The sequence below is a fragment of the Eptesicus fuscus genome, chromosome 8 (genome assembly GCF_027574615.1).
Source record: "Eptesicus fuscus isolate TK198812 chromosome 8, DD_ASM_mEF_20220401, whole genome shotgun sequence".
Taxonomy (NCBI): domain Eukaryota; kingdom Metazoa; phylum Chordata; class Mammalia; order Chiroptera; family Vespertilionidae; genus Eptesicus; species Eptesicus fuscus.
The window spans coordinates 12148737-12210041 of record NC_072480.1 but is presented as its reverse complement, the minus strand read 5'-3'; the positions used below and the strand labels follow the sequence as shown (position 1 = coordinate 12210041).

Below are 61305 nucleotides of genomic sequence, written 5' to 3'. Positions count from 1 at the left end.
CAACGGCTGGTATGGCATTCCAACCTAGAGGTTCCCACAGAGCCATTAGCCGGCATTTCTGGCGGAGTTTATGCTCATGCATTCCAGATTTGAGAACCCTTCATCACTTCTGGGCCACTGTTCACTGCCTTCCTGAGGGACGGAATAAAACAAGTCTTTCTCTCGCATCGTTTTATCTCTAAAGCCAGTTCAGGAACATATAAAAATATATCTCATCTTTTCACTCTACCTCAAGAATAGAGACTGAAAGGACATACTAATTTATCGGGCAGCCTGCCCTATTGGTAATTTTTTTTTTAACCTCCTTGGTGGCCATGGATCATTTTGAGACTTTTAATGAACACTGTGGATCTTCTCCCCTAAGCCCTGCACAGGAGGGTCAGTTCTCCGCCTCCTCTTACTGGCCCCACCTGCAGTGTTTGCACAGCAGATCGCTCCCTCCACTCTCCCGGCTCTCCTGTCTGGGTCCCGCCTCAGTCCTAGGGAACCTCGGTGAACTCCATCCTCGACTCCCCCGCTGCGACTAGAATCGTCGGGAGGGTGGAGCCGTGGGCGAGCCCGGAACGCAGTTACCCGACCCTGTGGTCCGCCGGAACGCTGAGGGAGCGGAACGCGCCCGGCCGAAGAACGGAAGAGAGAGGCGGGGGACGTGTTTGGCGGTTGACACGCTGTTCCGGTTCGCGGTTCAGTTTGCTTCTGGGCAATGTTTCCCAGAGTCACAGCGACCCTCCCTCTTCGCCCCCTTTCCCGCCTCCCGGTGTGTCCTGGAGGCCCAGAGGCGTCGGCGGCTGCGACTGTGCTACTCGGCGCTCCGCACGGACCGGTCAGGTACCTCCTGTCAGCGCCGTCGGCCCCGCAGGTCTTCCGGCCTAACCCCTGCCCCCTCCAGTACGGTCAGTCTCCTTCCTCCCGCTTCCCGAGGTCTGTAACCCGCGGGATCTTAGAAGCCGGTGCCTTAAATGTGAGGAATCTCCTATTTGCTTTAACGTTGAGGAGAGGGAAATCCCAGAAAGATAAAACGACTTGCCCAAGGTCACCGTGTCCGTTGGAAACAGCTGCAGTGCGTTCCTGGTCTGCTGTCCTGTGCTCTTCCTGGGACAGACACGCCGCGCCTCTTCCTCCTTGCCACTTGCCCGCTCATTTTATCGAGGATCCAGAAGCAACATTTTATGTTTTGCCTCCCAAGACTGTGATGGTCTCATTCCTGGCCCTATTGATTCTTTACTTTATTATTGAAAGTGCTTACAGTGTGCCGGCACTCCTGTAAAGCCCGAAAAGACAGTCCTGCCATCGCGGAGCTTACAGTTACAGCAAGGAGGAAATCCCAGCACAGTAACAGCTGAGATAGCGCAGGTAGCCCAGAATGCTCCATTAATGTAATAAATAACTGCTGGGTGAGCGAATAGGGACACCTAACCATTGTTGGAGAATTTTAAAGTATGCTTTCTGGAAAAGAAATCTGAAATAATCCGAAGGCGGGCTTAGGTTGGAATTAGCTAGACAAGGAAAGGAGTTGTGGCCTACTTGGTGTTGGTATTTATTCTCTGGGAACTCTCACGATTATGAAAACTTGACTATGCTGCATATATTCCGTGCAGTGCGATTTGGGGCCGCTGTGGTAAGTACAGCGCTGAGGCCTGTTGGTAGCAGTGGCGAGGGGAAGAAGTTGGATGGAAGAGGAAAATTGCCTAGGGAGGATTGATAGGATGTGACATGATAAGGGTAGGATAGTCAGAGCAAAGATTTCAGCTGGTTACCTTGAAGGATTAGGGTACCTGATGTTAACAGAAGAATGAGGAGCAGCTTTGAGAAAGCTTTAAAAATATGTCATAGTTTTTGGAATACAAAAAATATCTATTTATGGTAAGAGGCCCATTCAATACAGAAATGTGAAAAATGGAAGTCAGTCTCAGGGGAGTTCTTGAGTGTGTGGTCTGGATGTGTTGCATTTGAAGTGCTGACGAGACGCTCTCAGTGGAGACATACTCAGGTGGGAGGTTAGAGCTAGAGTTTTATTATTTTAGTGTTATGGAGTCACTTCCTAGACATGATTTTCCTGGTATAAATATACTTTCCATGGTACTAGGGAAACATTGAAATACAGGTTATATGTGAGATGCATTCTCCTGGTTGCCACTTTTCTGTTATACATTTAATTTAACTTTCATGTGAGAAATAATAATTAGAGCATTTTCCTAAGTTGAGTAATATGAGGATGGCAGTTATGCAATAGTTGTTTCATTCTAATTAAGTGCCTGATGTATTAACCTCTGACATTTATTTTTATAAGCAGCTCAAATAGTTTGTTTCAGCATTTTTAAAAATAGCCATTTCATTTTTCATTAAAGGTTCTCTAATCTGGCACTACCATTTGCTGTCTTCGAGAACTTGATACACGGTATTTAACCCAGAGTCTGATGTAGGGTCTTTGGGATCAATTGCATCAGAATCACCTGTGGTCTTGGTTAAGTGCCTATCCTTGGACCCCATTCCAAATTTACCAACTAAGAATCTCTGGAATCTAAGTTTTAAATGAGCTCTCTAGGTGATTCATATGACCGCTAAAGGTTAATAATCATTAACTTAACCTCTTTAAGCAGCAGTTTCTTCTGTAAAGCAGGAATAATAAAATTGTTTGGATTTTAAGGATTAAAATAACGTACATAACACAGCTACTCAAATGTGGTCCTCCGACGCCACCGTCAGGATTACTTGGGAACTTGTTAGGAAGCGAACTCTCAAATCCTTCCCTAAAGCTACTGAATCACAATTCTGTGCTGGGACCAAAGAATCTGTGTTTTAACAAATCTTCTAGGGTAATTCCTATACATTTTAAAATTTGAGAAACAATGCTGTATCCTGTTTGCTTCAAGATAGGGACAATAAATTCTTAGTTAGAGCCTACTATCGTGCTCAGTTCAAAGTAGATATTTGCCAATTTAATGAATGACTTTTTATACACTATACCCTCTTACTGAAACTAACAGTCATTAGTTTTTAAAGTTCTTTCATATCAAATATCAAAATTTTTTTTTTCTGTTCCATTTTAGCTTAGCTTACAAATAGTGATTGGTTAAATGGCACATAGCTTAATGAGAAAGTGAAGCAGCTTAGATAACACCCAGATTTTTTTTCATAGAAAGTAACCTTTTTTAGATAGAAATTTCTTTATTTTAATGTTGTTTAATTATGACTTTTTAAAAAGGTATTATTATATCATATTAAGAGCAAGGCCTTGGCAGTCAGTGAGATTTGAGTTTAAGAATAATAAATTGAAATTTATTAACCATGTCAGTGTTGTGCAGCCTTTTTGTAAATGTCTTGGAGCACATAGAAAGTAATATTTTTACCAAACTCTGAGGTGAATGAAAGGAGGCACCAGCAGTCCCAGGCCTAGGTGATCAGTATCTCAGCACATCTGTAACCCATTTGCAGCACACCAGCATGTCTTAGTCCTTAGTGAGCTCTGAGCTTCATGACCTGGGTAAGTTACTTCGCTTCTCTGATTTCCAGTTTGCTTATCTGCAACATGGGGATAAAACCTACCTTATGGAGTTAATGTGGGTATGAAAAAATTTACCAAAAATATGTTGTGTAAGACTAGACACATAGTTTATGTTTAATAAATGTTAAATTTGCTGACATTATGGTTGTTAACAATAATACAAAACACTAGATCAATTATGGTGGTCATTTTGCAATATATACAAATACTAGTGACCCCGTGCACGAAATTCGTGCACATTAAAAGGGAATTAATTAGAGGAAATATTTTAATATTGCTATTTGCCCTTTCTCTATAATAGAAGTGTCAGAGATGAAAGAAAATTAGTAAAAGGTATATGAAAATCTTCCTGTCAGAGTCTGGGGTGTGCCACAGGAACCAGAGTCAAGTCCCCGCCCATCCACATGCTCCTCAAAATCGAACGAGACCCAGACCCAGCCGGCCCCACCCTCATTGGGCTAGATCCAGACCCGGCCAGCCCCACCCTTGTCAAGCCCCACTGGGTGGGGGGCGTGGCCTCAGGTCGCCTGGCGTGGCGTCGAGGCGGCGGGCATGGCTTAGGTCCCCTGACCCTGGCCGGGGTGGGGAGTGTGCCATGAAAGTCCCCCGTCAAGCCCTGCGGGTAGGGGGTGTGGCCTGAGGTCCCCCGTCAAGCCCTGCATGGCGGGGGGCATGGCCTCAGGTCCCCTGGCCTGGCACTGGGGCTGGGGGCGCAGGGCGCAGCCTCAGGTCCCCTGCCCCGGCCCAGTGCCAACCTCATTAAGACTCCTTACAGGAACTCGGCCTCCGCTGTGGGCGCAGCCATCTTGTGTTACGGGATCCCTGCCTCTGCTGTGGGTGCAGCCATCTTTGTTATGTCGTGACAGTCAATTTGCATATTCCGGCTTTATTAGATAGGATTGAATCATTATGTTGTACATCTGAAACTTATATGATGTTATATGTCAATTATATCTCAATTAAAAAAAATAAAAAGGAAAAGGGAAGGGCTAAATTGAAAAATTTAAAAACCAATAGAAACAGTTTTTTGAGTCTTTGCTTGATTATTTTGCATTGTATTTTTCTTTTCTTTTTTTCTTTAATCTTTCCAGGACAAAAAATTATATCCAGAGATATTTTGGCACTAACAATGTGATCTATAGCAAAGAAGATGGGCGGTCCATTCCAACCCATGAAATTTCCAAGCAGACAGAGAGCCAAGACAGTGTAAAGGAGAATTCGAAAAAAGACTTGTTAAATATCATTAAGGACATGAAAGTTGAAATAAGTACAGTAAATGTACACACCACAAAGCCACCCAACAGAAGACCACTTAAAGGTTTGGAGGCTACAACTGGCAGACTTCAAAAAGCTACAAAAGATGCCCCAAAGAAGAGGTAAATGATTTACAGTTTGAATGTTCTTTGAAAGTAATTTTTGAAACTCCAGTACATTTTTTCTTCAAGAAATCTTTAGTCCATCTTCAAATTAGAGTGCTTCCTCTGCCCTAAATACCTCTTCCTCTATATTTTTGTTTGGGACTGATAAATATATTCTCATTTTGCCTGTCAGCATGTGTCTGCCTTCTACACTCAGCAATGACTCTTGGCTCTCCGAAGCTTTCCCAACCCTCCGGGCCCTGATCCCATTTCTCCTTTCTCAGTCTGTATATATTGAGAATCATCTGAATACTAGTCTGTTAAAACTTTGATCTCTCTACTTTTTTTCCTATTGTCACTAACATTTTTTTAAAAAGAACTTTTTTACTTAATTCTCCACTTGTTTGATTTATCTTCTCTGTTGGGCAGATACCTCTTTAGAGCAGGATCTATGTGCCTCATTGTTTTTCTTCCAAGATTTAGCACTGCATCTAAAAGGAAGAGATAATGCTTATTGATCTACTATTACCAGTGTTTCCAGGAACAAAATAGATTCATAGATTTGCATTTATGTAAAATACTCTTATCCATGACATAGAGACATGCAAACTGTTTTAGAAAAACTGCAAACTAAATATCTGCACACAGATCATCCTAAGTGCATTTAGAAGCTGGGTGTGTGAAATCTGCCTTTTGTAAAGTGAAGCTTTTAAAAATAAAACAATCATTATTATATATAATTATATACAATTTACGTAATTTAATCACTTCAGTAATCTGTTTTATCTACGTGGATTTTGTCCCTTGTTCTTTTGATGAATTTTCCGAAGTCTAGACAAACTTGCAGCAAACTTGTGGACTCTTAGAGACTTTTGACAGTGCAGGTGGTGGGGAGTGGATGGGTTAGTGCAGTGGTCGGCAAACTCATTAGTCAACAGAGCCAAATATCAACAGTACAACGATTGAAATTTCTTTTAAGGGCCAAATTTTTTAAACTTAAACTTCTAATGCCACTTCTTCAAAATAGACTCGCCCAGGTCATTGTATTTTGTGGAAGAGCCACACTCAAGGGGCCAAAGAGCCGCATGTGGCTCGCGAGCTGCAGTTTGCCGACCACAGGGTTAGTGGAAAGTGGTCAACGATAATTCTGATCCAGTCTTGGATTATAGCTCTTCATATCCAGGCAGAATTTTTACATTTAAAACTTTAAAAAAATTAGAATAGATGGGAGCAGCGAATTAATGGAGGCCAAGTATCAGTTTATAAACCAAAAATTCAATAATTACTTGAGAAATGCTGTTATTGTTCTATATTTAAATAAGAAGGGAATATCTGTATACAATCTAGACAGAGGAAAGGAGAGGTAATCTAATTGAGAATTTCACACATTTTCTTACATATGTCTCTATTAACTGCCATATAATTGTCTCTTTAAGTTGTTATTTAACATATCATTTACATCCTGATTTGAAAGTAGCTTCTTGTCTCTGAAGGTCTTGTTTATATGAAATTTCCATTTTAAAAATTCCACCTAGCATGGAATTTTAGTATCCTACATTATAATAGAGAAACATGCAAATTGACCGCACCTCCGCTATGCCCATGATTGGGCCTGCCAGAGGCTGGGGGCGGGACTCCGGGTGGCCTAACTGGCCATTGAGAAAACCAAGATGGCGGCGCCAAATCCTCTTAGTTCCGGGGGTCCTGGTGAGTGATGGCAACCCTAGAGGGGCGTGGTATGCACGGCCAGCAGCCTCCCCGGGGTCCCTGGACCCATCGCGACCCGGGGGGGCGTGGCCGGGCACGGCCAGCAGCCTCCCGGGGGTCCCGGGACCCATCGCGACCCGGGGGGGCGTGGCCGGGCACGGCCAGCAGCCTCCCTGGGGTCCCGGGACCCATCGCGACCCGGGGAGGCGTGGCCGGGCACGGCCAGCAGCCACCCGGGGGTCCTGGGACCCATCGCGACCCGGGGGGGCGTGGCCGGGCACGGCCAGCAGCCTCCCTGGGGTGCCGGGACCCATCGCGACCCGGGGAGGCGTGGCCGGGCACGGCCAGCAGCCTCCCGGGGGTCCCAGGTTCAATGGCGGACACGGGGGGCGTGGCCGGGCACGGCCAGCAGCCACCCGGGGGGTCCCGGGACCCATCGCGACGGGGGGGGCGTGGCCGGGCACGGCCAGCAGCCTCCCAGGGGTCCCGGGACCCATCGCGACCCGGGGGGGCGTGGCCGGGCACGGCCAGCAGCCACCCGGGGGTCCCGGGACCCATCGCGACCCGGGGGGGCGTGGCCGGGCACGGCCAGCAGCCTCCCGGGGGTCCCGGGACGCATCGCGACCGGGGGGGGGCGTGGCCGGGCACGGCCAGCAGCCTCCCCGGGGTCCCAGGTTCAATGGCGACCCGGGGGGGCGTGGCCGGGCACGGCCAGCAGCCTCCCGGGGGTGCCGGGACCCATCGCGACCCGGGGGGGCGTGGCCGGGCACGGCCAGCAGCCTCCCGGGGGTGCCGGGACCCATCGCGACCCGGGGGGGCGTGGCCGGGCACGGCCAGCAGCCTGCGCGGGGTCCCGGGACCCATCGCGACCCGGGGGGGCGTGGCCGGGCACGGCCAGCAGCCTCCTGGGGGTCCCAGGTTCAATGGCAGACCCGGGGGGCGTGCACGGGCACGGCCAGCAGCCTCCCTGGGGTGCCGGGACCCATCGCGACCCGGGGGGGCGTGTCCGGGCACAGCCAGCAGCCTCCCCGGGGTCCCAGGTTCAATGGCGACCCGGGGGGGCGTGGCCGGGCACGGCTAGCAGCCTCCCGGGGGTCCCGGGACCCATCGCGACCCGGGGGGGCGTGGCCGGGCACGGCCAGCAGCCTGCGCGGGGTCCCGGGACCCATCGCGACCCGGGGGGGTGTGGCCGGGCACGGCCAGCAGCCTCCCGGGGGTCCCAGGTTCAATGGCGGACGGGGGGGGGGCGTGCACGGGCACGGCCAGCAGCCACCCGGGGGTCCCGGGACCCATCGCGACCCGGGGGGCGTGGCCGGGCACGGCCAGCAGCCTCCCTGGGGTGCCGGGACCCATCGCGACTCGGGGGGGCGTGTCCGGGCACAGCCAGCAGCCTCCCCGGGGTCCCAGGTTCAATGGCGACTCGGGGGGCGTGGCCGGGCACGGCCAGCAGCCTCCGCGGGGTCCCGGGACCCATCGAGACGGGGGGGGCGTGGCCGGGCACGGCTAGCAGCCTCCCGGGGTTCCCGGGACCCATCGCGACCCGGGGGGGCGTGGCCGGGCACGGCCAGCAGCCACCCGGGGGTCCCGGGACCCATCGCGACCCGGGGGGGCGTGGCCGGGCACGGCCAGCAGCCTCCCGGGGGTCCCAGGACCCATCGCGACCCGGGGGGGCGTGGCCGGGCACGGCCAGCAGCCTCCCGGGGGTCCCAGGTTCAATGGCGGACACGGGGGGCGTGGCCGGGCACGGCCAGCAGCCTCCCGGGGGTCCCGGGACCCATCGCGACCCGGGGGGGCGTGGCCGGGCACGGCCAGCAGCCTCCCGGGGGTCCCGGGACCCATCGCGACCCGGGGAGGCGTGGCCGGGCACGGCCAGCAGCCACCCGGGGGTCCTGGGACCCATCGCGACCTGGGGGGGCGTGGCCGGGCACGGCCAGCAGCCTCCCTGGGGTGCCGGGACCCATCGCGACCCGGGGGGGCGTGGCCGGGCATGGCCAGCAGCCACCCGGGGGTCCCAGGTTCAATGGCGACCCGGGGGGGCGTGGCCGGGCAGGGCCAGCAGCCTCCCCGGGGTCCCAGGTTCAATGGCGAACCGGGGGGGCGTGGCCGGGCACGGCCAGCAGCCTCCGCGGGGGTCCCAGGTTCAATGGCGACCCGGGGGGGCGTGGCCGGCACGGCCAGCAGCCTCCCGGGGGTCCAGGGATCCATCGCGACCCGGGGTGGCGTGGCCTGGCACAGCCAGCAGCCTCCCTGGGGTATCGGGACCCATCGCGACCCGGGGGGCGTGGCCGGGCCCAGCCAGCCGCTCCAGGGGTGATGTCCCTGGGCAATCGCCACCCTCGCCTAAATGGCTGGTGCTGAGAGGGATCAATGGGGCCAGTGGAAGGAGCAGGTGGTAGTTGACCACCGAGGCCATCTGCAGCAGCCGGATGCAGAGCTGGGGTCCACGTTCTCCAGGTTGGCCTCCGTGGGGCCCGAGTCGCACCCATAGTAGCCGAGTGGGCATGCTGGCATAGTAGCCCCAGCATGAGGCCAGCTTCCCAAGCCAGGCTGCGGAGGGAGGGAGGGCCTCTGGGCTGGGAGCACTCCCCCACCCCAGTGGACAGGGCACAGAGAGCAAGCAGCAGAGAGCTACTAGAGGTGGTGGGTGTGGTGGCCTGGCTTCCAAGAGGCTGGCTTCAGCTGCTGTGGCCTGCGCTGAGGTGGCTGGTGGTGGGGGCAACTGCATGGGCGCATCCGAGGCTGGGGCACTGGGAGACGTGGGACTGCAGCCCAGAAAGCGAGGCTCCGGAGGACCTGGTCACCGACCCCGGGCATTAAAGCCGCCTCCTACAAGATGTATCCTAGCCTAGGTGTGTGGGAAGCAGATTCAGGAACCTCTCCCTTTGCGGCGCCAGAGCCCAGGCCTGCCAGCACCCCAGAGGAGACCCCCACCAGGATCGGGGGCGTGACCAGTCTCTAAACCAGGGTGGCCATTAGCCTAGGCCTGCCAGCACCCCAGAGAAGACCCCCACCAGGATCGGGGGCGTGACCGGCCTCCAAACCGCCAGTGACCCTAACCCAGGCCTGCCAGCCCCCCAGAGGAGATCCCCACCAGGATCGGGGGCGTGACCAGCCTCTAAACCTCCCGCAGCCCTAGCCCAGGCCTGCCAGCACCCCAGAGGAGACCCCTGCCAGGATTGGGGTCATGGCCAGCCTTCAAACTGTGGCGGCCCCTAGCCCAAGGAGGCCTCCTGGCCGAGGACGCCTGAGTCTGTTCTTGACCTAGGGCCGGACTCTCCCCACAAGGGACTCAGAAGCCACCAGAGTCTAACTGCCAGTCTCTGGGAGTGCATCCACTGTCCACCAAAAAGTAGGGCCATCAAAGCATTCAGTCTCAGTGCAGGCACAGGTCTGTGGCTGACGGGGTGGAGGCCAGACCAAAACAAAACAGCAGAAACACCCTGCCCACCTGGGCGGGTACTGCTGTAGTCCACGTGGCCTGGGCAGTGTAGAAAGCGCTACCTTCTCCCAGGTCCTGTGCTGGCACCGCCGCCTCGCTCACCCTCAAGCCCCCCTGAGTCCTGACAGCAAAGTGTGTGGGGCATTCTGCAGGAGTTGTGCCGTTCTGGGTGCTTTTGCCCAAAGACACACTTTGGGATGAATTCAGAGCCACATCTCATTTCCCATGACACTGGAAGAACCATGTAAAAGGATTTTGACAAAAGCTTTCCACATCTCTGTTTATTCTTTTGAATCCATAAAACGACCTTAAAAAAAGCATCCGGGCCACCTAAGAAAGAATGCACTTTCTGGCCAGAGCACGCAGGATTCTTTTGCCCAACAGGTTAAAGGGAGCAGAGCTGGCACAGTGGGAATGGCCCTGGTGCCCTATGAGGAGACCGGGGGAATGGGGTTGCCGAAATTCCATAAGCCTCTTGCCACCTTCTCCTTTGCAAACCACACCATCCAGATCCACCAGGACTGGAGGCAACTGGGAATCACAGCCGTGATTTGGGACATGGTGAGCAAATCTTGAGGGGCCTCTGTAAACATCTGCAATTGATTATAAGACTGGTCTTTATTTAAAAAGAAATAAAAGAACAGCTTTGTTGAGAAATATCCATATACTGTACATGTCACCTAAAGTGTACAATGAACTGGTTTTTTAAAGTAAATTCAGAGTGGTACAACCATCACCATGCTCAATTTTTAAATATCATCATGACCCATCCCCTCCAAAAAAAACTTCTACCCATTGGAATCACTTTCCTGATCATCTTCCCCAAAATAGATTGCACTTTAAAGGTGGGTAAAGGAAAGTTGAGGGAAGTTAAAACACTGCACAAAGGATATTGTAAGATGACAAAGCCCAAAGTGAAGCTCATGTGTTTTCTTTAAAAAATATATATTTTTTAAATGTCAGAAAGGGAGAGGGAGAGAGAGATAGAAACATCAATGATAAGAATCACTGATCAGCCGAAACCGGTTTGGCTCAGTGGATAGAGCGTCGGTCTGCGGACTGGAAGGTCCCAGGTTCGATTCCGGTTAAGGGCATGTACATTGGTTGCTGGCACATATCCTGGTGGGGGGTGTGCAGGAAGCAGCTGGTCGATGTTTCTCTCTCATCGATGTTTCTAGCTCTCTATCCCTCTCCCTTCCTCTCTGTGAAAAATCAATAAAATATATTAAAAAAAAAAAAAAAGAATCACTGATCAGCTGCCGCCCACAGGCCCCCTACTGGGGATTGAGCCCAAAACCCAGGCATGTGTGCCCCTGATCAGAATCAAACCTGGACTCTTCAGTCCACAGGCCGATGCTCTCTCCATTAAGCCAAACTGACCAGGGCCATGTGTTTTCTTCAAGTTCTGCGTGGTTTTAATGGTCCCCAAATCTATACTAATAAAAGGATAATATGCTAATTAGAGTGGTTGTCTTCCGGACATCTTTCCAGACAAAGCCGCAGTGGCTACAAAGGCCAAGGCTCAGGCAGCCATAACCAGCTGCAGTGGCAGCAGCATTGGGGTTATGGGGGTGGTGCCTCCAGAGGGAGGCCAGACTGGGGGCCAAGGCACAGGCAGTTTGGGGTGATCAGGCTGATAGGGGAGGACAAGGTAGGGGCAATCAGGCTGGCAGGAGATCAAGGTAGGGGCGAGCAGGCAGGCAGGCAGTGGGGTTAGGGACAATCACGAAGGCAGGCAGGTGAGTGGTTAGGAGCCAGCGGTTCCGGATTGTGAGAGGGATGTCCGACTGCTGGAAGTTGGACATCCCCTGAGGGGTCCCAGATTGAAGAGGGTGCAGATTGGGCTGAGGGGCACACACCCCCACCCCCACCCCCAGTGCACGAATTTCGTGCACCGGGCCTCTAGTGTTTTTTATAACTGTTTTATATGACTTCTTTTGACTAGTAATTTTCAGTGCTCTGAGCTTATGTGGTGTCTTCAAAATATTGCAAATACTTATCCTTGTCAAGAATATTATATTTCACTAATTATAAGTGCAGTGATATTTTAGCATTTGCGATATAGTTTAAATGGCAGTATTTTATTGTAGTGCTAATGTCTTACATGAATGACATCATTGATTTACATAATAAGGTATGTGACTTTAAGATCCCCATCACTGATTTCTCTTAGCAGAATAAACAGGTAAGGTAGATTCCTATTTACCAGAATGTTTTAATTTTTCATTATTTTCAGAACTTTTATGGAATCTCTTATTTTCTACATTATATCAAAAATATCTCTGGAAAGCATAATTGCATGGTAAGCTAATTCAGTGAGTGACCATAATAGGTACTGAAGGAATACACAAGGCCAAAAGTGGTAGGCATTATAAATTTATTAGGTCATCTGGAGAACTGAGCCCCCAAATGGGGCTAGCACCCAGGAATGGAGAGTCAGAGATTTTAAAGGACTCTAAGTGGGCTTTTTCTGGGTGGAGAATTCTCTGGGTTGGTCCTGGGAAGGTCTGGAGGGGAAAGATGATGTTCTTAGCCAGTGGAATGAGGTCTAAGCGAAAGGGAATGTCTATTGTGAAGTGGTCTAAAGGTCAGTTCCCAGAGGAGGGGCTAATGATTCAATGATTTGATCAGACCTAACAGGTCCCTCCTCCTCCTCCTCTTAGAAACAAAATTAATATATATATGTATATAAAATAGATAATGCACACACAAATCTTCTATAATAATAAAAGCATAATAGGCTAATTAGACCAGATGTCCTTCCAGAGGACCTTCTGGACAAAGTTAGGGCTGCGAGGGAAGCCTGGGTCCCGGGTGCCTGCCGGCGGCTGGAGGGAAGCCCGGGGCCCGGGTGCCAGAGGGAAGCCGGTGCTGGCAGCCAGGGAAAGAAGGTCTGCTCTTGCATGAATTTCATGCATCAGGCCTCTAGTCTATATATATAAAAGCCTAAGTGACCTTTATGACTAGAATGACCGGTCACCCAGTTGCTATGATGCATACTGACCACCAGGGGAGCAAACACTCAATGCAGGAGCTGCCCCCTGGCGGTCAGTGCACTCCCACGGCCCCTGCTCCCAGCCAGCTGGCCCCCATCAGCCCCTGGTGCTAAACCATTCATAGAGACCTGCTTCTGGGTTGGGGTTTCATAGGTAGCAGAGCAGCTCCCTCGCTGCAGTCTATTCAAAGTCAGCCCCTCGACACAAGGGTTTGTTTTGCTCCCGTCCTCTCCCTTCCCCAGGGACCGCCCACCCACCATAATGGTGGCGCAGCGACGGCAAGGGAAGGGGGGGCGCGCAGTGGTGGGGCACTGATGGCAGTGTCTGTGTCCAGCATTTGTTCCTTCTGCACCCAGCCCGGCGACCATTGCCTCCTCTCCCGACACCGCCAGGGCCTTTGGGTCCTGCGCTGGGACAGGGAACCGGGGGTGGGTGGTGGCGGACACAGCCCCTTTCCCAGGGGGGCCGAGGGCCGGCTCCCTCCTTGGGACCAGTGGCCAACCTCCCACGGTCCCTCCCCACAGCCCGCCAACCTCCTGCGGTCCCCCCCCACACACACACACAAATCTGTGCACTGGGCCTCTAGTATATATAAATATTTATCTAGAGTGAGTTATTTATTAGCTCCCAGACCTGTTTATGACACATTGTGATTTTTTATAGTTATACAAATTAATTAACTATTATAGAAATGGTTAAAATGAGTTTGAATGCTATGCAAAGATTCAGTAAAGGTAATTTTTGAAATCGCTTTCCAATTAGATATGAATGAGAGAAGCATAAAATTTAGGAAAATTCTACACTCATATTGTTTTGTAAACATTTTTAACTTCTTGCTCAATGTTTCTCCTTAAAGAAATCAAAATTGGGAATAGTGGAGAATAGTGTGTGGTGTAGATATAAATATCTTGGAAATGCTATCAGTGGTTCTATCTTCAAAGAAGCTTTGTCTTACACCAAAAGATTGGTGAATGAGGTACATTTGTTTTGAATTTTTAAAAACCTGTTTTTTAATGATTTCTACTGTTCCCTCCCCCTTTTTCTTAACGGATTCCATATGCACAGAATTGGGTGCACAGATGATATGCATCATCTTTAGTTCGTGATGCACTATCATCGCTTCGTGCATGGCCCGTTTTTATTTATTTACTTTTATGTTAATCCTCACCTGAGGATATTTTTCCATTCATTTTTAGAGAGAGTGGAAAGAAGGAGGAGGCGAGAAGGAGAAGATAGAAACATTGATGTGAGAGAGAGACATCGATTGGTTGCCTCCTGTTCGGGCAACCTAGGTACGTGCCCTTGACCAGAATCGAACCTGGGACCCTTTCCACTGAGCCAAACTGGCTAGGGCCATGGCCTGCTTTTAAAAGTTTCTTTATTTGTATCATATATTGAACCACCATTGGCATAGTTACTATGTATAACAATTACCGAAGAATTTAGTGGCATAAAAAAACATTTTTTTATGCTTATAGATTCTGTGGGTCAGCAGTTTGAACAAAGCAATCTCTGCTCCATGATGTCTAGGGCCTCAGTTGGAAGATTTGGAAGTCCAGGGGCTGGAATCATCTGAAATTAGCTCACTCATAGGTCTGGCAGTTGATGCTAGCTGTCAGCTGAGACCTTGACTGGGATTGTTAGCGGAAACACCTACATGTGGCCTCTCTTTGTGGCTTGGACTTTATTACTGCATGGTAACTGGCTTCCCATGGCGTGTCCCAAGAGAAAGGGAGACAGGAGAAATTTATATTGTTTTTATGACCTAGCCTTAGAATCAGATAGGGTAACTCAGTTGATTAGAGCATCATCCCAATACACCAAGGTTGTGGGCTTGATCCCTGGTCAGGGCACATACAAATATCAACCAATGAATGCATAAATAAATGGAATAACAAATTGATTTTTCTCTGTCTCCCCCCTTCCTCTCTCTCTAAAACAAATAAAAATTAAAAATAAAAAGATTGGATACCACCACTCTCATTTCCTGTGCTGCATTGATTTTTTTAAGAGTACTTGCTTTTTATCACAGCAATTGCCAGAAAACCATCTTCACACATACAGTATATCATCTAAAGGAGTGTAGCAGTGTAACGTTAAAAGCGTGTACTACCTTGAGTTAGTATTCACAAGGTCAGTGACAGACACTGTATTTCCCTGTTGTGCTCCAGGATGCCTTAGGGCACAGTTTGGGAACTAAGGTCCTCTTCTACCTGAGTTCCCGAGAGGCTGTGGACCACACCCTTAAGTTTCTTAGAAGTCCTGCTTGTTTGAAAGGCTCTTTGAGTTACTAATTTAAATCTTTCCAAGATCTTAACAAAGGGTTTATAGCCATGGTCATCTTTACACCCTGTCTTCTTGACACTGCCCTGGATTTGATCTCTGTTCAGAAGCCATTTCTAAATTTTAGCATTGTTCTGTCTGGAGGGACTTAGAATGAGAAACATCTCCCAATTGTATAGCTGAGAGATGGTTTGCCTTTCAGGCACAGTGGATATAATTTCTTAGGTCTTGAGTTTGGAGAGTACAGTTATCCCTCAAATCCCATATATGTTTTCTGTAGATAAATATTCCCAGAAGTGGAATTGCCAGGTCAAAACATTTATATATTTTTTAGGTTTATGATATACCTCACCAAATTGCCTCAAAAAGTTATGACAATTTACGTGTCCACTAAATAGTATTGTTCACTTCCTCAGGGTTCCTTTTCTGAAATTGTCACACAGTTCATTTTAAAGAAGTTCAGAAGCACAGAAGGGTATAAAGTGAAAAAGCATGTATTCATGAAATAGTGTGAATTATAGGATAGAATAGATTGTTAAAAGATATTTTTTAAAAGTTCTCATCACTGCCCAGCTGTTGTGGCTCTGTTGAGCATAGCTCCATGCACTAAGAGATCGAAGGTTTGATTCCCTGTCAGGGCACATGCCCAGGTTTGGGACTCTATTCCCAGTAGAAGGGTTATTCAGAAGGCAGCCTATCTATGTTTCTCTCTCATTGATGTTTCTATTTATCCCTCTCCCTTAGTCTCTATCTAAAAATTCAGTAAAAACATTTAAGTTTATATAAAACTGATAGCTAATATTTAAGAATTCTTGATTTTGTCAGAAACTGATACTTTTGTATGTCTTTATTGATTTTAGAGAGAGGAAGGGAGAGGGGGAGAGAGAGAGCGAGACATCGATGTGAGAGAGAAACGTTGATCACTTGCCTCCCGTACATGACCAGGGACCAAACCTCAACCTGGGCATGTGCCCTGACTGGGAATTAAACCAGCAACCTTTTGACAGATGAGCCACACCGGCTAGGACTGAATGATTCTTTTTTGAACAACAAAAAACAAAAAACATTTTCTCTGAAAAAATCATTTTACTGTCCACTAAACTAGTGGCATGATAAATAATGCCTCTTTTTTTCTTTTTCATTTGTTTTTCATTTTCTTTTTCAGAAGTGAGTCACTGAGTCCTGAGTTGGTGGCTGCTGCATCTGCTGTTGCAGATTCTCTCCCATTTGACAAGCAGACAACCAAGTCAGAGCTGCTCAGGCAGCTCAAGCAGCATGAGGAAGCCTCAAGGGCACAGAAAAAAGGAGAAAGACCTAAAATTAGGTTAGTGAATCAAATAGCATGTCAAATAGTAATACTGGTATCTCAAAATAGCCTATTTTCATGTAACTGATGAGTAATATACATAATATGTTCATTTATATGTAATATATGCTTCATAAATGGAATAGTTGTTTTAAAAAAACAACTGATGTCTTAAGTAAAATTAGTTTTTAAAAGAACAATTAAGTGATTAAACTTTCATTTTCAGAAGTTGCACAATTTCTTGTCCCTTAAAAAGAAATGATAAATTCAGTGATGTTACTTAAAATAAATAAAGAATAAAACAGTTTCTCTGAGAAGATTAATTTTTTCCCATTAAATAATTTTCTGGTGTTATGCACAATATGATCATCTTCAGGCCCATTCTCTTTTTCCCTCTTATTAAGTTTTAGCTGACATCTTTCCACTTCTCTCATCTCATTACTTTATACCAAGTTATACCACTTGCTGATGAAATGTAGTCAGGAGTAGCATTGCTTTGTTTTGGAGAGCAATCTAAATCAGTAGTTCTCAATGAGCATGTTGTAAGATTTCTCTCAGGAAGTTAAAAAAAATACAGATGACTGGACTGTCAGATCACTCATTTATTTGCATTTGAACAAATACAAGGCAATAAATATGGCTAATTTTTAACTTTAATTTAGTTGTTTTAATCTATGTGATAAGTATAGAGATACTGATTGTATATCAACTGCTCTAGATGCTTGATAATTTTACATAGGTGACACTTTTATTCTTTTTATTTTTAAAATATGTATTTTTTTATTTCAGAGAGGAAGGGAGAGGGAGATAGAAACATCAGTAATGAGAATCATTGATCAGCTGCCTCCTGCATGCCACACACTCGGGATCGAGCCTGCAACCCAGGCATGTGCCCTGACTGGGAATCAAACCGTGACCTCGTGGTTCATAGGTCGACGCTCAACCACTGAGTCAAGGCAGCCAGGCAATAAGTGACACTTTTAATTTATATTTTAAATGAACACATCTGAAGAGTATCATCTTTTTTTTTCTTCTTTTTTTTATTGTCTACACTATTACAGATGTCTTCATTTCCTCCCACTTTGACATATTTAAAACACAGAAGGAAACAAATCTTAGTGGTCTGTGGATTATGAATGTTAATATGTAACATAATCTTTTATGTAAATTATGTTATATTACTGCATAGGAGTGAAATAAAAATTAAATGCTGTGAGTCATGTCTTCTATTATTCAATAGATCAAATTTATAATACCCTTGATTTTTCATATTTCAGTTTCAGTAACATAATATCAGATATGAAAGTTGTCAAATCTGCCACAGCTAGAGCTAGTACAAGACCAGTTCATCAGATTCAGTTTGATGAAGGATCTGACAATTATGTTGGCCAGGAGAAGACCGTCGATCTTAGCAAAAGGTATTGAAACTTTGCAGTCTATCTGGTTTTGTTTGTTTCTCTGTAGTTTTACTTTATTGCTGCGCATATTATTGCTAATAGGAACATTATGAATGTATTTATATCTGTCTCCTTACACTCCATGTACCATTTCCTAGAGAGGGAAAGTTAAAAAAAAATACTTTTTTTAATTCATTGATTGATTTTATAGAGAGAGAAAGAGAAACATCGATTTGTTGTTTCATTTATTTATGCATTCATTGGTTGATTCTTCTATGTGCCCAACTGAAGGATTGCACCCGCAATCTTGGCTACCCAGCCAGGGCAAGGGAAAATTCTTCTGAGTTTAACATACCTAAGCTTTTCTTTACCATAAATTAAAATGGGCCCTGCCTTACACCTGGGGAATAGAGGTCTCCTGATTTATAATAAATAGAGCTGACTGTATTCTGAACAAATGAACATTTTGAGAGAAACATTATTTTTCATTCTGATATATGTCTAATAATGTATGTTCATATACCCCTTTTATCTCTATATAATAATCTTTTTTCATACCTTAGAGAATTAACTCACCATCAAAGAAAGGATGATCCTATAATACCTTAAAATGGTAGATTACTTGTGGTAATTTGAATTTAGCAATTTGCAGTTCTTAGAGATGCTAAGGCTTGCCTTACATATTTTGTTACAGAAAGCTATCTGTATTTACATAAAGTTTCTGTTTTCTTTCTCTCACAAGCCCATAGAGTGATAGTTGGGGAGGGGGAAACCAGATATTTAGTATGGTCTGACAAAACTAACTCAACTTTATAGCAGATGGGCTCACAAATGGAATGTTTTTTATGTATATTTTATGGATTTTAAGTACAATCTCTGCAACTTGAGTTAGTTCCTTCCAAGTGTTACTAGTAAATTGCTAAGTTGTACAGGAAGATTGGAAAAGATGGTCAGCAGTTAACAAAAGAAGTTCAAGATGTTACAGTGACTTTGGAAGGTTATTTGAATTACTAATTTAAAGTGATTTTACAGCTATGATATATTATTGAACAAAGTAGGATGTGTATTAGAGTTTTACTTAAGATTCCTCAAGAATATTTAAATTGAATCTTCTTTGAATCAGTCTTTGAGATAATTCCATGCAACTACATCAGAATGCTATACCATTGTTTGATTTAGCTACCATTAAAAATTAGAAGGCAGCAAGAGAGACGCTAAAAAAGTAGGAAAGGGATTTATGTGCATATAATGACTGTGTTAAAAAAAAATAACTCTAGAAAAAGAGAAGCAGTGGTGGGATACCAAGGTGTTCACCCTGCTCTGACTTGGGACAGACTGAGACCGTCCAGGCTGCTCTGATTTTTTTCAGCTAGAGACAGAGAGGTGTGAGTCACAGAGCACTGGCTTTAGAGTCACACTAGCCCGCCTCAGAATCTTGGCACTGTGCCACCGACTAATTCTGTGACTGGGGAAATCGTTCTGTTTCCCCATCTATAAAATGCTGAAAGTGAAGCCTGGCTTAATGTCTTTCTTGAATAATAGGAAAGAAACATGTATAAACCATATTTAGTAGTTGCACAGCAAATTGTTTCCTTCCCTCCCTCTTTAGTACATTGTGCTTTTAAAATTCCATACTTTGCTGAATCATTCCCTCTTTACTGTGAGTTACTTTAATCCAGGCGTCCTCAAACTACGGCCCACGGGCCACATGCGGGTGTTTTTGCCGTTTTGTTTTTTTACTTCAAAATAAGATATGTGCAGTGTGCATAGGAATTTGTTCATAGTTTTTTTTTTCAAACTATAGTCCAGCCCTCCAACGGTCTGAGGGACAGTGAACTGGCCCCCTGTTTAAAAAGTTTGAGGACCCCTGCTTTAATCCATCATCCTGTTCACCTGACTTGAGGTTGAGGGACTGCTGGGTAGGGAGAAGAATGCAAGACAGAGAAACATTGATGAAAGAGACACATATATTAGCTGCCTCAATCCCTTACTGGGGATTGAGCCTGCAAGGGAGGCATGTTCCCTGACTGGGAATTGAACCTGTGACCTCTCAGTGCTTGGATCAGTGCTCAACCACTGAGCCATACCAACCATGCTAACCCTATCTTTATAAACTGATTTTAATCTGCCAGTAAATGTACTTAAACACGAATGTGAATTGAGTGATACAGCAGTTGATTAAAATATACAAGGAAAAGTTACCTGACATTAGTTTTAATAGTTATGTCAAGAAAGTTCATTATTATTTTAAAATTACAGAATAATTGCTTAGTTTTTGTTTTATTTTTTATTTATTTTTAATTTATTTCAGAGAGAGGAAGGGAGAGGGAGGGAGAGATAGAAACATCGGTGATGAGAGAGAATCATTGGTTTATGTTCAACCACTGAGCCACATCAACCGGGCCAGAACCATTGCTTTGTAAGTGGGAATGTTTTTATTTATCTGTCCAATCATTTATAATTATAATCTCTAATTAAACATGTAGCCTGGTCAGTGTGGCTCAGTGGTTGAGCATCAGTCCATGCACCAAGAGGTCATTGGTTCAATTCCCAATCAGGGCACATGCCCAGGTTGCGGGCTCAATCCTCAGTAGGAGGTGTGCAGGAGGCAGCCAATCTGTTTCTCTCTCATTGATGTTTCTATCTCGTTCTCCCTCTTCCTTCCTCTCTCTCTAAAATCAATTTTAAAAACACATATACATATTTTTTAAAAATGCACTATTTTCTGCCTTTAAGACATATGCTGACTTTAGCAACATTTTTGTGTGTGGGGGGGGCGGGGTGGGAGGGGGCCTCTTTGGTATATTTTCTTTGGGACTCTTCGCTTCCTAGACTTGTACTAGGTCCGTGGTCAGCAAACTGCGGCTCGCGAGCCACATACGGCTCTTTGGCCCCTTGAGTGTGACTCTTCCACAAAATACCACAGCCTGGGCGAGTCTATTTTGAAGAAGTGGAGTTAGAAGAAGTTTAAGTTTAAAAAATTTGGCTCTCAAAAGAAATTTCAATTGTTGTACTGTTGATATTTGGCTCTGTTGACTAATGAGTTTGCTGACCACTGTACTAGGTGTACCGGTTAATGGCGGATTTTGTAATCAAAGAAAACACGATAATTTCAAGAGAATCATCAAAAGTGCTTCTTTATTCAAAGTAATATCCATCAATAGCTACACATTTCCCCCATCTTTCAGGTAATTTGTGGGTACCATCCCAATAGAAATTTTCTTGTTTTGAGGCAAACCATTCAGAGACCCAATTTTCCACTTCTTCGTATGTTTTGAAGTTCTTCTCAGAAAGTGTTTGTGCCATCAGTTAGAACAAGTGGTAATCTGAAGGAGCAAGGCCTGGTGAATATGGAGGGTGGGTTAATACTAGTACATCCCAGGCAAGATCTTTTAACGTGTCTTTAACTGGTTTTGAAGTATGTGATGGTACGTTATCATGAAGCAAAATTACTTTGCCGTGTCTTCTGGCACATTCTGGTCATTTCATGATCAAAGTGTGGTTCAAATGGATTATTTGTTGTCGGTAGCGATCAGTATTAACAGTTTCACCTGGTTTTAGAAGCTCATATTACACCACACCTTCCTGATCCCACCAAACGCAGAGCATTGTCTTCTTTCCAAAGTGATTTGGCCTTGCAGTCAATGTTGATGGTTGACTTGTATCAACCCATGATTTTGTGCATTTGGGATTCTCAAAATAAATCCACTTTTCATCACCAGTCACAATTCAATGCAAAAAAGACTTTCTTTTGTGCCGTTGAAGCAACATTTTACTGACGACTTTTCGGTTTTCCATTTGTCTTTCATTCAGTTGATGTGGCACCCATTTTCCTTCCTTTAAAATCTTTCCCATTGCTTGTAAACTATTTGAAATTGTTTGCTGACCAACGTTTAGTCTTCCTGCAAGCTGTTTTTGAGTTTGACACACATCTTTATCCAATAACGCTTGTAATTGTTGGTCTTCAAACTTTTCTGGTTGACCTGGATGTCTTTGTCTTTCACATCGAAATCATCACTTTTATAGCTTTTAAACCAGCGTTCACAAGTATCTTGAGATGGAGCATGTTCACCATAAGCTTCCCAAAGTATACGATAACTTTCAGCAGCACTTTTCTTCAAAATAAAGTAATGAATTAAAACTTGCCACAGATTGCTCTTTTTTTTGGCACGAAATTCGACATTTTTAAGCATAAAAGTATCTATGATGTAAACACCTTCAGCAAATTTGACATATGAAGTTTTGAAGCTTGCTGTCAATACAACAAAATAGCATACATATCAAATTACATGTGTAACTCATCTATTGAAAAAAATCCACATTATTATCCGGTACACCTAGTATGTCTATTTCCTTTGCCAGGATAGGGAAGTTTTCAGTCGTTATTTCTTCAAATAGGTTTTCAATCCTTTGCTGTTTCTCTTCTTCTTGTACATCTGTGATGCAAATCTTGTTATGCTTGATGTTGCCCCAGAGGTCCCTTAAACTATTCCCTTTTTTTTTTCTTTATTCTTTTTGCTGTTCTGATTGGTTGTTTTCTGCTACCTTATCTCCAAACCACTGATAATGATCCTCTGCTTCATGTAATCTGCTGTTGATTCCATCTAATGTATTCTTCATTTCCATTTTTGTATTCTTCCATTTTGAAGTCTTTTTTATGACTTCTATCATTTTGTGTAATTCTCACTGAGTTCATCTACTCTTCCCATAAGTTCATTGAGCATCCTTATAGCCAGTGTTTTGAACTCTGCATCTGGTAGATTACTTGCCTCCATTTTGTTTAGTTCTTTGTCTGGAGATTTGCTCTGTTCTTTCATTTGGGACATGTTTCTTTGCCTCTTCATTTTGGCTGCCTCCCTGTTTGTTTCTATGTATTAGGTGGATCTGATCCATCTCCCAGTCTTGGCATGGTAGCCTTACGTGATAGGTGTCCTATGGGGCACAATGGCACAGTCTTCCTGATCACCTGAGCCAGGTGCTCCAGAAATGTTCCTTGTGTGGGTTGTGTTTACCTTCTTGTTGTGGTTGAGTCTTGATTGCTATTGCTACATCAGTGAGTGGGTGGGATTGACCTTCAGACTGACTGGTTGTAAGGATTGGCCATGAATACAGCAGACGAGCTGTTGTTTGGGGGCTGACCCCACATAGTGGGATTTGCTGTAGCAGGGCTCTGGTGCCTGGTTTGTCATTTATGGAACTAATTGGGTGGTGTCCTGGTGTGGTCTGAAGCTGGCCTCTTGGTGTGTTGGTTCTGGGGCCTCTTGAGGGTAGGGGGGCGGGTATCAGTACAGGCCTTAGTCAGCTGCTACCTGTGCCCAACCCTGAAGCCACTTGGTAGAACCTACAAAGTGAGTGTTTGGTAACTGCCTCTGCTGAGTTTGGAGGTGCGTGAGAGAGGCTAGGCTGCAAACCAATGCCAGAAGCCAGCTGCCACTAGTGCTGGGCTGGGGACTACTTAGAAAGAGGTATAGGGCACACTGAGGCTGGCCACTTCTTGTTTGGGGTTGTTTGGAACCTTTCAGAGATTTTAGGGAAGTCCACATTGAGGGCTGAGGCCAACCACTTGTGAATAACAGCCACTGAAAGGTTCTGCCATGTGCAAAAGTTATGTGGGGTGGATTCTCAGGGAATTACCAGGGGGAACAAGTTGGATGCAGACTCAGATATGGCACTAGCAGGCTGGATAGGGGGAGGGCTCAGCAAAAGGACAATGGCACCTGCCAGCACTTTTAGTACTGGAAAGAACTACTCCTCCAACCTTCACCCTGAAGCCAGACAATTCAGTTCTTCCCTGTTTGTCCCTGGTGCTTTGAGCTACTATCCCAATGCTGGAGTTCAAAGTAAGTGAGTCCCTTAGTGAATAAGCCCTTTAAGAGGAAAGCCTGGAACTCCAGCAGACCTCCCTCTCACCCGGACAGAATCCAAGCTAATTTTCACAGCCAGATGTTGTGGGGACTCCTATTCCTGCCACTGATGGTCTAGGCTGGGTGTCCGGTATTGGGCTGGGACTCCTCACCCTCAGGGAGGACCTCTACATCAGAGCTATCCCTCCCGATTCATAACCAACACGTGAGTTTGGAACCAGTCCTTTCAAATCTCTACTCTTTCTACCAGTATCATGGAGGCTACTCCTTTGTATTCTTAGTGATGGGAGTTCTGTTTTGTTAGTCTTTTGATGTTTCTTAGTTGTACATTTTTTTCTTAGTTGTAATTTTGATATGGTCTCAGGAGGAAGTGAACATAGAGTTAACCTACTTTGACATCTTGACCAGAAGTTCTAGATTCATTTATAACAACTTCTAATTTTGCATATTTTGGTAGTTTCCCACAACATTGAGTTTTTTAAAACATTAATATGAAATGGAGCAAATAAAAATTATGGCAAATTAGGCTAATCTTTCCAATTAGGTATTTTGGAAATTAGGCTTTTAACTGTTTTGTTGTATTATGATGTAAAAATTCAAGTTCATCTGTTCCTATTTTTAGTTACCAGTCTTAAAGATATGGCAGTTTAATTAAAATGTCTGGTATCATCTATGGAATTATTTTTATATCTACATTGAATACTTTATATAAAATTTTTCTCTCATAAACAATTTTTATTGATGGTGTATAAAAGTACTCATTGAATAAATTATTTTTTCTTCTTTAATTTTAGGAAAAGTATATTTAAGGGAAAGAGACTTAATATTTTTGCTGTTAAGGCACCTACTGAAGAGGCACTTGAAACAGGTTTGTTAAGAAAAGAACACTATTTCTCATGTATAGAAAAATTCCATCATTTATAAACGTCCTTAATGTATGATTGCATAATAATCAGGTATTTAAATATTCCATCCTGTCATTGGCATGGATCCTGCTTATGAATGTACTTGTTGACATTGCTAGCCTTGGTCATATTTTTCTCTTGAAATGTTTCATTCTGTGAGGCAATGGGAGGTAAGGACTGACTACCAGCCACATGAATCTAGAGCTATAGATTGGCTACTAATTTGGAGTAGAACATTAATGATCTCCCACCATTTGCAATGTACCTGTGTACTATTGCAGAAAGATACACTGGTTTCTGCCGAAAGGCATTTCACTGTCTAGACAGCATTGATAGACCTAACTTACTGATTTAGTGATTGCGTAGGAGATGGGATGAGGGGCATTCAAGGAATATATTTAGCAGACTTGTTGTGTTTTTTTCTTTGTGCACAGTCTGTTCTCTATTTTTTCTCCTTCTTTGGGCAAGAAGTCAAATCCTTCAAATTCGCCCTTTTAAGTCTAATTAAAGAGAAATAAGAGTATCTTCTTGCTTGGCATTAAGTTTGATTTACTGATAAAATAAATGAAGAAATTCAATACAGATGATCTCCAGCTTACAAGTGACTTCCAATTCTAAAGATTGTAAGCTTGTTGGACCTTAGTAGACATAATTTTATATTTAATATTTAAGTTCCTAGCCCCCCCCCCCCCCCCGTCCAGTAACTCATTTAAACTTTCTACCATTTACTGATTTTCCTACTGTTCAATAAGCTCATGATATTAGGGGTTAGGTCTCAGTGATCTTTTTATAGTAGCACCTAGCCAAGTGGCTTACAGATACTAGGAATTAGTTATCTTAAATCTTAAATCCTTTTTTGAACAAATTGGGCTAAAAATATATACCCATAAAGGAAAGGAGTTAATTCAATGAATGTTTGTTCATTTAAATGAAGTTAAAGCTAAGAGAACACCCCATCCTGTATTGTGCCAACTGCATTCTGTCCTGTGTGATGAAAAGGAAATGCACAGGCATGGGGAATGGATCACCTCTTCCCTAATGAAGTGGCAACTGTTAAGCTTGCCTCAGAAAGGGAATTTGTTGTTGGGGCAATTGCTATTGTCCATCTAATGAATAGCCAGAAGAGACACTTAGATTCTTGAAAGAGTCAGCTTGCTTTTGTTAAATCAGAAATCTTATTTCTAAAAGTGAAATTAGCTAGCAAGGAGATAATAAAAGTTATATCCTATATAATAAAGAGGTAATATGCAAATTGACTGTCACACCCTTGCACAAGATGGCCGCTCCCAGGTGGTCACAAGATGGCTGCCACCATGTGGTCATAAGATGGCCACCACAAGATGGCCAACAGGGGAGGGCAGTTGTGGGCAGCCAGGCCTGCAGGGAAGGGAGGGCAGTTGGAGGGGACCAGCCTACAGGGGAGGGCAGTTGGGGGCAACCAGGCCTGCAGGGAAGGGAGGGCATTGGGGGCGGGGGACCAGGCCTGCAGGGGAGGGCAGTTAGGGGCAACCAGGCCGGCAGGGGAGGGCAGTTAGGGGTGACCGGGCTGGCAGGGGAGGGCAGTTGCGGGGAGCCAGGCCAGCAGGGGAGCAGTTAGGTGTCGATCAGGCTGGCAGAGGAGTGGTTAGGGGTGATCAGGCTGGCAGGCAGAAGCATTTAGGGGCAATCAGGAAGGCAGGCGAGCGGTTGGGAGCCAGCAGACCTGGATTGTGAGAGGGATGTCCAAGGGGTCCCAGATTGGAGAGGGTGCAGACTGGGCTTAGGGACACCACATACCCCCAGTGCACAAATTTTGTGCACTGGGCCTCTACTGTATTTTATAAAATAATGAAACTCTAAATAAGGAAAGTAATACACAAATTTATGTCAGTTTACTCTAAGGAAGGTATTGTTTTAATAAGCTATATTGCATTTGAATGTCATTTTCCCCCAATTAAATACAAGAATAGCAATAATGTGCAAACGTAAATTTAGTATTTATTCACTGTTGTTTCCCTACCACCTAAAATAATGCCTGACTTATAGTTGGCATTCAGTAATTATTTACTGAACAAATGAATGAGTTCTTCTGTTCCGTGATTGCCACATTTTGCTCCCTACTAAATTCTTACCAGTGCTGCAAAGAATATAATTCTAGACCCTGTTGCTTATCCTGGAGAGATTTGGTTTGGGTATCTAGATTATTGAACTTCATATTCTGCCATACTAACCTCTCTGAGTTTCACATCCATCACCTATAAAATGGGGCTAATCTCAAGGATTAAATAAAATAATATAATTGAAGTATCAGGCATAGTGCCTGGATCATAGTGCACATTCAATAAATAGTCGCAGCTATTAACATCTATCTTCTATATATATAAAAGGCTAATATGCAAAATGTCCCCTTGGGAGTTCGACCGGGAGACTGGGAATTCAATTGCTCGCTATGACGTGCGCTAACCACTGGGGGGTAGCACGGAACAAAGGAAGGCCCGGGCTGGCAGAGGGGAAGAAAGGCCCCCATCGGCCATGATCACTGGCCAGGCCTAAGGACCCTACCCATGCACGAATTTTGTGCACTGGGCCTCTAGTTAATAATGATGAAACGTCGGGAATGGCAGTGTGAGAGATCCCTTTAGCCTCTCCTCCTGAAATTACAACAAATTAACTAGCTATAATTCAACAAAGAAGTCTCTGCTCAATACAGAGGCACGCCTGAGAAACTCCTATATTAAAACATCTAAAGATGGGTAACCAGGAATAAACAGGGAGATGAGAAGGGAGGAAAATGTAGACAGCCCACAGACATATCCCTGCAGCTGGTAGCTCGAGGCTCAATGTGGAGAGGGGAGGAAGCTGGTGCGGGCAGGCACTTTCTTCAGCCAGGAGGAACAGAGAACATTGGGGGGTAGTCCAGCAGGGTGAACAGTGTCTAAATCAGCAGACGCCTGATAGAGCACAGGGTTCTACCATGCAGTTCTCCACAGTTGGGGCAAACTGTGGTGCTTCAGACAAAGAAACAGAACCACAGATCCCTGCCACTTATTGGACTCCCCAAACTCGCCTCCAGTTGCCTTTGGAGTTGATTCGAGGAGCATATTATCTGTAAACCAAAAACAGTTATAGTAGAACTGCGGTTTCCCTCTGACAGATCCCCAGGTGGGGTGCCCCATGGAGGTTAGGGGTCACCAATACAGTGAGGGCAAAACTAACCCCACCCCCAACAGCATGGCTGTACTGTCTTACGAAAGCCATGGAGGTCAAGACTAGGAGATCACAGAACTAGAAAAATCATGTGATTCAGCACCATCTACTGGAAAATAGACCTCTTCAAAGGAAGCTGTTATATAAATGCCTAGGCGAAGGAAAACAGCAAATACCATGAATAGCCACAGTAATGAGGATGATCAAAAAGAAAATGGAAAATCCCCAGTAAGTCAACTGGAACACATGGAAATATGTGATATAAATGACAGATTTTAAGATTGCAGTTCTGAAAATACTCAACAAGATATGAGAAATTGCAGACAGGCAATTAAATGCACCCGGTGGGGGGTGGGGGGAGGATGAACAAAACAAGTACTTTACCAACAAAATTGAAACTTTAAAAAAGAGCCAATCATGCCCAGCCAGCATGGGTCAGTGGTTGTCATCAACCTATGAACCAGGAGATCAGGGTTCAATTCCTGGTCAAGGCACATGCCCAGGTTGTAGGCTCAGTCCCCAGTGTGGACATGCAGGAGGCAGCCGATCAGTGACTGTCTTTCATCATTGATGTTTCTATCCCTCTCCATTCCTCTGTGAAATCAATAAAAATATTTAAAAAAAAACACACACACAATCAAATCCTGGAAATGAAGTATGCAATTAAGGTGATAAAAAGTGAACTGTGCATAGAAAACAGAGCCAACAAGATGGAGAGAAGAATTAGTGATATTGAAGATAGCCACCTAAAAATGGTGCAGAGAGAAGAAGAGAGAGACCTGAGCATAATGAAAAATGAAAGAGCTCCACAAGAACTATCTGACTCCATCAAAAAAAAAAAAAAAAAAAAAGCAATATTAGAATTATAGGCATTGCAGAGGAAGAAGAGGGAGTAGGGAACGGAGAATCTATTCAAACAAATAGTGGATGAGAACTTCCCAAACCTATGGAAAAAACTAAGTCCTTGAATACAAGAAACAAAAAGAACACCTAGTTACCTTAATCAAAAGAGGCCATCTCCAAGGCACTTGATATTGAAACTCAAAAATTGATGACAAAGAAGAAATTCTCAAAGCAGTCAGGGGGGAAAAAAAAAAAGTGACCTACAAAGAAAAATGCATCAGAATTTCATCTAACTTCTCAGCAGAAAATCTGCAAGCCAGAAGAGAGTGGAACCAAATATTCAAACATGTGAAAGAAATTATCAGCCACAAATAATATACCCAGCAAAATTATTCTTTATACTAGAAGCTCGGTACATGAAATTCATGCACGGGGGCTAGGGGGAAAGGGGAGGACAGTGCTCAGCCCGGCCTGTACCCTCTCCAATCTGGGATCCCTCTCGCAATCCAGAACCACTAGCTCCTAACTGCTCACCTGCCTGATGCCCCTAATTGCTCCCCTGCCAGCCTGATCCCCCTAACTGCTCTCCCCTCCTGGCCTGATCCCCCTAACTACCTAACTGCCACCTTATCCCTTCTGCCTTCTCCTGTGACACCGGCCTTCTCACCTTCTCCCTCTGCCTTCTCACCTTCTCTCTTCTGCCTTCTCCCGTGGTGCTGGCCTTCTTACCTCTCCCTACTGCCTTCTCCCAAGGCACCGCCTTCTCCCTCTTCCTTCTCCTGCAGCCTGCTGATCAGTCGGTTGTTACTGTGACAGCATCCTGACTAATTTGCATATTACCCTATTATAAGTATAGATATGAAGGAGAAATAAAGATGTTCCCAGACATACAGAAGCTGAGGGATTTTAACATCAGAAATCCTCCACTGCAGGAAATACTCAAGGGGGTTATTCTACCTGAAACAAAGAACATAAGGTCACAACACTAAGAATAAGATCGCCAAAAACTTACAGTATAAACAGATAATTTGTGACAACATAAAAGGTATGAACTAGCATAGGAAGATGAAGATGATATGCACGCAAAAGGGAAAAAAAAACACTATATATGCAACTTCATTTTTTATAATTTTCAACAAAGGAGCCAGAAATACACAATGGAGTAAAAATAGTCTCTTCAATAATTGGTGTTGGGAAAACTAGAAAGCCACATGCAAATGAATGAAACTGGATTATAGTTTGTCCCTGTGTATAAAAATTAATTCAAAATTGATCAAAGACCTAAATATAAGACTTGAAACAATAAGTTACATAGAAGAAACTATAGGTACCAAACTTATGGACCTAGGTCGTAGAGAACATTTTATGAACTTGGCTCCAAAGGCAAGGGAAGTAAAGGCAAAAATAAACAAATGGGACTATATCAAACCAAAAAGCTTCTGCACAGCAAAAGAAACTGAAAACAAAGAGGCAGTTAACCAGATGGAGATGATATTTGCAAACAGTTGCTCCCACAAAAGTTTAATTTCCAAAATATATAAAGAACTCATACAACTCAACACCAAACAAACAACTCAATCAAAAAAGAGGGCTGATGTCCTAAAAGCACACCTCTCCCAAGAAGACAGATAAACAGTCAATAAATATATGAAAAGATGTTCAACCTCACTGGCAATTAGGGAAATGCAAATCAAAACTACAATGAGATACCACCTCACACCTGTTAGAATGGTTATTATCAACAAGACAAGTAATAGCAAGTGTTGCAGAAGTTGTGGAAAAAAGGGAACCCTCATTCACTTCTGGTGGGAATGTAGTCTGGTACAACCACTATAGAAAGCAGTCTGGTGATTGATCAAAAAAGTAAGAATAGAGCTACCATATGACCCAGCAATCCCTCTCCTGGGTATGTACAAAAAAAAAACCCAAAAAACCACACCCTGAAAAACATATATTCACAAAGATATATGTACCCCTATGTTCATTGCAGCATTATTCATAGTGGCCAAAACATGTAAGCAACCAAAATGTCCTGTGATAGAGGACTGGATAAAGAAGATGTGGTACATACACAAAATGCAATACTACTTAGCCATAAGAAAGAATGAAATAGCACCATTTGCAACAACATGGATAGACCTTAAGAACATGCTAAGTGAAATAAGTCAGAAAAAGCTAAGAACCATATAATTTTACTCATATGGGGGATATAAAACTGAAACTCATGAACACAAATAGCAGTGTGTTGGTTGCCAGAGGGAAGAGGTGGTGGAAGAAAGGGGTCCTAATATATGGTGAAAAGAGAAGATTTGACTTTGGGTGCTGGGCACACTGCAATACATAGATCTTATAACATAGAAACCCACACCTGAAACCTATATGTTCATGTTAACCAATGTGACCCCAAGAAATTTAATTTTAAAAAACAAAATTATTAGCATCATCATGAGAAGACATAGGTTGATCAGTGTCCACTGAATGAATTTTAAAAGTATGACCATAATAAGTTATTTTACTGTTATTATTACTCTGTAAAAAAGGTTAATATACCTGATTACTATGATATTTTCTCTGTATCAGCTGCTCTAGGCCAACATAGTCATACATGAACTTTTCTGTTTAAGTCTTTAAGGCATAGTCATACATGAACTTTACTGTTTAAGTCTTTGTATGGACATATGTTTTCTTTGGGGTAAATATTTAGGAGTAAAATGGTTGCATGCTAAGTGTATTCTCAACTTTTAAAGAAACTGCAAAACTATTTTCCAAAGTGATTGTACCATTTTACATTCTCACCAGCAGTGACTCCTAGGAATATGACTCATTCTTGAAAGATACCTTAAATTTTCAAAACAAGTGATTGGTATATTACATGATGTTATGCTACCTTACCATTAAGAGTTGGTTGTGAGGATTAAATGAACTAATATACAAAAAGCATTTAGTAAAGAGTAAGTTCTCAGTGTCCATTAGTAGTAGTATCATTGTCATTATTATTATAATCACTAGAGGCCCGGTGCACGAAATTCGTGCACGGAGGGGGGTTCTCCCTCAGCCCAGCCTGTACCCTCTCCAATATGAGACCCCTTGAGGGATGTCCGACTGCCCGTTTAGGCCCGATCCCACTGGGATCGGGCCTAAACGGGCAGTCGGACATCCCTCTCACAATCCAGGACTGCTGGCTCCCAACTGCTTGCCTGCCTGCCTTCCTGATTGGCCCTAACCGCTTCTGCCTGCCAGCCTGATCACCCCCTAACCACTCCGCTGCCAGCCTGATTGATGCCTAACAGCTCCCCTGCCAGCCTGTTTGCCCCCAACTTCCCTCCTCTGCCGGCCTAGTCACTCCTAACTGCCCTCTCCTGGAGGGTTGATCACCTCCAACTGCCCTTTCTTGCAGGCCTGGTCCCTCTCAACTGCCCTCCCTTGCAGGGCTGATCCCTCACAACTGCCCTCCCTTGCAGGCCGGGTGCCTCCCAACTGCCCTCTCCTGCTGGCCATCTTGTGGTGGCCATCTTGTGTCCACATGGGGGCAGGATCTTTGACCACATGGGGGCAGCTATATTGTGTGTTGCAGTGATGATCAATCTGCATATTATTCTTTTATTAGATAGGATAGAGGCCTGGTACAGGGGTGGGGGCCAGCTGGTTTGCCCTGAAGGGCGTCCCGGATCAGGTGGGGTTTCCCTTGAGGTGTGGGGCGGCCTGAGCGAGGGGCCTGTGGTGGTTTGCAGGCCGGCCACGCCCCCTGGTAACCCAAGCGGAGACCCTGGTATCTGGAATTTATTTTCCTTCTACAATTGAAACTTTGTAGCCTGGAGCGGAGCCAAGCCAAGCCTGGGGCTCCCTCCAAGGCCGCAGCCATTGTGTTGGGATTATAATTGAAACTATGTTGCCTTAAGCAGGTGAGCCCGGCCAGAGTGTGTGGAAAGCTTTGCTTCCCCTGTTGCCGGCGGCAACCCTGGCCTGCTCTCTCAAGCTCCATTCTGCCGCCATTTGTTTGAATTTGTTTACGTTCTATAATTGAAACTTTGTAGCTTGAGTGGAGGCTTAGGCCTGGAAATGGCAGGCGGAAAGCTTGGCCTCCTCTGTTACCTAGGAAACCTTGCTCTGTGGCTGTAGCCATCTTGGTTTGGGTTCATTTGCATACTCACTCTGATTGGATGGTGGGCGTGGCTTGTGGGTGTGTTGGAGGTATGGTCAATTTGCATATTTGTCTATTATTAGATTAGATGTTAATTTTTCTTTGGTTTTTATTAGTAGTATGTTAGTGACTTATCTGAACAGACTAAAAATAAAGATAAACAGGCTGGACTTTAAAGATCAAAGTCCCATGTTATATTAAAATATTCATCTTTATAAAAACATCTTTAAACAAAATATACATTTCTTTTTTCCTTTCCAGTAGAGGGGCCAGTGAGACTTGAGTGGTTGATTACCTAACATTGTAGTAAAAGTTAAGGCTTGCAATTATTGTACCTGTAGTCTTTATGTATCATTTCTGTTTCAGTTTTAGTTCTCAGACAGTGAACTTTCACTGTATAGTGTGTAATTATGAGCTTCAAGGTATGAAAATATATTACCAACTCAGAGTTGATTATAACATTTTTAAAAAGAAAGATATTGACATTGACTTGTGCTTATTTGAAATGTTTTTATTGTACAGAAACAGCACCTTCACTTTGGGATGTGGAATTTGCTAAGCAGTTGGCTGCAGTAAATGAACAGTCCTTTCAGAATGGTTTTGAAGAGATAATCCAGTGGACAAAAGAGGGGAAACTGTGGGAGTTCCCAATTAACAATGAAGCCGGTAAGCTTAACTCCAGAGTTTATAAAGTTCACTGATGGAGCCCGGCCAGCATGGCTCAGTGATTGAGTGTCAATCTATGAACCAGGAGGTCATGGTTCAATTCCCAGTCAAGGCACATCCCTAGGTTGTAGGCTTGATCTCCAGTGGGAGTGTGCAGGAAGCAGCTGATCAGTGATTCTCTCTCATCATTGATGTTTTTATCTCTCCCTCTCCCTTCCTCTCTGAAATCAATAAAAATATATTTAAAAAAGTAAAAAAAGATTAGCTAAAAGTTGCAAACACCTCATTCATTCTTGGGGAAATGTAGTCTGTATTTTAACTTTGTAGTTTTCTGCTGTTACTGTAATATTTTGATTTTTTATAACCTTTCATTTGTTTGGATTAATAAGTAGAATGGAAGCTTAAATATCAGGAATAGTCAGTCTTATATTTTCATAAAGTATTACTTTTTATAAGAAAACTTTAGAGAGTTACAAATCCTTTAGCAAATTCTTATATTTTGTATATGTGTATGGTATATACAGTAATATAGCATATGGAGTTTAATGTATTACACAACATGTATATTTATTAAAGTTTTATGGTTTCTATACTCTAAGGTATCAGAGTATAGTAAAAGCACACACATACAAAACAGAAAGTAAAAGAAAAAAAACACAGGGACTTTTTAGTTGTGCAAAACCTGAGTACAGATCCCCAACTCTGTCAATTATTAGCCATTTGCCTTTGAGGAAGTTACTTATTTTGAGCCTTAGTTTCCTCATCTATAAAATTAAGGCTACCTCATTGGAAGACTAAGAATTAAAATAAAGTTATTGAGTTGCTCAGCACAGTTCTTGGCATATAATACATATGAATAAATGTTAGTTCCTTACCCCTCTGTATGATCATAGAATTTTAAATGGAGTGAAAAACTAGCAAAATACAAAGTGTAATATTAACACATTAAGCGCCCTGTCAGTCACCGGTGACTGACACTATACTGCCTGTCCGGAAGACAAAACAGGCTGGGCGTTTAACATGTTAAGGGAAGATTTCACTACTTAGTGACACTTGAGTTTTCTAAGTCTTCATGGTTAAACACATGGTTTTAAAACCCGATATTGAGTCCTGGCTGGGAGCCCAGTTGATTAGAGCATCCCTGGCATACACCAAGGTTTGAGCCTCAGTCAGAGCACATACAAGAATCAACCAGTGAATGCATAAATAAGTAGAACAACAAATCAATGTTTCTCTCTCTCTCTCTCTCTCTCTCTCTCTCTCTCTTTCTAAAATCAATAAAAAATGTTAAAACGTTAAACTGAGTATTGAGGTAGAATAACTTATGACTTTATTTAGATGAGACAGTGAAGTATAGTGATTAGGAGTTCAAGTTCCTAAGTGAGTTATAAACTTAATCTCTCCAAGCCTTGTTTCCCTCATCTATAAAGTGATGGGAATAATAATAGAACTTATTTTATGAGATTCTTCTCAGAAACAAGTGAGATTATACAAGTAAAGCATCATCATTATCATCCAGCTTTCTACAACAACAATATTGTGAGGAAATTTACTGCTTTTACTATTTTCTGTTCTATACTGTAACCCAGGGGTCCTCAAACTTTTTAAACGGGGGCCAGTTCACTGTCCCTCAGACCGTTGGAGGGCCGGACTATAGTTTAAAAAAAAAAAACTGTGAACAAATTCCTATGCACACTGCACATAATTTTACTTTGAAGTAAAAAAACAAAACGGCGAAAACACCTGCATGTGGCCCGTGGGCTGTAGTTTGAGGACGCCTGCTGTAACCTTTAAAAATCTTTAAATATTAACAAGGTATTTTCTAGGAACTACCAATTAGGGTAATAGAAAAGCATGAATTGGTGGTTCATTATCATTAACAGTAAAATACTTAAGTTCATTAAAGTCTTGAGTCCTTACTCCAAAGGAATTTATCTGAAATTTGACCTGGTTTTTGAGTTTAATCTATAATAATAAACGTGTAATATGCAAATCGATAGAACGATCGAACTGCAAGACAACCTTTGACAACCACACTATGACCCCAATTGGCTCCAGGCCAGCCAAGGCGGGTGCAATGCGATTGGTTGGGCCATCGCCCCACGGAGGGAGGCCCAGGCCACTGGCCAGTGGAGCAGTCGATTGTGCGGGAGGGGGGGAGGCGGGCGCTCTGCGATCGCCCCAAAGAGGGAGGCCAGGCTATCCAGCCGGCGGCACTACAATGGGTGGGCAGGGCCTCCCTCTGTGGGGCAATTGATCTGAGGGCCCCTCAATCGATTGCCCCACAGAGGGAGGCCCAGGACATCGGCCAGTGATGCTGTGGCGAGTGTGCGGGGCTGCCCTGCGATCACCCCGCAGAGGGAGGCCCAGGCCAGCCAAGCCATTGCATTCCACACCTGTCGCTCAGAGGGAGGCAACCAATGCCAGGGGATGGGGGGAAGCACCACACAGATGGCAAGCAGTGGCAGTCACGGGGATGGGGCCAGCTGCTCACAGCCGGGGGAAGGAAAGCCCTGATAGGCCCTGATTGCCGGCCAGGCCTAGGGATCCTACCCGAGGGGTCCCAGATTGTGAGAGGGCACAGGCTGGGTTGAGGGGCATGGACACACACACACACACACACACACACACACACATATATCCCATGCACAGATTTTGTGCACTGGGCCTCTAGTTTCTAAATAAGGAAAAAATATGTTTTTGGTCAAGTTTTGAAGATAAATGTGTTCCATATGTTCTGTGCATATTATTGATACTTCCTGGTCAGAAAGGGAAGTATCTCATTTCTAGCTCCTTAAGGCAATTATTTGAGTGAAAAACAGGGAAGGAACTGTGGCAACTTTCTCACTTTGCTCACTCCCCTCAATACAACTTAGGAACCTCTTGAGTACTCAGTGAGACTGGCATTAGAACCTGGAGCCCCAACAGTTCAATGACATTCTTTTATATATTTCTTATACTTAAATTTTAGGATTAATAAAATGTCATGCTCTATCAATAATTAGCTTCATGAAATTTTTGGTGCTTTCGGGGAAAGATGTTTTGTTTTATTTTTAGGGGCTTGCCATGTTAGTTTTGGAACATAATACTGAAAATGACAGCATGTCCTATTGTACAATTTAGTTCCCAGTGTTGTGTTGTTTTGCCACTTAAAATGTATAAATTATTTTTCATATTCAACATAGGATAGTTTTTGTTTTAAGAACTGGTTTGTCCCTTCTGTTGTGCTTTGCCACCAAATTAAGGGTGTCTGGAAATATTCTCCAAGGATAATTTTCAATACAGGGTTCAGTGGGCAGAAAAGCTTAGTCATGTATGTTAATCATTCTTTTGTTTTTATTCTTCACTTGGTTTAAACTTTTTCACTTCTAATGTGTCGTCCTTTGCAAGGTATCTGAAATAAGTGCTGTAATAGGAGCTAGCAAGAATAATTAGGAAAATTCTAAGTTACCATAAAACTCTAAAGAGGGCTCTATTGTTATGGTGGATGGTAAAGTGTAGAAAAAAATTAGGGCAAGTGTAAAGATTATAGGGCAAGTTTGCGTTATCTGAAATAATTTATTGGTTGTTTTATTTTATTTTTAATGTACTTTTTATTGTTGATACTATTACAGATATCTCCCAGTTTCCCTTCCTTTATCCCACTCTTCCAAGCCCCTATCTATTGGTTGTTTTAAATAATATGATGGCCCATAAATAAGAGCCTCAAAGTACTGACAGGAAAAAAAAATAATAATTTTGACAATAAATGGAAGTGGAAACAATTTATAGTGAACTGAATTTGTTTCAGTGCTGTTATATGCCCTTGTCAAAAATAATTGGTTATTGCTATTAACTGGGTTTACCCTTATTTTTTGTACCATATTTTTAGCTGTATTCAATAGTATTTAAAAATTAATTTTAAAATTAATTGCATTCAATAGTATTTAAAGGAGAATTAAATTAGACACAAAATTAACATGTTCACTTTTGTTGATTTATATACCATACTAGAGGCCCGGTACACAAAATTCATTCACGGGAGGGGGGTCCTTCAGCCCGGCCTGCACCCTCTCCAATCTGGGACCAGCAGTTGGACATCCCTCTCGTAATCCGGGATGGCTGGCTCCTAACTGCTCACTGCCTGCCAGCCTGATCCCCCTAACTGCTCTCCCCTGTCAACCTAATCCCCCTAACTGCCCTCCCCTGCTGGCCAGATCCCCCTAACTGCTCTCCCCTGTAGGCCTAATCGCCCCTAACCACTTCTGCCTCGGCCCCACCACCATGGCTTTGTCCAGAAGGATGTCTGGAAGATGTCTGGTCTAATTAGCATATTATCCTTTTATTAGTATAGATGGGGTTTCCTTTCTGTATTTAACTTTACATTCTCTTATTTTCTCTTTACTATATTATGTTTTATTTAACTTATTAAAAAGATATTTTAAATTTCAAAATATATGAAAGTTTACTTGCAACAAAGTCAAATAATATAAAGGAATGGGGATTTTACTTTACCTTATTTCTCTTTCCTTTTCCTGAAACGTTGTTAATAATTTGATATGTGTCCTCTCAGTCCACTTTAAATGGCCATTACATATTTATCTTTTGTTTTGTTTTGACCGATATGGAACCATAGATTGTCCTGAAGCATTTTTTTTCTTAACTCAGTGATATGTGTTGAAAACATTTCCTTGTCAGTACACAGGGGTTAACTTTATTCATTTTAATGGTTCTATAAAATAGAACTGTTTTATGTTTATTTAATAGTTTTATAGTATGCCATTGTATGAATGTACTGTAAAGATCTTACATTCCTGTTGATGGATGGAGCTGAGTTCTGAATCCTTTTATATATGTTCTTCTGTACATTTTTGAGTACTTGTAATTCTTAAAAGGGTCAAATAATAGATATATTTTAAATTACAATAAATATTGATACATTCTCTTCTAAAAAGAGCCCATTGATACTCCAACCAAGTATTTGAGAATCCTGTTCCTTCACTGTTTACCTAATGCTGATTATTTATTACTCTTTCAAATGTTCAGGGCAAAAAATTCTATCATTGGTGTTTTTATTTGCATTTCCCTGATTATTAATCAGATTGTGCATCTTTTTGTATGATTTGGCTATTTTATATTTGTTCTGTGACTTACTGCTTTATATCCTTTGACTTTTTCTTTTGGATTTTATCAGTTTGTAGGAGCTTGATACATTATAGACTTGAATCCTTCATCTGTTACATAGTTGAAAATATTGTCTCCCAATCTGTCTTTTCTTTCTTTTTAAATTAATTTAATTTTTAAAATACTATAGGCATTTTATAGTTTATATAGAGCTTATAAAATAAAGTACTTTTTGTCACCTATTTTCAGAACCAACCCCTTTCAATCTCTTGGCTCTATTTTATTTTTTGCCTTTCTAAATTATAAACTTAATTCTGTTATCTATTTTAGATATTATCTAGTATGTGTGTGTGTTCTCATCTTCTCAATATAGATATATTAAAATTTTTGTTAGTTCTGTATTGTTTAGGTTAATATAACTGTAATATTAATAATTTTCAACATGATCCTTGGTAAGGGATTTTATTTGTTTAAAATCATGTGTCTCGGCACCATTGGGTCCTTCAACCTGAGAACTTTGTTTTCCAATTGGAAAAATTTTTCAATTTTCTTTATTATTTGATAATTTGGGTCTTTCAATCTCTCTTTTCTCTCTTTTTGTTCTGTGCTCTAGGAACATTGCTCAACTTTATCTTACAACCTTTCTTTTGGGTTTTTGTTTCTGCTATCATATTTTTAACTTCTAAACTCCCCTTTGAAAAAATTGTTATTCTTGGTATTAGAATTTTTTTCCTGCTACCCAAATTCTTTTAGTTTCCTCAAAAAAAAAATTTTTTTTTTTAGTTTGTATTAGGTTAACACTAGTTGCTGTTTGATTGATATACCATATGCGGAATGGTTCAACAGGATAGAAATGTATTTGATATTTGATATTTGATATTTGATATTTGATAGTTCAAGTTCCAGAACAGTATAGCCATGCTGCACAGTATTATCCAAGGATCCAGATTTCTTCCATTTTATTTATTTTTCCTCCCATAGGATATTTTCCTCATGTGTGTGATTGAGGATGATTAACAGGAGCATTGTGTTCAGGCTTACAAGAAGGTAGAAGAGGATGTAGTGTAAGCAATTCCACTATCTTAAAAGCTTTAGCCTGATTATGTCACATGTCATTTCTGTTTATATTCCATGGTGAAAATTTAATCACACATAATCCAAGGGGGTCTGGAAAATGTAATGTTGCTGAATAGACAGACATGTACAGCTTTTTCATTTTTCTACTGGGATGAAAAGGTAAAATGGATTTTGATATGTGAGTGTCAGTTTCTGCCAAGATGTTTGTCACTTACATATTAGAGGCATCCATAAAATGTCTGCTATTCTTTGGATGTTTGCTCATACTTCAGAGTAAGACATAAAAAGCTATTTGATTTGTGTGCAGGGTGGACTTCATTTCAGAGGAATTTAGAATGCCTAAGTGATGAGATAAAGTGAGGTGAGAGTTTTTCTCAAGTATTGGATCATGTGATTTTTCTTTAACCTTTCTATGTGGTGGATCATATTGATTTTCAAATATCAAACCAGCCTTGCATGCCTGAAATAAATCCCACACTTGATCTTGCTGTATGTCTTTTTATACATTGTTGGATTTGTTTGCTAATTTATAAAAAAAAGGTTTTGCCTCTAAATTCATGAGAGATATTGGTTCAAATTGTTTTCTGTCCCTCTTCCCCTTCTCTCTCTCTCTCTCTCTCTCTCTCTCTCTCTCTCTCTCTCTCTCTCTCTCTCTCTCTTTTAGTCATATCTTTGTTTTTCATAACAAGGTAATACTGGCTTCATAAAATACTGGCTTCATAGAATGTCCCTTTTTCCACTTTGTGGAAGAGATTGTGTAAAATTGGTGTTTATTTTTCTTTAAACATTTTATAAAATTGTCAAATGAAGTGATCTGGGCTTATGGATTGCTTTTTTTGAGAGCTTTTAAATTACACATTCCTTTTCTTTAATAGTTATAAGGCTGTTATATATTTTTTTGGAGAGTTGAGTTTTGGTAGTTCAGATGGTTGAATTTTTTTAGTGTAAAATTGTTTGTAATGTCCCTTTACTATTCCTTTAATGAGTTTGGGATTTATAATAATAACCCCCTTTTTATTCTTAATATTGGTAGTTGGTGACTTCTCCGCTATATTCTTCATAGCACTTAATAGAGAGATTTATCAATTTTACTGATTTTTTTTTAAGAACAAGTTATTGGTATATATTTTTAAATTTTTATTGTTGGGAACATTACAAATGTCCCTCCCCGCCCATTACCCCCCTCCACCCGGTTCCCACCTCACCCCAGGCCTTCACCACCCTACTGTCTGTGTCCATAGGTAAAATCTTTGGTTAATCTCTTCCCACCCCTGAACCCCCTTCCCTCTGAGATTCATCAGTTTGTTTTATGCTTCTGATTCTATTTTCTTCACCAGTTTGTTTTCTTCATTAGATTTCTTGTTTGTGTATTTTGTTTTTTAGATTCAATTGTTGATAGATATGTATTTATTGCCATTTTATTGTTCATATTTTTTAGCTGCCTCCTCTTCTTCCTCCTCCTCTTCTTTTTCCTCCTCCTCCTCTTCCTCTTCTTTTTCTTTCTCTTCTTAAAGAACACCCTTCAACATTTCATGTAATACTGGCTTGGTGGTAATGAACTCTTTTAGCTTTTTCTTGATTGTAAAACTATTTAACTCTCAATTCTAAATGAGAGCTTTGCTGGGTAGAGTAATCTTGGTTGTAGATTCTTGCTATTCATCACTTGAGTACTTCTTGCCCTCCCTTTTGGCCTGCAAAGTTTCTGTTGAGAAATCAGCTGATGATCCTATGGGTGCTCCCTTGTAGGTAACTACATGCTTTTCTCTTGTTGCTTTAAAGATTCTCTCTTTATCTTTAACCCTTGGCATTTTAATTATGATGTGTGGGCCTCTTTGGGTTCCTCTTGTTTGGGACTCAGTGCTTCCTGGACTTGTGAGTCCATTTCTTTCACCAGATAGGGGAAGTGTTCTGTCATTATTTCTTCAAATTGTTTTTCAATATCTTGCTCTCTCTCTTCTCCTTCTGGCACCCCCAAAATGTAAATGTTGGTACGCTTGAAGTTGTCCCAGAGGCTCCTTACATATCTTCATTTTTTTTCTTTATTTTTTTTCTTTTCTGATTGGTTTTTTTTTGCTTCCTCATATTCCAAATCGTTGATTTGATTCTCAGAATCTTCCACTCTACTGTTGAATCCTGTAAATTATTCCTTTTTTTTGTTTTGTTTTCCTTTTTATTCTTGTTTTTTTTACATTTTATTTTATTATTTTTTAAAATCTTTATTGTTTAAAGTATTACATATGTCCCCTTTTTTCCCCCATCAACCCACCCCGACCCTCTGCCCCAGGCCATTGCCACCCCACTGTCTTTGGGTTATGCATATATGCATACAAGGTCCTTAATTGAGTACCTCCCACCCACCTACTCTCCCCTGCCTTCCCTCTGAGATTCTACACTCTGTTCCATGCTTCCATGTTTCTGGATTCACTCCATTCTTCAGTTTATTTTGTTAATTGGATTCCATATATGAGTGAGATCATATGATAGTTGTCTTTCTCTGACTGATTTATATTTATGGTATAAATGTACCACAGCTTTTTTAACCACTCATCTACTGACAGACATGTGAGCTGTCTCCAGATCTTAGCTATTGTAAATTGTGCTGCTATGAAAATAGGGGTGCAAACATTATTTCTGATTGGGGTTTCGGATCTCTTATGACATATTCCTAGAAGTGGGATCACTGGGTCAAATGGCAGTTCCATGTTTAATTTTTTGAGGAAACTCCATACTGTTCTCCATAGTGGCTGCATCAGTCTGCATTCCCACCAGCAGTATGGTATGATTCCCTTTTCTCCACATCCTTGCCAGCACTTGTCATTTGTTGATTTGTTAATGGTAGCCATTCTGACAGGTGTGAGGTGATACCTCATTGTTGTTTTAATTTGCATCTCTCTAATGATCAGTGACTGAGCATTTTTTCATAAGTCTCTTGGCCATTTGTATGTCTGCTTTGGAGAAGTGCCTAGGTCCTTTGCATATTTTTTAATTGGATTGTTTGCCTTCCTTTTGTTAAGTTGTATGAGTTCCTTATATATTTTAGATATTTTACCCTTTATCAGATGTATCATTGCCAAATATATTCTCCCATTCAGTGGGCTCCCTTTTTGTTTTGTTGAAGGTTTCTTTTGCTGTGCAGAAGCTTTTTATTTTGATGTAGTCTCATTTGTTTATTTTTTCCTTAGTTTCCTTTGCCCTAGGACAGTGGTCGGCAAACTGCGGCTCGCGAGCCACATGTGGCTCTTTGGTCCCTTGAGTGTGGCTCTTCCACAAAATACCACGGCCTGGGCGAGTCTATTTTGAAGAAGTGGCGTTAGAAGAGGTTTAAGTTTAAAAAAAACTGGCTCTCAAAAGAAATTTCAATTATTATACTATTGATATTTGGCTCTGTTGACTAATGAGTTTGCCAACCACTTTCCTAGGAGATATATCTATCCTTAAACAGATTGCTACGAGAGATTGTCTGATATTTTGCTGCCTATGGTTTCTCAACTTACATTTAGGTCTTTTATTCATTTTTAGTTTATTCTTGTGTATGGTATAAGTTGGTGGTCTAGTTTCATTTTTTTGCATGTATCTGTCCAATTTTCCCAACACCATTTACTGAAGAGACTGTCTTGACTCCATTATAAGCTCTTGCCTCCTTTGTCAAATATTAATTGAGTGTAATGGCTTGGGTCAATTTCTGGGGTCTCTATTCTGTTCCCTTGATCTATATGCTTGTCCTTATGCCAGTACCAGGCTATTTTGATTATGGTGGCTTTGTAGTATAACTTGATTTATGGTATTGTGATTCCTCCAACTCTGTTCTTTCTCAAGATTGCTGCAGCTATTCAGGGTCTTTTTTTGTTCCATACAAATTTTTGGAGTGTTTGCTCTAGATCTGTCAAATATACTGTTGGTATTTTAATAGGGAATGCATTGAATCTTTGGGTAGTATGGACATTTTAATGATGTTGATTCTACCAGTCCATGAGCACAGTATACTCTTGCACTTCTTTATATCTTCTTCTATCTCTTTTTTCAACATCCTGTAATTTTTCAGTACAAATCTTTTACCTCCTTGGATAAGTTTATACCTAAGTATCTTAATTTTTTTGTTGCAAGGGGAAATGGGATTGTTTTTTCTTTTTAGTTTCTTTTTCTGTGAGTGCATTTTTGGTATATAAAAAAGCCATCGATTTTTGGGTGTTGATTTTGTAACCTACTACATTGCTAAATTCATTTATTAAATCTAATAGGGCCGAAACCGGTTTGGCTCAGTGGATAGAGCATCAGCCTGCGGACTCAAGGGTCCCAGGTTCGATTCCGGTCAAGGGCATGTACCTTGGTTGCGGGCACATCCCCAGTGGGGGGTGTGCAAGAGGCAGCTGATCGATGTTTCTCTCTCATCAATGTTTCTAACTCTCTATCCCTCTCTCTTCCTCTCTGTAAAAAATCAATAAAATATATTAAATAAATAAATAAATAAATAAATAAATAAATCTAATAGTTTTTTTTTTTTTGCTGGAGTCTCCAGTGTTTTCTATGTATAATATTATGTCATCTGCGAATAATGAGTGTTACTTTGTCCTTTCCAATTTAGGTGCCTTTTATTTCTTCTTCTTGTCTGATCCCTCTGGTGAGGACTTCCAGTACTATTTTGAATAAGAGTGGTGAAAGCAGACGTCCCTGTCCTGTTCTTCTTCTTAGAGGAAATGGTTTTAGTTTTTGCCCATTGAGTGTGATATTTGCTGTAGATTTGTCAAATATGGCCTTTATCATGTTGAGATATGCTCCCTCTATCTTCACTTTGCTGAGAGTTTTTTTCAAAAAAGAGTGTTGGACTTTGTCAAATGCTTTTTCTGCATCTATTGATATGATCATGTGGTTTTATCTTTCAATTTGATTATGTGATTATTACATTTATTGATTTGCAGATATCGTACCAGCCTTGCATCCTCGAAATAAATCCCACTTGGTCATAGTGTATGATCTTTTTAATGTATTGCTGGATGCGACTTGCTAATATTTTGTAGAGGATTTTAGCATCTACATTTATCAGGGATATTGGCCTATACTTCTCTTTCTTTGTGGTATCTTTGGTTTTGGGATTACAGTAATGCTGGCTTTATAAGAAGAGCTTGGAAGTGTTCCTTCCTCTTGAATTTTTTGGAACAGTCTGAAGAGGATCAGTGTTAGTTCTTCTTTGAATATTTGTTACAATTCCCCTGTGAAGCAATCTGGACTAGGGCTTTTGTTTGCTGGAAGTTTTTTTGATTACTGCTTCAATTTCTTCAGTTGTTATTGGCCTATTCAAGTTTTCTGATTCTTCCTGATTCACTTTTGGAAGATTGTATTTTTCAAGGAATTTGTCCATTTCATCCATGTTGTCCAGCTTGTTGGCATATAGTTGTTCATAGTATTTCCTTACAATCCTTTGTATTTCTGTGGTGTCTGTCAGTGGTTACTTCTCCCCTTTCGTTTCTCATTTGATTTATTTGGGTCCTCTCTCATTATTTCTTGACTAGTGGCCTGGTGCACGAAATTTGTGCATGGAGGGGGAGGGGGTTGCCTCAGCCCAGTCTGCGCCCTCTCCAATCGGACACCCCTCTCGCAATCTGGGACTGCTGGCTCCTAACTGCTCACCTGCCTGCCTGCCTGATCCCTCCTAACTGCCTCTGCCTGCCTGCCTGATCGCACCTAACTGCCCTCCTCTGCAGGCCTGATCTCACCCCCAGCTGTCCTCCCCTGCCGGCCTGATCTCGCCCCCAACAGCCCTCCCCTGCCAGCCTGGTTGCCCCCAACTGCCCACCCCTGCCAGCCTGGTTGCCCCCAACAGCCCTCCCCTGCCAGCCTGGTTGCCCCCAACAGCCCTCCCCTGCCGGCCTGATCACACCCGCAACTGCCCTCCCCTGCAGGCCTGATCTCACCCCCAACTGCCCTCCTCTGACAACCAATTTGGTTCTGATTGGTCAGTTTCTATGCTAATCAGCGTCAAAAGCTCCGCCTCCTAGGCAGCCATTGGCTCCTCACAGTTGACCCAGATTTGGTTCTGATTGGTCAGTTTCTATGCCAGTCAGCGTCAAAAGCTCCACCTCCTAGGCAGCCATTGGCTCCTCACAGTTGACCCAGATTTGGTTCTGATTGGTCAGTTTCTATGCCAGTCAGCGTCAAAAGTTCCACCTCCTAGGCAGCCATTGGCTCCTCACAGTTGACTCAGATTTGGTTCTGATTCATCAGTTTCTATGCCAGTCAATGTCTCTGGGTCTATCAACGGGGCTTGATCAGAAAGGCGGGGCTGATCAGCAGCCCCCGTGGAGGCCTGGAGAGAAATGGAGGTGCGGCTGCTGGCCAGACTGGGAGAGAAAGAGAGAGGCAAGTGCTGACAAAAAGCTGCCACAGAGGCAACAGATCAATCCCTGCTTCTCTCTTCAGGCCTCTCTCTGGCCCTGTTTCGCAGCTCCCTCAGCAGTCAGTGCTGGGGCACCGTGTCTGCAGCGGAAGCAGTCAGCGCTGGATTGCCACGGCAACCCAGCGATGACTGCAGGACTGACTTCCTGTTGGTCAAGCCTCGGTCGTTACTGGTCATTATGACCCAGGGTTTTTATATATTAGGATGAGTCTGGCTAATGTTTCCTCAATCTTGTTTATCCTTTTAAAGAACCAGCTCTTGGTTACGTTGATTTTTGTGTTGTTTTTTTAGTCTCTATAACGTTTATTTATGCTCTAATCTTTATTTCCTTCCTTCTAGTTAAACTCTGGGTTTTTCTTATTGTGCTTTTTCTAGTAGTTTTAAGTTGAAGGGTTACATAGTTTTTTAATTTTTCTTGTTTTTTGAGGTAGGTCTCTAGTGCTATGAACTTCCTTCTCAGAACTGCTTTTGCTGTGTCCCATAGAGTTGGGGTTGTTGTGTGTTCATTTTCATTTGTTTCCAGGAAGTTTTTTATTTCTTTCTTGATCTCGTTGGTGATCCATTCTTTGTTAAATAACTTGCTATTTAGCCTCCATGTGTTTGAATGTTTTGGGGTGTTTTTACTGTAGTTGGTTTCTAATTTCATTCCACTGTGTTCTGAGAAAATGCTTGATATGATTTCAATCTTCTTGAACTGGTAGACACTAGCTTTGTGTCCTAACATGTGGTCTATCTTTCTGAATGATTCATATGCACTTGAGAAGAATATACAAGAATGTATATTCTGCATCTCTGGGGTGAAATGTTCTAGAAATGTCAATTAAATACATCTGATCCAGTGTGTCCTAGAGTCAGTGTTTCCTTGTCCATTTTTTGTCTGGAAGATCTATCCAGTGAAGTTAGCAGAAGGTTAAAGTCCCCTACTATGACTATATTGTTGTTGATCTCTCCCTTAAAGTCCTCTAGAAGTTTTATTTATTTAGGTGCTCCAAAATTGGGTGCATATGTTTACCAGGGTTATATCCTCTTGTTGGATCAATCCCTTTAGTATTATGCAGTGATGTAGTATTATGTTGTTGTCTCTAGTGATGGCCTTCATTTTGAAGTCTATTTTGTCAGATATGAGTATTGCTACCACAGCTTCTTTGTTGTTTGTTTCCATTTGCATGGCAATATATAAAACGCCAGGGGCCGTCATGACTGAAACAACCAGACGGACGACCAAACAGCAGGCTGTGTGGGGCAACCAGGCTGGCAGAGGGGTTAGTGAAGGATGACCAAATGACTAAACAGCAGGCTGCCTGGGGTGACCAGGCCACCGGGGGGAAGTTAGGGGCGACCAGGCTGATGGGTGAGCAGTTGGGGGTGACCAGGCCGGTGTGGGGGCAGTTGGGGATGACCAGGCTGGCAGGGGGGGCAGTTAGGGGCAATCAGACAGGCAGTCAAGTGAGCAGTTAGGAGGCAGCAGTCCCTGATTGTGAGAGGGATGTCCGACTGCCAGTTTAGGCCTGATCCCTGGGATTTGGCCTAAACTGGCAGTTGGATATCCCCTGAGTGGTCCCGGATTGAGGGGTTGCAGGCTGGACTGAAGGGAACCCCCCTCCTGTGCACAAATTTTGTGCACCGGGCCCTCTAGTGTGTGTGTGTGTGTGTGTGTGTGTGTGTGTGTGTGTGTGTATACACTGAGTGGCCAGATTATGACCTTTGAATGCATAATAATCTGGCCACTCAGTGTATATCCTAGATAATAAAAGGCTAATATGCAAATTGTCCCCTTGACCAGGACTTCAACCAGCAGGCAGGCCCGCCCGCCAACTGCCCATGTCCCCACCCCCTGGCCTGTCTGGCCAGACCCCACCCATGCACAAATTCATGCACCGGGCCTCTAATATCCTGTCTAATGAAAGTAATATGCAAATTGACCATACCTCCGTTACACCCACAAGGCATGCCCACCAGCCAATCAGGAGCGAGTATGCAAATTAACCCAACCAAGATGGCTGCAGCCACTGAGAGAGCAGGAGGCTTGGGTTGCCCCCGGCAATGGAGGAAGCCAAGCTTTCCGCCTGCCCTGGTGGGCGCAGGCCTCTGCTCAAGGCTACAAAGTTTCAATTATAGAAGATAAATAAATCCCAGATGCCAGAGCCTCCGATTGGTTCGTGGGGGGCGTGGCCAGCCTGCAAACCACCACAGGCCCCTCACCCAGGCCGCCCCATGCCCCAAGGGAACCCCCACCCTGATCCGGGACACCCTTCAGGGCAAACCAGCCAACCCTCACCCATGCACCAGGCCTCTATTCTATCTAAACCTATCTCATAAAAGGATAATAAGCAAATTGACTGTCACTCCAACACACAAGATGGCTTCCCCCATGTGGTCAAAGATGACTGCCCCCATGTGGACACAAGATGGCTGCCACAAGATGGCCAGTAGGGGAGGGCAGTTGGGAGGGACCAGGCCTGCAAGGGAGGGAAGTTGGGGGAGATCAGGTCTGCAGGAGAGGGCAGTTAGAGGTGACCAGGCCGACAGAGAAGGGAAGTTGGGGGTGACTGGGCCTGCAGGGGAGGGCAGTTAGGGGTGACCAGGCCTGCAGGGGAGGGCAGTTAGGGGAAAACAGGCTGGCAGGGGAGTGGTTAGGGGGTGATCAGGCTGGCAGGCAGAAGCAGTTAGGGCCAATCAGGAAAGCAGGCAGGTGAGCAGTTGGGAGCCAGCAGTCCTGGATTGTGAGAGAGATGTCCGACTGCCCATTTAGGCCCGATCCTGGGCAGTCCAACATCTCTCTAGGGGTCCCAGATAGGAGAGGGTGCCGGCTGGGCTGAGAGACACACCCCCCCGTGCACGAATTTTGTGCACCAGGCCTCTAGTATAAATATATATATGCTGAGTGGCCAGATTTTTATGCATTCAGAGATCATAATAATCTGGCCACTCAGTGTATATTCACAGCACAATTTCCTGATGTTAACAACACAAGGTTTAGCTGTAAACTCTCTCATACTGGCCCATTTTCTCCTTTGTTTGTGTCCTGTGAGATGCTTTGTGTCATGCTTATGTATCAACGTGAAAGGGTTGTCAGGTGGAGAACCAAAGTTAAAACAGAGAAAGTTTTTTCCATGAATAACTTGGTCAAGAACAAAATTGTTTGAGATGGGAGACATTTGAGAACTGAGGTTTGACTGTATTTTTCTCTAATCTTTTACTTTCAACCTACCTATAGAAGTGTCTTATGGATAGTATATATCTACTTTGCCAATCTCTGTCTTTTCATTGGTTTTTCTAGATCATTATATTTAAAGTAACTATTGATTTTTTAGGACTCAAATCTTCCATTTTATTATTTGTTTTCTGTTCATTTTCCCTACTTCTCATTCCTGTCTTTTCTTGGCTTCATGTGGCCTGCTAGAACATATTTTAGGATTCCATCATGTTTTTTTTAAGTATAACTTGTATAGTTTCCTTAATTATTTTAGATATTTAAATATTTATTAACAGTAATTGCTGCTATACTTTGGACATTTATAGTATGCTAAGCATTATAAAAGAGCTTTGTAAGCTTTGTGTCTGTTTAATATTTACAAAAAAAAAAATCCACGAAGCCCTGGTCAGTTTTTCAGTGGTTAGATCATAGGCACATAGGCATAAGGTTCCTGGTCAAGGGCATGTACCTGGGTTGCAGGCCCAAAGCCAGCCAGGTTGGAGCCAATTGATTTGTCTCTCACATCGATGTTTTTCTCTCTCTCCCCCCTTCCTTCCTTCCACTCTCTCTAAAAATCAATGGAGAAAAAATATCCTAGGGTGATAATTAACAAAGATTCTGGGGGTTTTTTAATGCTCACCTGATGATATGTTTATTGATTTTTAGAGAAAGGAAGGGCAGGGAGGCGGGGAGAGAAAGAGAAACATCAATGTGAGAGAGAAACATTGATCATATTGATCAGTTGCCTCCCGTATGTGCCCTGACCAGTAGGCAGATGCAACCTTTGATGTACTGGATGATGCTCCAATTAACTGGGCCACCTGGCTAGGGCAGAAGGTAATGTTTTAACCCTCATTTTATGCCTGAGGAAACTGATGCTCAGAGAAATTAATTCATTTGCCTAGTCACAGTTATTAAATTGGTGGGCAAACCTAGCTCTGACTTCAAAGTTCATGCCTTTAAATGTAATACTATATTACATTCATGTTAATCTTATGATAGAGGTTTTACATTCAAAATTAAAATGTAATGTATTTTGTCTCTCATTTTTTAGGTTTTGATGATGATGGCTCAGAATTTCATGAACATATATTTCTGGATAAATACCTGGAAGATTTTCCAAAGGAAGGACCAATTCGCCACTTCATGGAGTTAGTAACCTGTGGCCTTTCCAAAAATCCATATCTGAGTGTTAAACAGAAAGTGGAACACATCGAGTGGTTTAAAAATTATTTTAATGAAAAAAAGGACATTCTAAAAGAAAGTGGCATACAGTTTAATTGAAGACCATGGAAATTTGTATTTCAAACTGTTGGAGATTGATATTATAACTAAATAAAAGAATTTTACCTATATTGTAGTAATTATTGCATCTGTTTTGAATGGAATAAATGTCAAGTTACTTAGAAATATACAATGGTAACTGAAAAATATTCTTGCATGAAAAGAAATATCAGCATTCATAGATTCAACAAGTAAATTTAAAAAAAAATATCTTAGATTTAGTAATAAGTTTAAAACAATTTTCTCTAACTTTTTCTTTTCATTCAGTGATCAGACTTCTTTGAAATACAATTATTAGCCATATATATGATGACATGAGAGGGCTATAACAGTTGAGATGATTTACGGACAGTTTTATATGCATACTAGAGGCCTGGTGCACAAAATTCGTGCACAGAGGGGGGATTCCCTCAGCCTAGCCTGCACCCTCTCCAACTGGGGACCCCTTGGGGGATGTCCAATTGCCGGTTTAGGCCCGATCCCTGTGGGGCCTAAACTGGCAGTCCGACATCCCTCTCGCAATCTGGGACTGCTGGCTCTTAACTGCTCACCTGCCTGCCTGTGTGATCGCCCCTAACTGCCCTCCCCTGCCGGCCTGGTTGCCCCCAACTGCCCTCCCTGCTGGCCTGATCTCGCCCCCAACAGCCCTCTCCTGCCAGCCTGATCTCGCCCCCCCAACTGCCCTCTTCCCCTGCAGACCTGATCTCGCCCCCAACTGCCCTCCTCTACTGGCCAATTTGGTTCTGATTGGTTGGTTTCTATGCCAGTGTCAAAAGCTCCACCTCCTAGGCAGCCATTGGTTCTTCACAGCACCCACATTTGGTTCTGATTGGTTGGTTCCTATGCCAGTCAGCGTCAAAAACTCCACGTCCTAGGAGCCATTGGCTCCCCACAGCACCCACATTTGGTTCTGATTGGTCGGTTCCTATGCAGTATCAAAAGCTCCACCTCCTAGACAGCCATTGGTTCTTCACAGCACCCATATTTGGTTCTGATTGGTTGGTTCCTATGCCATCAGCATTTCCGGGCCTATCTCTGGGTCTGACCAGAGAGGCAGGGCTGAATAGCAGCCCCCCTAGGAGGCCAGGAGAGAAAGAATAGTCCGGCTGCTGGCGAAGCTCAGAAAGAAAGAGGGAGATAAAGAGAGAGGCAAGTACTTATCAACAGCTGCCACTGAGGCTGCGGATCAGACCCTGTCTCTCTCTCTGGGTCTCAGCCCCCTGGCCAGTCAGTGCTGGGTTGCCAGGCTGCAGGGGGCAGTCAGTGCTGGGTCGCCACTACAACCCAGCACTGACTGAAGGACTTCCGGGTCCTTTGGTAGTGATCGGTCATTACAACCGTGGCCTTTTATATATTAGGATTATGCATAAACGTATTTTCCATATTTGCATATATGTATTCTTACATATTTCACACAAAATTAAGTATCCTTGCCAAAGTCTGCATCACTGTAGAGAAGTGACCTTGTAGAAATAAAGGTCTTAATTCTAATTTCTTGTACTTTAGGTCTTAATGCCAAAGTTAGAACTATTTAGTTTCTATCATGGTACTTGGCATTGTGATTCAAATTCACAGAAAGATTGAAGATTAAAAAATATATATATATATAACTCTAAACAACAGTTTAGTGACCCCAGGCTAGTAATGTTTCAGGTCCTGCCACAAGCAAACAAAACCCCAGCAGAAACCTAGGCTTCAAATTACAAAACATAATGAAACAAAGCACCATGAATGCACACCCGCAGAAACAACAGACAACAGAATGAAATTTGTGGAGCCTTTAAATGTTAGGCTTATCATACTCAGAGTATAAAGTATGTGTCACTTAGAATAAAATTCAGAGCAGCAGACTATCCAAAGAGATTTTTTTTAAAAAATTAAAATTAGTGAAGGAATGTAACAGATTAGGAAAATAGATCTAAAGAAATTATCCACATGCAGAAAGAGAAGCAAAGAGAAAAGAAATATGAAAGGGGTAGTAATTAGTGTAAGCAAGTAATCAGATTTCCACGAGAGAAAAGAAGAAATGGGTCAGAGGCTATCTTTGGACAGTTATTGGGTGAGAAGTTTTTACAATTTATGAAAGACATCAATTCACAGTTAAACAATGATCTTTTGGTCATTTATAGTTCTGTGTCCAACAACAGCAGAATATATTCTTTTCAGATACACTGGAACACTTAAAATTTTCAATTGTAATTTGGGTATTTAGTTCATTTATACTTATCACCAGAGGCCTGGTGCATGAAATTTGTACACAGGGGAGGTCCCCTCAGCCTAGCCTGCAACCTCTCCAATCCAGGACTCCTCAGGGGACCCCTAGGACCCCTGGGATCGGGCCTAAACCAGCAGTAGGACATCCCTCTCACAATCCTGGACTGCTGGCTCCTAATCGCTCACCTGCCTGCCTGCCTGGTCGCCTCTAACTGCCCCCCCCCCTTGCCGGCCTGATTGCCCCTCACTGCCTTTGCATGCTGGCCTGGTTGCCCCCAACTGCCCCCCTCTGCCAGCCTGGTCGCCCCCAACTGCCCCCCCTGTGAGCCTGGTCACCCCCAATTGCCCCCCTGCCAGCCTAATTGCCCCCAACTGCCTCCCCTGCCAGCCTGGTCACCCCCTACTGTACCCCTCCCACCAGCCTGGTCGCCCCTAACTGCCTCCCCCGCTGCCCTGGTTGCCTCTTACTGCTCCCCCCTGCCGGCCTGGTCACCCCCAACGGCCCCTCCCCCGCTGGCCTGGTCACCCCTCATGGCCCCCCTGCCGGCCTGATTGCCCCATGCAGCCTGCTTGTTCAGTCGTTTGGTCATCCCTCACTAACCATCTTGTGAGGGTGTGAGGGTTAATTTGCATATCAACTCTTTATTATATAGGATAGTTATTGATTTTATTTGGATTTATTTTTAACACTTTTTGTGTACTCTTTCTATTCTTTCATGCCTTTATTTTGGTTAATTTTTCTCATGCCACACTAGTGGAAGAAGGAGATAGAATACAAAATATCTTTGAAAAATTATGGTTAAACACATAAAAGCAGTTGCTATCAGTAGACCCTTAAGGAACTCCTAAATAAGTACTTCAGGGAAAAGAAAAATTATCCCATATTTAAGGTTTGAAATGCAAGAAGAAATAGCAAAGAAAGTGGTATGTATGTAAGTTAATTTTAAATAATGTTTTATGGAATTAAAATATATGACAATAATACTACTTGTCAGGATGGATTTTTCAAAAATATCAATTGATATGCAGTTTTCTAGAGGCACAACTAAAATGAGAATACCAAAGGTTGAACATAAAAAGGTAAAAAAATATCAGACAAATGTTAATCAAAAGAAATCACTCACACACAGCATGAAAGGCATTAGAGATTTTTTAAAACTATCCTATCTAATAAAAGAGAAATATGCACTCCAACACACAAGATGGCTGCCCCCATATGGTCAAAGATGGCTGCCCCCATGTGGACACAAGATGTCCACCACAAGATGGCCAGCAGGGGAAGGCAGTTGGGATGGATCAGGCCAGCAGGGGAGGGCAGTTGGGATGGATCAGGCCAGCAGGGGAGGGCAGTTGTGGGTGATCAGGCCAGCAAGGGGAGGGCAGTTGAGAGGGACCAGGCCTGCAAAGGAGGGCAGTTGGGGGAGATCAAGCCTGCAGCGGAGGGCAGTTAGGGTGACCAGGCTGGCAGAGGAGGGAAGTTGGGGGCTACCGGGCCTGCAGGGAAGGGCAGTTGGGGGGACCCAGGCCTACAGGGGAGAGCAGTTGGGGGGGACCAGGCCTGATGGGGAGGGCAGTTAGGGGTGACCAGGCCTGCAGGGGAGGACAGTTAGGGGCAATCAGGCTGGCAGGGGAGCAGTTAGGCATCAATCAGGCTGGCAAGGGAGTGGTTAGGGGGTGATCAGGCTGGCAGGCAGAAGCAGTTAAAGGCCAATCAGGAAGGCAGGCAGGTGAGCAGTTGGGAGCCAGCAGTCCTGGATTGTGAGGGATGTCCGACTGCCCATTTAGGACTGCCCGATCCTAAACGGGCAGTCGGACATCCCTCTAGGAGTCCCAGATTGGACAGGGTGCAGGCTTGGCTGATGGACACACAACCCCATGCATGAATTCCGTGCACTGGGCCTCTAGTCCTATATAATAAAAGGGTAATATGCAAATTGTCCCTTTGACCGGGAGTTTGACTCGGGGAGGAACTGGACTGCCAACTGGCCTGCCAACTGTCCAGGGCCCCTCCCCCTGGCCAGCCCCGCCCGTGATTGGCCTCCCCCACCCCGATTGGGGGTGGGGCTGACCGGCCAACCTCCCGCATCCCCCCACCCCCACCCCGGCCTGCCTGGCCAGATCAGCCCGGACCCCACCCGTGCACCAGGCCTCTAGTCAATATATCAAGCCCAGCTGTTTTGGCTCAGTGGATTGAGTGTCATCCCATGCCCCAACAGGTCAGTGGTTCAAATCCCAGTGAGGAGAGGTATAGATTCGGTCCCTAATAGGGGGCATACAGGGAGCAGCTGATCTATGCTTTGATGTTTCTATCTCTCCCTCTCCCATTCTCTCTAAAAGCATAAAAACATTTTTTAAAAAGAATATAGACCTGGCTAGTTTGGCTCAGTGGTAAAAGCATTGGCCGACAGACTAAAGGGTGTCAGGCTGGATTACCAGCCACATTTACAGCACCTGCAGAAAGCAACTAATTGATGTGTCTCATTTCTCTCTCTCTCTCTCTCTCTCTCTCTCTCTCTCTCTCTCTCTCTCTCTCTCCCTCCTTCTCCCTCCTCCTTCCCTTCTACTCTGTCTGAAATCAATGGGAAAAATATCCTTGGGTAAGAATTTCATATATATAGCATATATATACATATATACATATATAAACTGGTATGCACTGAATAACTTGAACTAAAAATATATAAGGCAAAAAGTGACAGAAATATAAAGAATTAGACAGCCTGGTTGCTGTGGCTCAGTGGTTGAGTATCAACCTATGAACCAGGTTGTCATGGTTTGATTCCTGTTAGGGCACATGCCCATGTTGCCCTCCATCCCCAGGGCAGGGTTTTCAGGAGGCAGCCAATCAATGATTCTCATCATTGATGTTTCTATCTCTCCTCCCCGCCTCCCTGCCTCTCTGAAATAAATAAAAACATATTAAAAATAAAAAGATCTGACTTTTTCTTTTTTTTAAATATATTTTTATTTATTTCAGAGAGAAAGGGAGAGGGAGAGAGAGATAGAAACATCAATGATGAGAGAGAATCATTGATCAGCTGCCTCCTGCACGCCCCCTACTGGGTATCAAGCTTGCAACCTGGGCATGTGCCCTGACCTGCCCTGACTGGAAATCGAACTGTGACCTCCTGGTTCATAGGTCGATGCTCAACCATTGAGCCATGCCGGCTGGTCTCTGACTTGTTCTTTAAAAAAAAAAAAAAAAAGAAAAGAAATAGATTTACCATTATGGTGAGATATTTTAACATAATTGATGAGTTAAGCAAACTGATCAGAAGCTTTGACATACCTAATTAACAATTTGCCCTAATAAAAAGACATTTTAAATATTTTATTTCTGTTCTTTTGATCTTCATTGTTGAGAGTATTACAGATATCCCCCCTTTTTCTACCATTGACCCCCTCCATCCAATTCCCACCCTGCTTCAGGCCTTCACCACTCTATTGTCTGTGTTCATAGGTAATTTATATATGCATATAAGATCTTTGGTTAATCTTTTTTTTTTTTTAATATATTTTATTGATTTTTTACAGAGAGGAAGGGAGAGGGATAGAGAGCCAGAAACATCAATGAGAGAGAAACACCGACCAGCTGCCTCCTGCACACCCCCCACCGGGGATGTGCCCGCAACCAATGTACATGCCCCTGACCGGAATCGAACCCAGGACCCTCCAGTCCGCAGACTGACGCTCTATCCACTGAGCCAAACCGGTTTCGGCATTTGGTTAATCTTTTATCACACCCCTCTCGCCACTTCCCTCTGAGATTCATCAGTCTGTTCCATGTTTCCATGCCTCTGATTCTAATTTATTCATCAGTTTATTTTGTTCATTAGATTTATTGTTCATTTATTTTTGTTTTAGATTAAATTATCAATAAATATGTATTTATTGCCATTTTATTGTTCACATTTTTATCTTTTTTTCTTCTTCCTCTTCTTTCTTTTACTTTTTCTTTTTCTTCTTAATCATCTTCTTCAAGAATACCCTTAAACATTTAATGTAATACTGGTTTGGTGGTGATGAACCCCTTTAGCTTTTTCTTATCTATGAAGCTCTTTATCTTTATACGAGAGGCCCGATGCACGAAATTCATGCAAGGGGCTCAGCCCTTGCAGCCCCGCCCCCCCCACCCCACTGGTCATTCCAGAAGATCATTCTGGAAGGTTTGATAGATTTTTAATATCTTGCTCTCTCTCTTGTTCTAGCACCCTTCTAATGCAAATATTGGTACGCTTGAAGTTGTGCCAGAAGCTCCTTACACTATCTTCAAATTTTTGGATTTTTTTTCTTTTTGCTCATCTGATTGTGTGTTTTTTCCTTCTTCATATTTCAAACTATATATTTGATTCTGGGAATCCTCTAATCTACTGTTGAATCCCTGTATATTATTCTTTGTGTCAGTCAGTGTATGCTTAATTTCTGACTGGACCTTTTCCATGTGTTTGGCATTCTCACTAAAATCCTTGAAAGTCTTACTAAGTTCCATGAAGATTCTTGAGTAACCTTATAACCGTGGTTTTGAACTCTGTATCCAGTAGTTCGCTTTCTTCCATTTCTTTCATTTGTGAAATGTTTCTTTGTCTCCACGTTTTGGCTACTTTCTGTGTTTGTTTTTATGTCTTGGGTAGAGCTGCTATATCTCCTGGAGTTGGTAGAATGGTATGCAGAATCAAATCAATGATTTGGAAGTTGAGGAAGCAAAAAAAACACACACAACAACAACAACAACAACAAAACAAAACAAAACACCCAATCAGAAGAAGAAAAATAATCCAAAAATATGAATATAATGTAAGGAGCTTCAGGAACAATTGCAAACATACCAACATTTGCATTATGTGGGTGCCAGAAGGAGAAGAGAGAGAGCAAGATATTGAAAATCTATTTGAAGAAATAATGACAGAAAACTTCCCCTACCTACTGAAAGAAATAGACTTACAAGTCCAGGAAGCACAGAGAGTCCTAACAAGCGAAACCCAAAGAGGCCAAACCAAGACACATCATAATTAAAATGCAAAGGGTTAAAGACAAAGAGAGAATCTTAAAAGCAGCAAGAGAAAAGCATTACCCATTCAACTGTCAGCTGGTTTCTCAACAGAAATTATGCCAGCCAAAGGGAGTGGCAAGAAATACTCAAAGTGATGAATAGCCAGGACCTACAACCAAGATTACTCTACCCAGCAAAGCTCTCATTTAGAATTCAAGGTCAGATAAAGAACTTCACAGACAAGGAAAAGCTAAAGAAGTTCATCACCACCAAACCAGTATTACATGAAATGTTGAAGGGTATTCTTTAAGAAGAGGAAGAAGAAGAAGAAACAGATAAAAAATATGAACAATAAAATGGCAATAAATACATATCTATCAACAATTTAATCTAAAAATCAAAATAAATAAACAAGAAATCTAATGAACAGAATAAACTGGTGAATAAAATAGTCAGAGGCATGGAAATGGAACAAACTGAGGATTCTCAGAGGAAAGGGTGGGGGGAGAGATTAAACAAAGTTCTTGTATGCATATTAGAGGCCTGGTGCACGAAATTTGTGCACTCGGGGCAGGGGGGTGGCCCTCAGCCCAGCCTGCGCCCTTTCACAGTCTGGGAGACCTCGGGGGATGTCCAACTGACAGCTTAGACCTGCTTCCTGCCTAAGCCATCAGTCGGACATCCTTAAAGAGGCTTCCGCCACTGCCACTGCACTGACCACCAGGGGAAGCTTCTGCGTTGAGTGCCTGCCCCCTGGTGGTCAGTGCATGTCATAGTGACTGGTCATTCTGCTGTTTAGTCAATTTGCATATTAGCCTTTTATTATATAGGATATGTATTACCTATAGACATAACAATAGGGTGGTGAAGGCCTGGGGCAGGGTGGAAACTGGGTGGAGGAGGGCAATAGAGGAAAAAAAGAGGGTCAACTGTATTATTCTCAACAGTAAAGATTAAAAATAATAATAAAATAAAAACACCACACATGGGTGTCAGACCAGCCTATTCCACGCCTTTGCCCCTCCTACCAGTCACAATGTGCTTTCTTCTTCATTTCTCTAGTTGTAGGACTTCCTTCCAACCAGCTCAATTTTAGGTGGTTCTGAATGATGGTTTTTCTGTATTTTATTTGTAATTTTGATGTGGTTGTGGGAGGCAGTGAGTACAGGCATTAACCTATGCTGCCATCTTGGTTCTCCAAAAAGACATTTTTAGATCATTTTACCCAAATAGTTTTAAATATATTCTTTCCAAGCATATGCATTTATAAAAATTTATCACAAAGGTGGCCAAGAAGCATAAATCTGAACAAATTTTAACAGAACATGCTTCCTGATTACACTGCAATAAAGTTAGAGACTAATAATTGAAACTAACTAGAAAGACCTGATATGTTCAGAAATAAGAAATATTTCCTACTCATAAAAAAATTCAAAACTGGACACTATGAATCAAAACATACGATACAACTAAAGTAGTAATTAGGAAAATAACATGTTAAAAAATAAGAAAGGTTGATATTTAATCAGGTAAGCTAACTATCTTAAGATATTAGAAAAAGAATGAGAATAAGTCTAAGGAAATACAATGAAAGAAGTAAGCTAAAAGCTAAAATTAATTACATTAATAAAAATAATACAGTACAGAGGATCCACAAAGTTAAACACTGGTTCTCTAAATGGCTAATAAATTCAAATCTCTGTTGTTTTTTTAAGTGAAGGAAAAAACCTTAGTAATAAAGATGGTGATAAGTGTAGATAGCACAAAGACTAAAAATGTTTTTAAAGAGGCTATTATGAACAACTTCATGCTTACAAATTTGAAAATTTATGAAATGAGCAAATTCTTCAAAACTATGTTATTGAAATCATTGAAAAATAAAAGAAAGACAATAATTTAATAGTTGTTGAAGTGAATTTCTATTTTAAGAATCTTCTCATAAAGAAAGCAACAAGCCCAGACCATTTCTCAGAAGAGTCCTAAACATTCAGAAAGCAAATAGTTGTAATCTTATAGAAATACTAGAGGCCTGGTACACAGGATGCAGGCACTGGTGGGGGGTGTGGCCTGTGGGGATCAGCCCCCTGTGGGAGCGCCACTCATCCCAGCAGCTGACCAGCTGTGGACCTGCCCTCTGAGCGGCTGCTCCCTGGTCCGGCACCTTCCATGGATCCAGAACACTCGCCTCTCCAGGGGAACCAGTCAGGGCCAGGGCCAGGGATAACAGCACTAAGAGGTGGTGGAGTAGGCCTCAGTCCCGCAGCGCCTACGATCCCTCCTCCCAGCCTCTAGGGTCAGCTCTGTGAGCCCAGCAGCAGTGCTGCGTGGCCTGCGGGCGTCTGGAGGAGGAGGGAGGGAGCGAGGAGGAGATGATGGCAGCCTGGGTTCCTGCCCATTGGCCCGGGGTTCATAGTGGGAGCAGCTGCTCACCCCGGTCAGCCAAGTGGTTCTCCCACTGTGGTAGCACACTGACCACCAGGGGGCAGATGCTGCCCCCTGGTGGTCAGTGCACATCATAGCGACTGGTCGACGGGTTGTTCTGGTTGTTCCACTGTTCAGTCACTGGGCTTTTATTATATAGAATTTCCAAAGCATAAAAACAGTGAGAACAAACTCCAACTCAATTTCAAGAAACTAGAATAACAAAGCTTAATTTCAACCAGGAGGACACATTGGAAAAACCCAAAACAAAATAGCAAGCTAAATCCAGCCATAAATAGGAAAGAAAATACATAATTGAGTTTATTTCAGGAGTGTAAGGGTAGTGTAACAACAGAGAGGGGAAATACCACCTCAAAGGATGCAGAAATAGGATGGTAAAATTCAAGTCATTTTTAATTAAAAAAATACTAGGAAACTTGGAGTAGAACTTATTTAACCTAATAAATGGCATTTACAAAAACTACAGCAAACATATTTATGGTGAATTATTAACCCATTTTCTTTAAAATTATAAGATTATTTATTTTCAACATTATACTGTGAGCCTACCCTGTGCAGTATAGCAAGAAAAATAAGTAAAGAAGTTATTGGAATTGAAAATTTACTCTAGGTAATCTCCAATGGATCACACTCTCTGTTTGAGTGTGGGCAGAGCCTGAGACTTGATTCTAGCAAATAGAATATGGCAAAGATGGTTTGTAGTCACTCCCTCAGTGGGTTTGGTTCTGGGCAAAAGTGATGGAATTACTCAGTCTTATGACTATACTAGAGGGTCCCTTAGCCCAGCCTGTACCCTCTCCAATCCAGGACCCCTGGGGGATCAGACCTAAACCAGCAATTAGACATCTCTCTCAGAATCTGGGACCGCTGGCTCCTAACCGCCTCTGCCTGCCAGCCTGATCACCCCCTAACTGCTCCCCTGCTGACCTGATCACCCCTAACTGCTCCCCTGCCAGCCTGATTGCCCCTAACTGCCCTCCCCTGCTGGCCTAATTTCCTCCTAACTTCTCCC

The 61305-nt window shown here is 43.1% G+C and overlaps 1 protein-coding gene across 2 annotated transcripts; it reads left to right on the top strand.

Annotated features, from left to right (window-relative positions):
* The first annotated feature begins 640 nt into the window (after positions 1-640).
* On the top strand, positions 641-50716 carry MRPS31 (mitochondrial ribosomal protein S31). Of its 2 annotated transcripts, none has more exons than XM_028161347.2 (7): positions 641-828; positions 4597-4881; positions 16457-16612; positions 17872-18012; positions 24650-24723; positions 33453-33596; positions 50418-50716. In XM_028161347.2, exons 1-7 carry the CDS (start codon positions 704-706, stop codon positions 50645-50647), a joined length of 1155 nt encoding a protein of 384 aa, XP_028017148.2. In that variant the 5' UTR covers positions 641-703; the 3' UTR covers positions 50648-50716. The 2 variants fall into 2 exon arrangements, with proteins under 2 accessions (XP_028017148.2, XP_028017147.2); XM_028161346.2 differs by having other exon boundaries at positions 16454-16612.
* The last annotated feature ends 10589 nt before the right edge of the window (positions 50717-61305 follow it).

Excerpts from the sequence above, each read along its gene's own strand:
- MRPS31 (XM_028161346.2), top strand. The coding sequence starts at position 704 with ATGTTTCCCAGAGTCACAGCGACCCTCCCTCTTCGCCCCCTTTCCCGC. Across the intron at positions 4,882-16,453 it reads AAAGATGCCCCAAAGAAGAG|AAGTGAGTCACTGAGTCCTG; the intron begins GTAAATGATTTA and ends TTTCTTTTTCAG. Across the intron at positions 16,613-17,871 it reads GGAGAAAGACCTAAAATTAG|TTTCAGTAACATAATATCAG; the intron begins GTTAGTGAATCA and ends TTCATATTTCAG.